Source organism: Hyperolius riggenbachi, chromosome 9, assembly GCF_040937935.1.
Source record: "Hyperolius riggenbachi isolate aHypRig1 chromosome 9, aHypRig1.pri, whole genome shotgun sequence".
Lineage (NCBI taxonomy): Eukaryota > Metazoa > Chordata > Amphibia > Anura > Hyperoliidae > Hyperolius > Hyperolius riggenbachi.
In genome coordinates, this window is record NC_090654.1 from 133,263,668 (window position 1) to 133,335,756 (window position 72,089).

The following is a 72,089-nucleotide window of genomic DNA, read 5'->3' on the forward strand; positions in this document are numbered from 1 at the left end:
TAAGAAAATAGAAGAGAGACAACACAACAAAAGAGATACCAACTTGCATGCATTAACACATACAATAACAGATATAAAATACTATCCATGAAATGCGCACAGTGACCTGAAAAAAAAAAAGTTCATATATGCATACTTATTATACTGGAAAAAGAGAATAAAAAACAAACAAAAATTGCAAGAAAGTTTCAAGGAGACAGAGCAAAGACATGTTATGTGATAACAAACCCCATGCCAAACTCTTCTTCACCATGAAAAATATTGGTCGCACCCCATCTGTAAAAAAAAAGAAGACAGACAACACAGAAAGAGAGATACCATCTAACATGCATTAACACATAAAATGACAAATATAAAATCTACACGTGAAATACGCACAAAGTGACCAGTCAAAAAAGAAGGATTATATATGCTTACATATTATACTGGAAAAAAAGAATAAAAACAGTCACAAAGTGTAAGAAAGTTGCAAAAAGAAGGAACAAATACATGTTATAACAAGTCACATGCCCAACTCTTCATCAACATAAAAATTACTTCTCCAGCGGCATCTGTAAGACAAAAGAAGAGAGACAACACAGAAAAAGAGAAAACAACATACATGAATTTACACATACAATGGAAGATATAAAATATTACACATTGCAAAGCGAAAGGATACTACAGGGTGGGCCATTTATATGGATAATGGATACACCTGATCTATGTATACACCCCATATACAACATCATACCATCAATTTTTTTGTTCCAACAGTCTTGGAGGGATCTATCCAATGTGGGTTAGTGTCAGACCAATAGTGGTGGTTTTGTTTGTTAATTACACCATTCACATAAAATTATGTACCCATACAAATAGCCAAGTTAAGATGTATCCATATAAATGGCCCACCCTATACTGTGGCCTCCTCCTCCCCAATAGCCACCCTATTCCTCTCCAGATTTTTTTTCTTTAACAGTTAGTGTGCGAAATCTGCACAGTGAATGTGAAGACACAAATACGCCCAACTGCCACCGCCATAACAATTTACATGCACAACTCTTCTTCACCATGAAAAACACTTGCCGACCGCCATCTGTAAGAAAACAGAAGAGAGAAAACACAAAAAAAGAGATACCAATTTACATGCATTACCACATACAATAACAGATATAAAATACAATCCATGAAATGCACACAAAGTGACCTGTAAAAAAAGATTGTTTATATATGCATACATATTATACTGGAAAAGAGAAATAAAGTCAGACAGAAAGAGTAAGAAAGTTGCAAGGAGAAAGAAAAAATAAATGTTATAGCAAACCTGATGCCAAACTCTTCTTCAACATGAAAAATACTTGGAGACCGCCATCTGTAAGAAAACAGAAGAGAGACAACACAAAAAAGAGATACCAATTTGCATGCATTACCACATACAATAACAGATATAAAATACTACCCATGAAATGCACACAAAGTGACCTGTAAAAAAAGATTGTTTATATATGCATACATATTATACTGGAAAAGAGAAATACAGTCAGACAGAAAGAGTAAGAAAGTTGTAAGGAGAAAGAACAAATACATGTTATAACAAACCCGATGCCAAACTCTTCTTCAACATGAAAAATAGTTGTCGACCGCCACCTGTAAGAAAATAGAAGAGAGACAACACAACAAAAGAGATACCAACTTGCATGCATTAACACATACAATAACAGATATAAAATACTATCCATGAAATGCGCACAGTGACCTGAAAAAAAAAAAGTTCATATATGCATACTTATTATACTGGAAAAAGAGAATAAAAAACAAACAAAAATTGCAAGAAAGTTTCAAGGAGACAGAGCAAAGACATGTTATGTGATAACAAACCCCATGCCAAACTCTTCTTCACCATGAAAAATATTGGTCGCACCCCATCTGTAAAAAAAAAGAAGACAGACAACACAGAAAGAGAGATACCATCTAACATGCATTAACACATAAAATGACAAATATAAAATCTACACGTGAAATACGCACAAAGTGACCAGTCAAAAAAGAAGGATTATATATGCTTACATATTATACTGGAAAAAAAGAATAAAAACAGTCACAAAGTGTAAGAAAGTTGCAAAAAGAAGGAACAAATACATGTTATAACAAGTCACATGCCCAACTCTTCATCAACATAAAAATTACTTCTCCAGCGGCATCTGTAAGACAAAAGAAGAGAGACAACACAGAAAAAGAGAAAACAACATACATGAATTTACACATACAATGGAAGATATAAAATATTACACATTGCAAAGCGAAAGGATACTACAGGGTGGGCCATTTATATGGATAATGGATACACCTGATCTATGTATACACCCCATATACAACATCATACCATCAATTTTTTTGTTCCAACAGTCTTGGAGGGATCTATCCAATGTGGGTTAGTGTCAGACCAATAGTGGTGGTTTTGTTTGTTAATTACACCATTCACATAAAATTATGTACCCATACAAATAGCCAAGTTAAGATGTATCCATATAAATGGCCCACCCTATACTGTGGCCTCCTCCTCCCCAATAGCCACCCTATTCCTCTCCAGATTTTTTTTCTTTAACAGTTAGTGTGCGAAATCTGCACAGTGAATGTGAAGACACAAATACGCCCAACTGCCACCGCCATAACAATTTACATGCACAACTCTTCTTCACCATGAAAAACACTTGCCGACCGCCATCTGTAAGAAAACAGAAGAGAGAAAACACAAAAAAAGAGATACCAATTTACATGCATTACCACATACAATAACAGATATAAAATACAATCCATGAAATGCACACAAAGTGACCTGTAAAAAAAGATTGTTTATATATGCATACATATTATACTGGAAAAGAGAAATAAAGTCAGACAAAAAGAGTAAGACAGTTGCAAGGAGAAAGAACAAATACATGTTATAACACACCCGATGCCAAACTCTTCTTCAACATGAAAAATACTTGGAGGCCGCCATCTGTAAGAAAACAGAAGAGAGACAACACAAAAAAAAGATACCAATTTACATGCATTACCACATACAATAACAGATATAAAATACTACCCATGAAATGCACACAAAGTGACCTGTAAAAAAATATTGTTTATATATGCATACATATTATACTGGAAAAGAGAAATAAAGTCAGACAGAAAGAGTAAGAAAGTTGCAAGGAGAAAGAAAAAATAAATGTTATAGCAAACCCGATGCCAAACTCTTCTTCAACATGAAAAATACTTGGAGACCGCCATCTGTAAGAAAACAGAAGAGAGACAACACAAAAAAGAGATACCAATTTGCATGCATTACCACATACAATAACAGATATAAAATACTACCCATGAAATGCACACAAAGTGACCTGTAAAAAAAGATTGTTTATATATGCATACATATTATACTGGAAAAGAGAAATACAGTCAGACAGAAAGAGTAAGAAAGTTGCAAGGAGAAAGAACAAATACATGTTATAACAAACCCGATGCCAAACTCTTCTTCAACATGAAAAATAGTTGTCGACTGCCACCTGTAAGAAAATAGAAGAGAGACAACACAACAAAAGAGATACCAACTTGCATGCATTAACACATACAATAACAGATATAAAATACTATCCATGAAATGCGCACAGTGACCTGAAAAAAAAAAAGTTCATATATGCATACTTATTATACTGGAAAAAGAGAATAAAAAACAAACAAAAATTGCAAGAAAGTTTCAAGGAGACAGAGCAAAGACATGTTATGTGATAACAAACCCCATGCCAAACTCTTCTTCACCATGAAAAATATTGGTCGCACCCCATCTGTAAAAAAAAAGAAGACAGACAACACAGAAAGAGAGATACCATCTAACATGCATTAACACATACAATGACAAATATAAAATCTACACGTGAAATACGCACAAAGTGACCAGTCAAAAAAGAAGGATTATATATGCTTACATATTATACTGGAAAAAAAGAATAAAAACAGTCACAAAGTGTAAGAAAGTTGCAAAAAGAAGGAACAAATACATGTTATAACAAGTCACATGCCCAACTCTTCATCAACATAAAAATTACTTCTCCAGCGGCATCTGTAAGACAAAAGAAGAGAGACAACACAGAAAAAGAGAAAACAACATACATGCATTTACACATACAATGGAAGATATAAAATATTACACATTGCAAAGCGAAAGGATATTACAGGGTGGGCCATTTATATGGATAATGGATACAACTGATCTATGTATACACCCCATATACAACATCATACCATCAATTTTTTTGTTCCAACAGTCTTGGAGGGATCTATCCAATGTGGGTTAGTGTCAGACCAATAGTGGTGGTTTTGTTTGTTAATTACACCATTCACATAAAATTATGTACCCATACAAATAGCCAAGTTAAGATGTATCCATATAAATGGCCCACCCTATACTGTGGCCTCTTCCTCCCCAATAGCCACCCTATTCCTCTCTAGATTTTTTTTCTTTAACAGTTAGTGTGCGAAATCTGCACCGTGAATGTGAAGACACAAATACGCCCAACTGCCACCGCCATAACAATTTACATGCACAACTCTTCTTCACCATGAAAAACACTTGCCGACCGCCATCTGTAAGAAAACAGAAGAGAGAAAACACAAAAAAAGAGATACCAATTTACATGCATTACCACATACAATAACAGATATAAAATACTATCCATGAAATGCACACAAAGTGACCTGTAAAAAAAGATTGTTTATATATGCATACATATTATACTGGAAAAGAGAAATAAAGTCAGACAAAAAGAGTAAGACAGTTGCAAGGAGAAAGAACAAATACATGTTATAACACACCCGATGCCAAACTCTTCTTCAACATAAAAAATACTTGGAGGCCGCCATCTGTAAGAAAACAGAAGAGAGACAACACAAAAAAAAGATACCAATTTACATGCATTACCACATACAATAACAGATATAAAATACTACCCATGAAATGCACACAAAGTGACCTGTAAAAAAATATTGTTTATATATGCATACATATTATACTGGAAAAGAGAAATAAAGTCAGACAGAAAGAGTAAGAAAGTTGCAAGGAGAAAGAAAAAATAAATGTTATAGCAAACCCGATGCCAAACTCTTCTTCAACATGAAAAATACTTGGAGACCGCCATCTGTAAGAAAACAGAAGAGAGACAACACAAAAAAGAGATACCAATTTGCATGCATTACCACATACAATAATAGATATAAAATACTACCCATGAAATGCACACAAAGTGACCTGTAAAAAAAGATTGTTTATATATGCATACATATTATACTGGAAAAGAGAAATACAGTCAGACAGAAAGAGTAAGAAAGTTGCAAGGAGAAAGAACAAATACATGTTATAACAAACCCGATGCCAAACTCTTCTTCAACATGAAAAATAGTTGTCGACCGCCACCTGTAAGAAAATAGAAGAGAGACAACACAACAAAAGAGATACCAACTTGCATGCATTAACACATACAATAACAGATATAAAATACTATCCATGAAATGCGCACAGTGACCTGAAAAAAAAAAGTTCATATATGCATACTTATTATACTGGAAAAAGAGAATAAAAAACAAACAAAAATTGCAAGAAAGTTTCAAGGAGACAGAGCAAAGACATGTTATGTGATAACAAACCCCATGCCAAACTCTTCTTCACCATGAAAAATACTGGTCGCACCCCATCTGTAAAAAAACAGAAGACAGAAAACACAGAAAGAGAGATACCATCTAACATGCATTAACACATACAATGACAAATATAAAATCTATACGTGAAATACGCACAAAGTGACCAGTCAAAAAAGAAGGATTATATATGCTTACATATTATACTGGAAAAAAAGAATAAAAACAGTCACAAAGTGTAAGAAAGTTGCAAAAAGAAGGAACAAATACATGTTATAACAAGTCACATGCCCAACTCTTCATCAACATAAAAATTACTTCTCCAGCGGCATCTGTAAGACAAAAGAAGAGAGATAACACAGAAAAAGAGAAAACAACATACATGAATTTACACATACAATGGAAGATATAAAATATTACACATTGCAAAGCGAAAGGATACTACAGGGTGGGCCATTTATATGGATAATGGATACACCTGATCTATGTATACACCCCATATACAACATCATACCATCAATTTTTTTGTTCCAACAGTCTTGGAGGGATCTATCCAATGTGGGTTAGTGTCAGACCAATAGTGGTGGTTTTGTTTGTTAATTACACCATTCACATAAAATTATGTACCCATACAAATAGCCAAGTTAAGATGTATCCATATAAATGGCCCACACTATACTGTGGCCTCCTCCTCCCCAATAGCCACCCTATTCCTCTCCAGATTTTTTTTCTTTAACAGTTAGTGTGCGAAATCTGCACAGTGAATGTGAAGACACAAATACGCCCAACTGCCACCGCCATAACAATTTACATGCACAACTCTTCTTCACCATGAAAAACACTTGCCGACCGCCATCTGTAAGAAAACAGAAGAGAGAAAACACAAAAAAAGAGATACCAATTTACATGCATTACCACATACAATAACAGATATAAAATACTTTCCATGAAATGCACACAAAGTGACCTGTAAAAAAAGATTGTTTATATATGCATACATATTATACTGGAAAAGAGAAATAAAGTCAGACAAAAAGAGTAAGACAGTTGCAAGGAGAAAGAACAAATACATGTTATAACACACCCGATGCCAAACTCTTCTTCAACATGAAAAATACTTGGAGGCCGCCAACTGTAAGAAAACAGAAGAGAGACAACACAAAAAAAAGATACCAATTTACATGCATTACCACATACAATAACAGATATAAAATACTACCCATGAAATGCACACAAAGTGACCTGTAAAAAAATATTGTTTATATATGCATACATATTATACTGGAAAAGAGAAATAAAGTCAGACAGAAAGAGTAAGAAAGTTGCAAGGAGAAAGAAAAAATAAATGTTATAGCAAACCTGATGCCAAACTCTTCTTCAACATGAAAAATACTTGGAGACCGCCATCTGTAAGAAAACAGAAGAGAGACAACACAAAAAAGAGATACCAATTTGCATGCATTACCACATACAATAACAGATATAAAATACTACCCATGAAATGCACACAAAGTGACCTGTAAAAAAAGATTGTTTATATATGCATACATATTATACTGGAAAAGAGAAATACAGTCAGACAGAAAGAGTAAGAAAGTTGCAAGGAGAAAGAACAAATACATGTTATAACAAACCCGATGCCAAACTCTTCTTCAACATGAAAAATAGTTGTCGACCGCCACCTGTAAGAAAATAGAAGAGAGACAACACAACAAAAGAGATACCAACTTGCATGCATTAACACATACAATAACAGATATAAAATACTATCCATGAAATGCGCACAGTGACCTGAAAAAAAAAAGTTCATATATGCATACTTATTATACTGGAAAAAGAGAATAAAAAACAAACAAAAATTGCAAGAAAGTTTCAAGGAGACAGAGCAAAGACATGTTATGTGATAACAAACCCCATGCCAAACTCTTCTTCACCATGAAAAATATTGGTCGCACCCCATCTGTAAAAAAAAAGAAGACAGACAACACAGAAAGAGAGATACCATCTAACATGCATTAACACATAAAATGACAAATATAAAATCTACACGTGAAATACGCACAAAGTGACCAGTCAAAAAAGAAGGATTATATATGCTTACATATTATACTGGAAAAAAAGAATAAAAACAGTCACAAAGTGTAAGAAAGTTGCAAAAAGAAGGAACAAATACATGTTATAACAAGTCACATGCCCAACTCTTCATCAACATAAAAATTACTTCTCCAGCGGCATCTGTAAGACAAAAGAAGAGAGACAACACAGAAAAAGAGAAAACAACATACATGAATTTACACATACAATGGAAGATATAAAATATTACACATTGCAAAGCGAAAGGATACTACAGGGTGGGCCATTTATATGGATAATGGATACACCTGATCTATGTATACACCCCATATACAACATCATACCATCAATTTTTTTGTTCCAACAGTCTTGGAGGGATCTATCCAATGTGGGTTAGTGTCAGACCAATAGTGGTGGTTTTGTTTGTTAATTACACCATTCACATAAAATTATGTACCCATACAAATAGCCAAGTTAAGATGTATCCATATAAATGGCCCACCCTATACTGTGGCCTCCTCCTCCCCAATAGCCACCCTATTCCTCTCCAGATTTTTTTTCTTTAACAGTTAGTGTGCGAAATCTGCACAGTGAATGTGAAGACACAAATACGCCCAACTGCCACCGCCATAACAATTTACATGCACAACTCTTCTTCACCATGAAAAACACTTGCCGACCGCCATCTGTAAGAAAACAGAAGAGAGAAAACACAAAAAAAGAGATACCAATTTACATGCATTACCACATACAATAACAGATATAAAATACAATCCATGAAATGCACACAAAGTGACCTGTAAAAAAAGATTGTTTATATATGCATACATATTATACTGGAAAAGAGAAATAAAGTCAGACAAAAAGAGTAAGACAGTTGCAAGGAGAAAGAACAAATACATGTTATAACACACCCGATGCCAAACTCTTCTTCAACATGAAAAAATACTTGGAGGCCGCCATCTGTAAGAAAACAGAAGAGAGACAACACAAAAAAAAGATACCAATTTACATGCATTACCACATACAATAACAGATATAAAATACTACCCATGAAATGCACACAAAGTGACCTGTAAAAAAATATTGTTTATATATGCATACATATTATACTGGAAAAGAGAAATAAAGTCAGACAGAAAGAGTAAGAAAGTTGCAAGGAGAAAGAAAAAATAAATGTTATAGCAAACCCGATGCCAAACTCTTCTTCAACATGAAAAATACTTGGAGACCGCCATCTGTAAGAAAACAGAAGAGAGACAACACAAAAAAGAGATACCAATTTGCATGCATTACCACATACAATAACAGATATAAAATACTACCCATGAAATGCACACAAAGTGACCTGTAAAAAAAGATTGTTTATATATGCATACATATTATACTGGAAAAGAGAAATACAGTCAGACAGAAAGAGTAAGAAAGTTGCAAGGAGAAAGAACAAATACATGTTATAACAAACCCGATGCCAAACTCTTCTTCAACATGAAAAATAGTTGTCGACTGCCACCTGTAAGAAAATAGAAGAGAGACAACACAACAAAAGAGATACCAACTTGCATGCATTAACACATACAATAAAAGATATAAAATACTATCCATGAAATGCGCACAGTGACCTGAAAAAAAAAGTTCATATATGCATACTTATTATACTGGAAAAAGAGAATAAAAAACAAACAAAAATTGCAAGAAAGTTTCAAGGAGACAGAGCAAAGACATGTTATGTGATAACAAACCCCATGCCAAACTCTTCTTCACCATGAAAAATATTGGTCGCACCCCATCTGTAAAAAAAAAGAAGACAGACAACACAGAAAGAGAGATACCATCTAACATGCATTAACACATAAAATGACAAATATAAAATCTACACGTGAAATACGCACAAAGTGACCAGTCAAAAAAGAAGGATTATATATGCTTACATATTATACTAGAAAAAAAGAATAAAAACAGTCACAAAGTGTAAGAAAGTTGCAAAAAGAAGGAACAAATACATGTTATAACAAGTCACATGCCCAACTCTTCATCAACATAAAAATTACTTCTCCAGCGGCATCTGTAAGACAAAAGAAGAGAGACAACACAGAAAAAGAGAAAACAACATACATGCATTTACACATACAATGGAAGATATAAAATATTACACATTGCAAAGCGAAAGGATATTACAGGGTGGGCCATTTATATGGATAATGGATACAACTGATCTATGTATACACCCCATATACAACATCATACCATCAATTTTTTTGTTCCAACAGTCTTGGAGGGATCTATCCAATGTGGGTTAGTGTCAGACCAATAGTGGTGGTTTTGTTTGTTAATTACACCATTCACATAAAATTATGTACCCATACAAATAGCCAAGTTAAGATGTATCCATATAAATGGCCCACCCTATACTGTGGCCTCTTCCTCCCCAATAGCCACCCTATTCCTCTCTAGATTTTTTTTCTTTAACAGTTAGTGTGCAAAATCTGCACAGTGAATGTGAAGACACAAATACGCCCAACTGCCACCGCCATAACAATTTACATGCACAACTCTTCTTCACCATGAAAAACACTTGCCGACCGCCATCTGTAAGAAAACAGAAGAGAGAAAACACAAAAAAAGAGATACCAATTTACATGCATTACCACATACAATAACAGATATAAAATACTATCCATGAAATGCACACAAAGTGACCTGTAAAAAAAGATTGTTTATATATGCATACATATTATACTGGAAAAGAGAAATAAAGTCAGACAAAAAGAGTAAGACAGTTGCAAGGAGAAAGAACAAATACATGTTATAACACACCCGATGCCAAACTCTTCTTCAACATGAAAAATACTTGGAGGCCGCCATCTGTAAGAAAACAGAAGAGAGACAACACAAAAAAAGATACCAATTTACATGCATTACCACATACAATAACAGATATAAAATACTACCCATGAAATGCACACAAAGTGACCTGTAAAAAAATATTGTTTATATATGCATACATATTATACTGGAAAAGAGAAATACAGTCAGACAGAAAGAGTAAGAAAGTTGCAAGGAGAAAGAACAAATACATGTTATAACAAACCCGATGCCAAACTCTTCTTCAACATGAAAAATAGTTGTCGACTGCCACCTGTAAGAAAATAGAAGAGAGACAACACAACAAAAGAGATACCAACTTGCATGCATTAACACATACAATAACAGATATAAAATACTATCCATGAAATGCGCACAGTGACCTGAAAAAAAAAAAGTTCATATATGCATACTTATTATACTGGAAAAAGAGAATAAAAAACAAACAAAAATTGCAAGAAAGTTTCAAGGAGACAGAGCAAAGACATGTTATGTGATAACAAACCCCATGCCAAACTCTTCTTCACCATGAAAAATATTGGTCGCACCCCATCTGTAAAAAAAAAGAAGACAGACAACACAGAAAGAGAGATACCATCTAACATGCATTAACACATACAATGACAAATATAAAATCTACACGTGAAATACGCACAAAGTGACCAGTCAAAAAAGAAGGATTATATATGCTTACATATTATACTGGAAAAAAAGAATAAAAACAGTCACAAAGTGTAAGAAAGTTGCAAAAAGAAGGAACAAATACATGTTATAACAAGTCACATGCCCAACTCTTCATCAACATAAAAATTACTTCTCCAGCGGCATCTGTAAGACAAAAGAAGAGAGACAACACAGAAAAAGAGAAAACAACATACATGCATTTACACATACAATGGAAGATATAAAATATTACACATTGCAAAGCGAAAGGATATTACAGGGTGGGCCATTTATATGGATAATGGATACAACTGATCTATGTATACACCCCATATACAACATCATACCATCAATTTTTTTGTTCCAACAGTCTTGGAGGGATCTATCCAATGTGGGTTAGTGTCAGACCAATAGTGGTGGTTTTGTTTGTTAATTACACCATTCACATAAAATTATGTACCCATACAAATAGCCAAGTTAAGATGTATCCATATAAATGGCCCACCCTATACTGTGGCCTCTTCCTCCCCAATAGCCACCCTATTCCTCTCTAGATTTTTTTTCTTTAACAGTTAGTGTGCGAAATCTGCACAGTGAATGTGAAGACACAAATACGCCCAACTGCCACCGCCATAACAATTTACATGCACAACTCTTCTTCACCATGAAAAACACTTGCCGACCGCCATCTGTAAGAAAACAGAAGAGAGAAAACACAAAAAAAGAGATACCAATTTACATGCATTACCACATACAATAACAGATATAAAATACTATCCATGAAATGCACACAAAGTGACCTGTAAAAAAAGATTGTTTATATATGCATACATATTATACTGGAAAAGAGAAATAAAGTCAGACAAAAAGAGTAAGACAGTTGCAAGGAGAAAGAACAAATACATGTTATAACACACCCGATGCCAAACTCTTCTTCAACATGAAAAATACTTGGAGGCCGCCATCTGTAAGAAAACAGAAGAGAGACAACACAAAAAAAGATACCAATTTACATGCATTACCACATACAATAACAGATATAAAATACTACCCATGAAATGCACACAAAGTGACCTGTAAAAAAATATTGTTTATATATGCATACATATTATACTGGAAAAGAGAAATAAAGTCAGACAGAAAGAGTAAGAAAGTTGCAAGGAGAAAGAAAAAATAAATGTTATAGCAAACCCGATGCCAAACTCTTCTTCAACATGAAAAATACTTGGAGACCGCCATCTGTAAGAAAACAGAAGAGAGACAACACAAAAAAGAGATACCAATTTGCATGCATTACCACATACAATAATAGATATAAAATACTACCCATGAAATGCACACAAAGTGACCTGTAAAAAAAGATTGTTTATATATGCATACATATTATACTGGAAAAGAGAAATACAGTCAGACAGAAAGAGTAAGAAAGTTGCAAGGAGAAAGAACAAATACATGTTATAACAAACCCGATGCCAAACTCTTCTTCAACATGAAAAATAGTTGTCGACTGCCACCTGTAAGAAAATAGAAGAGAGACAACACAACAAAAGAGATACCAACTTGCATGCATTAACACATACAATAACAGATATAAAATACTATCCATGAAATGCGCACAGTGACCTGAAAAAAAAAAAGTTCATATATGCATACTTATTATACTGGAAAAAGAGAATAAAAAACAAACAAAAATTGCAAGAAAGTTTCAAGGAGACAGAGCAAAGACATGTTATGTGATAACAAACCCCATGCCAAACTCTTCTTCACCATGAAAAATATTGGTCGCACCCCATCTGTAAAAAAAAAGAAGACAGACAACACAGAAAGAGAGATACCATCTAACATGCATTAACACATACAATGACAAATATAAAATCTACACGTGAAATACGCACAAAGTGACCAGTCAAAAAAGAAGGATTATATATGCTTACATATTATACTGGAAAAAAAGAATAAAAACAGTCACAAAGTGTAAGAAAGTTGCAAAAAGAAGGAACAAATACATGTTATAACAAGTCACATGCCCAACTCTTCATCAACATAAAAATTACTTCTCCAGCGGCATCTGTAAGACAAAAGAAGAGAGACAACACAGAAAAAGAGAAAACAACATACATGCATTTACACATACAATGGAAGATATAAAATATTACACATTGCAAAGCGAAAGGATATTACAGGGTGGGCCATTTATATGGATAATGGATACAACTGATCTATGTATACACCCCATATACAACATCATACCATCAATTTTTTTGTTCCAACAGTCTTGGAGGGATCTATCCAATGTGGGTTAGTGTCAGACCAATAGTGGTGGTTTTGTTTGTTAATTACACCATTCACATAAAATTATGTACCCATACAAATAGCCAAGTTAAGATGTATCCATATAAATGACCCACCCTATACTGTGGCCTCTTCCTCCCCAATAGCCACCCTATTCCTCTCTAGATTTTTTTTCTTTAACAGTTAGTGTGCGAAATCTGCACAGTGAATGTGAAGACACAAATACGCCCAACTGCCACCGCCATAACAATTTACATGCACAACTCTTCTTCACCATGAAAAACACTTGCCGACCGCCATCTGTAAGAAAACAGAAGAGAGAAAACACAAAAAAAGAGATACCAATTTACATGCATTACCACATACAATAACAGATATAAAATACTATCCATGAAATGCACACAAAGTGACCTGTAAAAAAAGATTGTTTATATATGCATACATATTATACTGGAAAAGAGAAATAAAGTCAGACAAAAAGAGTAAGACAGTTGCAAGGAGAAAGAACAAATACATGTTATAACACACCCGATGCCAAACTCTTCTTCAACATGAAAAATACTTGGAGGCCGCCATCTGTAAGAAAACAGAAGAGAGACAACACAAAAAAAGATACCAATTTACATGCATTACCACATACAATAACAGATATAAAATACTACCCATGAAATGCACACAAAGTGACCTGTAAAAAAATATTGTTTATATATGCATACATATTATACTGGAAAAGAGAAATAAAGTCAGACAGAAAGAGTAAGAAAGTTGCAAGGAGAAAGAAAAAATAAATGTTATAGCAAACCCGATGCCAAACTCTTCTTCAACATGAAAAATACTTGGAGACCGCCATCTGTAAGAAAACAAAAGAGAGACAACACAAAAAAGAGATACCAATTTGCATGCATTACCACATACAATAATAGATATAAAATACTACCCATGAAATGCACACAAAGTGACCTGTAAAAAAAGATTGTTTATATATGCATACATATTATACTGGAAAAGAGAAATACAGTCAGACAGAAAGAGTAAGAAAGTTGCAAGGAGAAAGAACAAATACATGTTATAACAAACCCGATGCCAAACTCTTCTTCAACATGAAAAATAGTTGTCGACTGCCACCTGTAAGAAAATAGAAGAGAGACAACACAACAAAAGAGATACCAACTTGCATGCATTAACACATACAATAACAGATATAAAATACTATCCATGAAATGCGCACAGTGACCTGAAAAAAAAAAAGTTCATATATGCATACTTATTATACTGGAAAAAGAGAATAAAAAACAAACAAAAATTGCAAGAAAGTTTCAAGGAGACAGAGCAAAAACATGTTATGTGATAACAAACCCCATGCCAAACTCTTCTTCACCATGAAAAATATTGGTCGCACCCCATCTGTAAAAAAAAAAGAAGACAGACAACACAGAAAGAGAGATACCATCTAACATGCATTAACACATACAATGACAAATATAAAATCTACACGTGAAATACGCACAAAGTGACCAGTCAAAAAAGAAGGATTATATATGCTTACATATTATACTGGAAAAAAAGAATAAAAACAGTCACAAAGTGTAAGAAAGTTGCAAAAAGAAGGAACAAATACATGTTATAACAAGTCACATGCCCAACTCTTCATCAACATAAAAATTACTTCTCCAGCGGCATCTGTAAGACAAAAGAAGAGAGACAACACAGAAAAAGAGAAAACAACATACATGCATTTACACATACAATGGAGGATATAAAATATTACACATTGCAAAGCGAAAGGATATTACAGGGTGGGCCATTTATATGGATAATGGATACAACTGATCTATGTATACACCCCATATACAACATCATACCATCAATTTTTTTGTTCCAACAGTCTTGGAGGGATCTATCCAATGTGGGTTAGTGTCAGACCAATAGTGGTGGTTTTGTTTGTTAATTACACCATTCACATAAAATTATGTACCCATACAAATAGCCAAGTTAAGATGTATCCATATAAATGGCCCACCCTATACTGTGGCCTCTTCCTCCCCAATAGCCACCCTATTCCTCTCTAGATTTTTTTTCTTTAACAGTTAGTGTGCGAAATCTGCACTGTGAATGTGAAGACACAAATACGCCCAACTGCCACCGCCATAACAATTTACATGCACAACTCTTCTTCACCATGAAAAACACTTGCCGACCGCCATCTGTAAGAAAACAGAAGAGAGAAAACACAAAAAAAGAGATACCAATTTACATGCATTACCACATACAATAACAGATATAAAATACTATCCATGAAATGCACACAAAGTGACCTGTAAAAAAAGATTGTTTATATATGCATACATATTATACTGGAAAAGAGAAATAAAGTCAGACAAAAAGAGTAAGACAGTTGCAAGGAGAAAGAACAAATACATGTTATAACACACCCGATGCCAAACTCTTCTTCAACATAAAAAATACTTGGAGGCCGCCATCTGTAAGAAAACAGAAGAGAGACAACACAAAAAAAAGATACCAATTTACATGCATTACCACATACAATAACAGATATAAAATACTACCCATGAAATGCACACAAAGTGACCTGTAAAAAAATATTGTTTATATATGCATACATATTATACTGGAAAAGAGAAATAAAGTCAGACAGAAAGAGTAAGAAAGTTGCAAGGAGAAAGAAAAAATAAATGTTATAGCAAACCCGATGCCAAACTCTTCTTCAACATGAAAAATACTTGGAGACCGCCATCTGTAAGAAAACAGAAGAGAGACAACACAAAAAAGAGATACCAATTTGCATGCATTACCACATACAATAATAGATATAAAATACTACCCATGAAATGCACACAAAGTGACCTGTAAAAAAAGATTGTTTATATATGCATACATATTATACTGGAAAAGAGAAATACAGTCAGACAGAAAGAGTAAGAAAGTTGCAAGGAGAAAGAACAAATACATGTTATAACAAACCCGATGCCAAACTCTTCTTCAACATGAAAAATAGTTGTCGACCGACACCTGTAAGAAAATATAAGAGAGACAACACAACAAAAGAGATACCAACTTGCATGCATTAACACATACAATAACAGATATAAAATACTATCCATGAAATGCGCACAGTGACCTGAAAAAAAAAAGTTCATATATGCATACTTATTATACTGGAAAAAGAGAATAAAAAACAAACAAAAATTGCAAGAAAGTTTCAAGGAGACAGAGCAAAGACATGTTATGTGATAACAAACCCCATGCCAAACTCTTCTTCACCATGAAAAATATTGGTCGCACCCCATCTGTAAAAAAAAAGAAGACAGACAACACAGAAAGAGAGATACCATCTAACATGCATTAACACATACAATGACAAATATAAAATCTACACGTGAAATACGCACAAAGTGACCAGTCAAAAAAGAAGGATTATATATGCTTACATATTATACTGGAAAAAAAGAATAAAAACAGTCACAAAGTGTAAGAAAGTTGCAAAAAGAAGGAACAAATACATGTTATAACAAGTCACATGCCCAACTCTTCATCAACATAAAAATTACTTCTCCAGCGGCATCTGTAAGACAAAAGAAGAGAGACAACACAGAAAAAGAGAAAACAACATACATGAATTTACACATACAATGGAAGATATAAAATATTACACATTGCAAAGCGAAAGGATACTACAGGGTGGGCCATTTATATGGATAATGGATACACCTGATCTATGTATACACCCCATATACAACATCATACCATCAATTTTTTTGTTCCAACAGTCTTGGAGGGATCTATCCAATGTGGGTTAGTGTCAGACCAATAGTGGTGGTTTTGTTTGTTAATTACACCATTCACATAAAATTATGTACCCATACAAATAGCCAAGTTAAGATGTATCCATATAAATGGCCCACACTATACTGTGGCCTCCTCCTCCCCAATAGCCACCCTATTCCTCTCCAGATTTTTTTTCTTTAACAGTTAGTGTGCGAAATCTGCACAGTGAATGTGAAGACACAAATACGCCCAACTGCCACCGCCATAACAATTTACATGCACAACTCTTCTTCACCATGAAAAACACTTGCCGACCGCCATCTGTAAGAAAACAGAAGAGAGAAAATACAAAAAAAGAGATACCAATTTACATGCATTACCACATACAATAACAGATATAAAATACAATCCATGAAATGCACACAAAGTGACCTGTAAAAAAAGATTGTTTATATATGCATACATATTATACTGGAAAAGAGAAATAAAGTCAGACAAAAAGAGTAAGACAGTTGCAAGGAGAAAGAACAAATACATGTTATAACACACCCGATGCCAAACTCTTCTTCAACATGAAAAATACTTGGAGGCCGCCATCTGTAAGAAAACAGAAGAGAGACAACACAAAAAAAAGATACCAATTTACATGCATTACCACATACAATAACAGATATAAAATACTACCCATGAAATGCACACAAAGTGACCTGTAAAAAAATATTGTTTATATATGCATACATATTATACTGGAAAAGAGAAATAAAGTCAGACAGAAAGAGTAAGAAAGTTGCAAGGAGAAAGAAAAAATAAATGTTATAGCAAACCCGATGCCAAACTCTTCTTCAACATGAAAAATACTTGGAGACCGCCATCTGTAAGAAAACAGAAGAGAGACAACACAAAAAAGAGATACCAATTTGCATGCATTACCACATACAATAACAGATATAAAATACTACCCATGAAATGCACACAAAGTGACCTGTAAAAAAAGATTGTTTATATTTGCATACATATTATACTGGAAAAGAGAAATACAGTCAGACAGAAAGAGTAAGAAAGTTGCAAGGAGAAAGAACAAATACATGTTATAACAAACCCGATGCCAAACTCTTCTTCAACATGAAAAATAGTTGTCGACTGCCACCTGTAAGAAAATAGAAGAGAGACAACACAACAAAAGAGATACCAACTTGCATGCATTAACACATACAATAACAGATATAAAATACTATCCATGAAATGCGCACAGTGACCTGAAAAAAAAAAAGTTCATATATGCATACTTATTATACTGGAAAAAGAGAATAAAAAACAAACAAAAATTGCAAGAAAGTTTCAAGGAGACAGAGCAAAGACATGTTATGTGATAACAAACCCCATGCCAAACTCTTCTTCACCATGAAAAATATTGGTCGCACCCCATCTGTAAAAAAAAAGAAGACAGACAACACAGAAAGAGAGATACCATCTAACATGCATTAACACATACAATGACAAATATAAAATCTACACGTGAAATACGCACAAAGTGACCAGTCAAAAAAGAAGGATTATATATGCTTACATATTATACTGGAAAAAAAGAATAAAAACAGTCACAAAGTGTAAGAAAGTTGCAAAAAGAAGGAACAAATACATGTTATAACAAGTCACATGCCCAACTCTTCATCAACATAAAAATTACTTCTCCAGCGGCATCTGTAAGACAAAAGAAGAGAGACAACACAGAAAAAGAGAAAACAACATACATGAATTTACACATACAATGGAAGATATAAAATATTACACATTGCAAAGCGAAAGGATACTACAGGGTGGGCCATTTATATGGATAATGGATACACCTGATCTATGTATACACCCCATATACAACATCATACCATCAATTTTTTTGTTCCAACAGTCTTGGAGGGATCTATCCAATGTGGGTTAGTGTCAGACCAATAGTGGTGGTTTTGTTTGTTAATTACACCATTCACATAAAATTATGTACCCATACAAATAGCCAAGTTAAGATGTATCCATATAAATGGCCCACACTATACTGTGGCCTCCTCCTCCCCAATAGCCACCCTATTCCTCTCCAGATTTTTTTTCTTTAACAGTTAGTGTGCGAAATCTGCACAGTGAATGTGAAGACACAAATACGCCCAACTGCCACCGCCATAACAATTTACATGCACAACTCTTCTTCACCATGAAAAACACTTGCCGACCGCCATCTGTAAGAAAACAGAAGAGAGAAAACACAAAAAAAGAGATACCAATTTACATGCATTACCACATACAATAACAGATATAAAATACTATCCATGAAATGCACACAAAGTGACCTGTAAGAAAAGATTGTTTATATATGCATACATATTATACTGGAAAAGAGAAATAAAGTCAGACAAAAAGAGTAAGACAGTTGCAAGGAGAAAGAACAAATACATGTTATAACACACCCGATGCCAAACTCTTCTTCAACATGAAAAATACTTGGAGGCCGCCATCTGTAAGAAAACAGAAGAGAGACAACACAAAAAAAAGATACCAATTTACATGCATTACCACATACAATAACAGATATAAAATACTACCCATGAAATGCACACAAAGTGACCTGTAAAAAAATATTGTTTATATATGCATACATATTATACTGGAAAAGAGAAATAAAGTCAGACAGAAAGAGTAAGAAAGTTGCAAGGAGAAAGAAAAAATAAATGTTATAGCAAACCTGATGCCAAACTCTTCTTCAACATGAAAAATACTTGGAGACCGCCATCTGTAAGAAAACAGAAGAGAGACAACACAAAAAAGAGATACCAATTTGCATGCATTACCACATACAATAACAGATATAAAATACTACCCATGAAATGCACACAAAGTGACCTGTAAAAAAAGATTGTTTATATTTGCATACATATTATACTGGAAAAGAGAAATACAGTCAGACAGAAAGAGTAAGAAAGTTGCAAGGAGAAAGAACAAATACATGTTATAACAAATCCGATGCCAAACTCTTCTTCAACATGAAAAATAGTTGTCGACTGCCACCTGTAAGAAAATAGAAGAGAGACAACACAACAAAAGAGATACCAACTTGCATGCATTAACACATACAATAACAGATATAAAATACTATCCATGAAATGCGCACAGTGACCTGAAAAAAAAAAGTTCATATATGCATACTTATTATACTGGAAAAAGAGAATAAAAAACAAACAAAAATTGCAAGAAAGTTTCAAGGAGACAGAGCAAAGACATGTTATGTGATAACAAACCCCATGCCAAACTCTTCTTCACCATGAAAAATATTGGTCGCACCCCATCTGTAAAAAAAAAGAAGACAGACAACACAGAAAGAGAGATACCATCTAACATGCATTAACACATACAATGACAAATATAAAATCTACACGTGAAATACGCACAAAGTGACCAGTCAAAAAAGAAGGATTATATATGCTTACATATTATACTGGAAAAAAAGAATAAAAACAGTCACAAAGTGTAAGAAAGTTGCAAAAAGAAGGAACAAATACATGTTATAACAAGTCACATGCCCAACTCTTCATCAACATAAAAATTACTTCTCCAGCGGCATCTGTAAGACAAAAGAAGAGAGACAACACAGAAAAAGAGAAAACAACATACATGAATTTACACATACAATGGAAGATATAAAATATTACACATTGCAAAGCGAAAGGATACTACAGGGTGGGCCATTTATATGGATAATGGATACACCTGATCTATGTATACACCCCATATACAACATCATACCATCAATTTTTTTGTTCCAACAGTCTTGGAGGGATCTATCCAATGTGGGTTAGTGTCAGACCAATAGTGGTGGTTTTGTTTGTTAATTACACCATTCACATAAAATTATGTACCCATACAAATAGCCAAGTTAAGATGTATCCATATAAATGGCCCACACTATACTGTGGCCTCCTCCTCCCCAATAGCCACCCTATTCCTCTCCAGATTTTTTTTCTTTAACAGTTAGTGTGCGAAATCTGCACAGTGAATGTGAAGACACAAATACGCCCAACTGCCACCGCCATAACAATTTACATGCACAACTCTTCTTCACCATGAAAAACACTTGCCGACCGCCATCTGTAAGAAAACAGAAGAGAGAAAACACAAAAAAAGAGATACCAATTTACATGCATTACCACATACAATAACAGATATAAAATACTACCCATGAAATGCACACAAAGTGACCTGTAAAAAAATATTGTTTATATATGCATACATATTATACTGGAAAAGAGAAATAAAGTCAGACAGAAAGAGTAAGAAAGTTGCAAGGAGAAAGAAAAAATAAATGTTATAGCAAACCCGATGCCAAACTCTTCTTCAACATGAAAAATACTTGGAGACCGCCATCTGTAAGAAAACAGAAGAGAGACAACACAAAAAAGAGATACCAATTTGCATGCATTACCACATACAATAACAGATATAAAATACTACCCATGAAATGCACACAAAGTGACCTGTAAAAAAAGATTGTTTATATATGCATACATATTATACTGGAAAAGAGAAATACAGTCAGACAGAAAGAGTAAGAAAGTTGCAAGGAGAAAGAACAAATACATGTTATAACAAACCCGATGCCAAACTCTTCTTCAACATGAAAAATAGTTGTCGACTGCCACCTGTAAGAAAATAGAAGAGAGACAACACAACAAAAGAGATACCAACTTGCATGCATTAACACATACAATAACAGATATAAAATACTATCCATGAAATGCGCACAGTGACCTGAAAAAAAAAAAGTTCATATATGCATACTTATTATACTGGAAAAAGAGAATAAAAAACAAACAAAAATTGCAAGAAAGTTTCAAGGAGACAGAGCAAAGACATGTTATGTGATAACAAACCCCATGCCAAACTCTTCTTCACCATGAAAAATATTGGTCGCACCCCATCTGTAAAAAAAAAAGAAGACAGACAACACAGAAAGAGAGATACCATCTAACATGCATTAACACATACAATGACAAATATAAAATCTACAAGTGAAATACGCACAAAGTGACCAGTCAAAAAAGAAGGATTATATATGCTTACATATTATACTGGAAAAAAAGAATAAAAACAGTCACAAAGTGTAAGAAAGTTGCAAAAAGAAGGAACAAATACATGTTATAACAAGTCACATGCCCAACTCTTCATCAACATAAAAATTACTTCTCCAGCGGCATCTGTAAGACAAAAGAAGAGAGACAACACAGAAAAAGAGAAAACAACATACATGAATTTACACATACAATGGAAGATATAAAATATTACACATTGCAAAGCGAAAGGATACTACAGGGTGGGCCATTTATATGGATAATGGATACACCTGATCTATGTATACACCCCATATACAACATCATACCATCAATTTTTTTGTTCCAACAGTCTTGGAGGGATCTATCCAATGTGGGTTAGTGTCAGACCAATAGTGGTGGTTTTGTTTGTTAATTACACCATTCACATAAAATTATGTACCCATACAAATAGCCGAGTTAAGATGTATCCATATAAATGGCCCACACTATACTGTGGCCTCCTCCTCCCCAATAGCCACCCTATTCCTCTCCAGATTTTTTTTCTTTAACAGTTAGTGTGCGAAATCTGCACAGTGAATGTGAAGACACAAATACGCCCAACTGCCACCGCCATAACAATTTACATGCACAACTCTTCTTCACCATGAAAAACACTTGCCGACCGCCATCTGTAAGAAAACAGAAGAGAGAAAACACAAAAAAAGAGATACCAATTTACATGCATTACCACATACAATAACAGATATAAAATACTACCCATGAAATGCACACAAAGTGACCTGTAAAAAAATATTGTTTATATATGCATACATATTATACTGGAAAAGAGAAATAAAGTCAGACAGAAAGAGTAAGAAAGTTGCAAGGAGAAAGAAAAAATAAATGTTATAGCAAACCCGATGCCAAACTCTTCTTCAACATGAAAAATACTTGGAGACCGCCATCTGTAAGAAAACAGAAGAGAGACAACACAAAAAAGAGATACCAATTTGCATGCATTACCACATACAATAACAGATATAAAATACTACCCATGAAATGCACACAAAGTGACCTGTAAAAAAAGATTGTTTATATATGCATACATATTATACTGGAAAAGAGAAATACAGTCAGACAGAAAGAGTAAGAAAGTTGCAAGGAGAAAGAACAAATACATGTTATAACAAACCCGATGCCAAACTCTTCTTCAACATGAAAAATAGTTGTCGACTGCCACCTGTAAGAAAATAGAAGAGAGACAACACAACAAAAGAGATACCAACTTGCATGCATTAACACATACAATAACAGATATAAAATACTATCCATGAAATGCGCACAGTGACCTGAAAAAAAAAAAGTTCATATATGCATACTTATTATACTGGAAAAAGAGAATAAAAAACAAACAAAAATTGCAAGAAAGTTTCAAGGAGACAGAGCAAAGACATGTTATGTGATAACAAACCCCATGCCAAACTCTTCTTCACCATGAAAAATATTGGTCGCACCCCATCTGTAAAAAAAAAAGAAGACAGACAACACAGAAAGAGAGATACCATCTAACATGCATTAACACATACAATGACAAATATAAAATCTACAAGTGAAATACGCACAAAGTGACCAGTCAAAAAAGAAGGATTATATATGCTTACATATTATACTGGAAAAAAAGAATAAAAACAGTCACAAAGTGTAAGAAAGTTGCAAAAAGAAGGAACAAATACATGTTATAACAAGTCACATGCCCAACTCTTCATCAACATAAAAATTACTTCTCCAGTGGCATCTGTAAGACAAAAGAAGAGAGACAACACAGAAAAAGAGAAAACAACATACATGAATTTACACATACAATGGAAGATATAAAATATTACACATTGCAAAGCGAAAGGATACTACAGGGTGGGCCATTTATATGGATAATGGATACACCTGATCTATGTATACACCCCATATACAACATCATACCATCAATTTTTTTGTTCCAACAGTCTTGGAGGGATCTATCCAATGTGGGTTAGTGTCAGACCAATAGTGGTGGTTTTGTTTGTTAATTACACCATTCACATAAAATTATGTACCCATACAAATAGCCAAGTTAAGATGTATCCATATAAATGGCCCACACTATACTGTGGCCTCCTCCTCCCCAATAGCCACCCTATTCCTCTCCAGATTTTTTTTCTTTAACAGTTAGTGTGCGAAATCTGCACAGTGAATGTGAAGACACAAATACGCCCAACTGCCACCGCCATAACAATTTACATGCACAACTCTTCTTCACCATGAAAAACACTTGCCGACCGCCATCTGTAAGAAAACAGAAGAGAGAAAACACAAAAAAAGAGATACCAATTTACATGCATTACCACATACAATAACAGATATAAAATACTACCCATGAAATGCACACAAAGTGACCTGTAAAAAAATATTGTTTATATATGCATACATATTATACTGGAAAAGAGAAATAAAGTCAGACAGAAAGAGTAAGAAAGTTGCAAGGAGAAAGAAAAAATAAATGTTATAGCAAACCCGATGCCAAACTCTTCTTCAACATGAAAAATACTTGGAGACCGCCATCTGTAAGAAAACAGAAGAGAGACAACACAAAAAAGAGATACCAATTTGCATGCATTACCACATACAATAACAGATATAAAATACTACCCATGAAATGCACACAAAGTGACCTGTAAAAAAAGATTGTTTATATATGCATACATATTATACTGGAAAAGAGAAATACAGTCAGACAGAAAGAGTAAGAAAGTTGCAAGGAGAAAGAACAAATACATGTTATAACAAACCCGATGCCAAACTCTTCTTCAACATGAAAAATAGTTGTCGACTGCCACCTGTAAGAAAATAGAAGAGAGACAACACAACAAAAGAGATACCAACTTGCATGCATTAACACATACAATAACAGATATAAAATACTATCCATGAAATGCGCACAGTGACCTGAAAAAAAAAAAGTTCATATATGCATACTTATTATACTGGAAAAAGAGAATAAAAAACAAACAAAAATTGCAAGAAAGTTTCAAGGAGACAGAGCAAAGACATGTTATGTGATAACAAACCCCATGCCAAACTCTTCTTCACCATGAAAAATATTGGTCGCACCCCATCTGTAAAAAAAAAGAAGACAGACAACACAGAAAGAGAGATACCATCTAACATGCATTGACACATACAATGACAAATATAAAATCTACACGTGAAATACGCACAAAGTGACCAGTCAAAAAAGAAGGATTATATATGCTTACATATTATACTGGAAAAAAAGAATAAAAACAGTCACAAAGTGTAAGAAAGTTGCAAAAAGAAGGAACAAATACATGTTATAACAAGTCACATGCCCAACTCTTCATCAACATAAAAATAACTTCTCCAGCGGCATCTGTAAGACAAAAGAAGAGAGACAACACAGAAAAAGAGAAAACAACATACATGCATTTACACATACAATGGAAGATATAAAATATTACACATTGCAAAGCGAAAGGATATTACAGGGTGGGCCATTTATATGGATAATGGATACAACTGATCTATGTATACACCCCATATACAACATCATACCATCAATTTTTTTGTTCCAACAGTCTTGGAGGGATCTATCCAATGTGGGTTAGTGTCAGACCAATAGTGGTGGTTTTGTTTGTCAATTTCACCATTCACATAAAATTATGTACCCATATAAATAGCCAAATTAAGATGTATCCATATAAATGGCCCACCCTGTACTGTGGCCTCCTCCTCCCCAATAGCCACCCTATTCCTCTCCAGATTTTTTTTCTTTAACAGTTAGTGTGCGAAATCTGCACAGTGAATGTGAAGACACAAATACGCCCAACTGCCACCGCCATAACAATTTACATGCACAACTCTTCTTCACCATGAAAAACACTTGCCAACCGCCATCTGTAAGAAAACAGAAGAGAGAAAACACAAAAAAAGAGATACCAATTTACATGCATTACCACATACAATAACAGATATAAAATACTACCCATGAAATGCACACAAAGTGACCTGTAAAAAAATATTGTTTATATATGCATACATATTATACTGGAAAAGAGAAATAAAGTCAGACAGAAAGAGTAAGAAAGTTGCAAGGAGAAAGAAAAAATAAATGTTATAGCAAACCCGATGCCAAACTCTTCTTCAACATGAAAAATACTTGGAGACCGCCATCTGTAAGAAAACAGAAGAGAGAAAACACAAAAAAGAGATACCAATTTACATGCATTACCACATACAATAACAGATATAAAATACTACCCATGAAATGCACACAAAGTGACCTGTAAAAAAATATTGTTTATATATGCATACATATTATACTGGAAAAAAGAAATAAAGTCAGACAGAAAGAGTAAGAAAGTTGCAAGGAGAAAGAAAAAATGAATGTTATAGCAAACCCGATGCCAAACTCTTCTTCAACATGAAAAATACTTGGAGACCGCCATCTGTAAGAAAACAGAAGAGAGACAACACAAAAAAGAGATACCAATTTGCATGCATTACCACATACAATAACAGATATAAAATACTACCCATGAAATGCACACAAAGTGACCTGTAAAAAAAGATTGTTTATATATGCATACATATTATACTGGAAAAGAGAAATACAGTCAGACAGAAAGAGTAAGAAAGTTGCAAGGAGAAAGAACAAATACATGTTATAACAAACCCGATGCCAAACTCTTCTTCAACATGAAAAATAGTTGTCGACTGCCACCTGTAAGAAAATAGAAGAGAGACAACACAACAAAAGAGATACCAACTTGCATGCATTAACACATACAATAACAGATATAAAATACTATCCATGAAATGCGCACAGTGACCTGAAAAAAAAAAAGTTCATATATGCATACTTATTATACTGGAAAAAGAGAATAAAAAACAAACAAAAATTGCAAGAAAGTTTCAAGGAGACAGAGCAAAGACATGTTATGTGATAACAAACCCCATGCCAAACTCTTCTTCACCATGAAAAATATTGGTCGCACCCCATCTGTAAAAAAAAAGAAGACAGACAACACAGAAAGAGAGATACCATCTAACATGCATTAACACATACAATGACAAATATAAAATCTACACGTGAAATACGCACAAAGTGACCAGTCAAAAAAGAAGGATTATATATGCTTACATATTATACTGGAAAAAAAGAATAAAAACAGTCACAAAGTGTAAGAAAGTTGCAAAAAGAAGGAACAAATACATGTTATAACAAGTCACATGCCCAACTCTTCATCAACATAAAAATTACTTCTCCAGCGGCATCTGTAAGACAAAAGAAGAGAGACAACACAGAAAAAGAGAAAACAACATACATGAATTTACACATACAATGGAAGATAAAAAATATTACACATTGCAAAGCGAAAGGATACTACAGGGTGGGCCATTTATATGGATAATGGATACACCTGATCTATGTATACACCCCATATACAACATCATACCATCAATTTTTTTGTTCCAACAGTCTTGGAGGGATCTATCCAATGTGGGTTAGTGTCAGACCAATAGTGGTGGTTTTGTTTGTTAATTACACCATTCACATAAAATTATGTACCCATACAAATAGCCAAGTTAAGATGTATCCATATAAATGGCCCACACTATACTGTGGCCTCCTCCTCCCCAATAGCCACCCTATTCCTCTCCAGATTTTTTTTCTTTAACAGTTAGTGTGCGAAATCTGCACAGTGAATGTGAAGACACAAATACGCCCAACTGCCACCGCCATAACAATTTACATGCACAACTCTTCTTCACCATGAAAAACACTTGCCGACCGCCGTCTGTAAGAAAACAGAAGAGAGAAAACACAAAAAAAGAGATACCAATGTACATGCATTACCACATACAATAACAGATATAAAATACTACCCATGAAATGCACACAAAGTGACCTGTAAAAAAATATTGTTTATATATGCATACATATTATACTGGAAAAGAGAAATAAAGTCAGACAGAAAGAGTAAGAAAGTTGCAAGGAGAAAGAAAAAATAAATGTTATAGCAAACCCGATGCCAAACTCTTCTTCAACATGAAAAATACTTGGAGACCGCCATCTGTAAGAAAACAGAAGAGAGACAACACAAAAAAGAGATACCAATTTGCATGCATTACCACATACAATAACAGATATAAAATACTACCCATGAAATGCACACAAAGTGACCTGTAAAAAAAGATTGTTTATATATGCATACATATTATACTGGAAAAGAGAAATACAGTCAGACAGAAAGAGTAAGAAAGTTGCAAGGAGAAAGAACAAATACATGTTATAACAAACCCGATGCCAAACTCTTCTTCAACATGAAAAATAGTTGTCGACTGCCACCTGTAAGAAAATAGAAGAGAGACAACACAACAAAAGAGATACCAACTTGCATGCATTAACACATACAATAACAGATATAAAATACTATCCATGAAATGCGCACAGTGACCTGAAAAAAAAAAAGTTCATATATGCATACTTATTATACTGGAAAAAGAGAATAAAAAACAAACAAAAATTGCAAGAAAGTTTCAAGGAGACAGAGCAAAGACATGTTATGTGATAACAAACCCCATGCCAAACTCTTCTTCACCATGAAAAATATTGGTCGCACCCCATCTGTAAAAAAAAAGAAGACAGACAACACAGAAAGAGAGATACCATCTAACATGCATTAACACATACAATGACAAATATAAAATCTACACGTGAAATACGCACAAAGTGACCAGTCAAAAAAGAAGGATTATATATGCTTACATATTATACTGGAAAAAAAGAATAAAAACAGTCACAAAGTGTAAGAAAGTTGCAAAAAGAAGGAACAAATACATGTTATAACAAGTCACATGCCCAACTCTTCATCAACATAAAAATTACTTCTCCAGCGGCATCTGTAAGACAAAAGAAGAGAGACAACACAGAAAAAGAGAAAACAACATACATGCATTTACACATACAATGGAAGATATAAAATATTACACATTGCAAAGCGAAAGGATATTACAGGGTGGGCCATTTATATGGATAATGGATACAACTGATCTATGTATACACCCCATATACAACATCATACCATCAATTTTTTTGTTCCAACAGTCTTGGAGGGATCTATCCAATGTGGGTTAGTGTCAGACCAATAGTGGTGGTTTTGTTTGTTAATTACACCATTCACATAAAATTATGTACCCATACAAATAGCCAAGTTAAGATGTATCCATATAAATGGCCCACACTATACTGTGGCCTCCTCCTCCCCAATAGCCACCCTATTCCTCTCCAGATTTTTTTTCTTTAACAGTTAGTGTGCGAAATCTGCACAGTGAATGTGAAGACACAAATACGCCCAACTGCCACCGCCATAACAATTTACATGCACAACTCTTCTTCACCATGAAAAACACTTGCCGACCGCCATCTGTAAGAAAACAGAAGAGAGAAAACACAAAAAAAGAGATACCAATTTACATGCATTACCACATACAATAACAGATATAAAATACTATCCATGAAATGCACACAAAGTGACCTGTAAAAAAAGATTGTTTATATATGCATACATATTATACTGGAAAAGAGAAATAAAGTCAGACAAAAAGAGTAAGACAGTTGCAAGGAGAAAGAACAAATACATGTTATAACACACCCGATGCCAAACTCTTCTTCAACATGAAAAATACTTGGAGGCCGCCATCTGTAAGAAAACAGAAGAGAGACAACACAAAAAAAAGATACCAATTTACATGCATTACCACATACAATAACAGATATAAAATACTACCCATGAAATGCACACAAAGTGACCTGTAAAAAAATATTGTTTATATATGCATACATATTATACTGGAAAAGAGAAATAAAGTCAGACAGAAAGAGTAAGAAAGTTGCAAGGAGAAAGAAAAAATAAATGTTATAGCAAACCTGATGCCAAACTCTTCTTCAACATGAAAAATACTTGGAGACCGCCATCTGTAAGAAAACAGAAGAGAGACAACACAAAAAAGAGATACCAATTTGCATGCATTACCACATACAATAACAGATATAAAATACTACCCATGAAATGCACACAAAGTGACCTGTAAAAAAAGATTGTTTATATATGCATACATATTATACTGGAAAAGAGAAATACAGTCAGACAGAAAGAGTAAGAAAGTTGCAAGGAGAAAGAACAAATACATGTTATAACAAACCCAATGCCAAACTCTTCTTCAACATGAAAAATAGTTGTCGACCGCCACCTGTAAGAAAATAGAAGAGAGACAACACAACAAAAGAGATACCAACTTGCATGCATTAACACATACAATAACAGATATAAAATACTATCCATGAAATGCGCACAGTGACCTGAAAAAAAAAGTTCATATATGCACACTTATTATACTGGAAAAAGAGAATAAAAAACAAACAAAAATTGCAAGAAAGTTTCAAGGAGACAGAGCAAAGACATGTTATGTGATAACAAACCCCATGCCAAACTCTTCTTCACCATGAAAAATATTGGTCGCACACCATCTGTAAAAAAAAAAGAAGACAGACAACACAGAAAGAGAGATACCATCTAACATGCATTAACACATAAAATGACAAATATAAAATCTACACGTGAAATACGCACAAAGTGACCAGTCAAAAAAGAAGGATTATATATGCTTACATATTATACTGGAAAAAAAGAATAAAAACAGTCACAAAGTGTAAGAAAGTTGCAAAAAGAAGGAACAAATACATGTTATAACAAGTCACATGCCCAACTCTTCATCAACATAAAAATTACTTCTCCAGCGGCATCTGTAAGACAAAAGAAGAGAGACAACACAGAAAAAGAGAAAACAACATACATGAATTTACACATACAATGGAAGATATAAAATATTACACATTGCAAAGCGAAAGGATACTACAGGGTGGGCCATTTATATGGATAATGGATACACCTGATCTATGTATACACCCCATATACAACATCATACCATCAATTTTTTTGTTCCAACAGTCTTGGAGGGATCTATCCAATGTGGGTTAGTGTCAGACCAATAGTGGTGGTTTTGTTTGTTAATTACACCATTCACATAAAATTATGTACCCATACAAATAGCCAAGTTAAGATGTATCCATATAAATGGCCCACCCTATACTGTGGCCTCCTCCTCCCCAATAGCCACCCTATTCCTCTCCAGATTTTTTTTCTTTAACAGTTAGTGTGCGAAATCTGCACAGTGAATGTGAAGACACAAATACGCCCAACTGCCACCGCCATAACAATTTACATGCACAACTCTTCTTCACCATGAAAAACACTTGCCGACCGCCATCTGTAAGAAAACAGAAGAGAGAAAACACAAAAAAAGAGATACCAATTTACATGCATTACCACATACAATAACAGATATAAAATACTATCCATGAAATGCACACAAAGTGACCTGTAAAAAAAAGATTGTTTATATATGCATACATATTATACTGGAAAAGAGAAATAAAGTCAGACAAAAAGAGTAAGACAGTTGCAAGGAGAAAGAACAAATACATGTTATAACACACCCGATGCCAAACTCTTCTTCAACATGAAAAATACTTGGAGGCCGCTATCTGTAAGAAAACAGAAGAGAGACAACACAAAAAAAAGATACCAATTTACATGCATTACCACATACAATAACAGATATAAAATACTACCCATGAAATGCACACAAAGTGACCTGTAAAAAAATATTGTTTATATATGCATACATATTATACTGGAAAAGAGAAATAAAGTCAGACAGAAAGAGTAAGAAAGTTGCAAGGAGAAAGAAAAAATAAATGTTATAGCAAACCCGATGCCAAACTCTTCTTCAACATGAAAAATACTTGGAGACCGCCATCTGTAAGAAAACAGAAGAGAGACAACACAAAAAAGAGATACCAATTTGCATACATTACCACATACAATAACAGATATAAATTACTACCCATGAAATGCACACAAAGTGACCTGTAAAAAAAGATTGTTTATATATGCATACATATTATACTGGAAAAGAGAAATACAGTCAGACAGAAAGAGTAAGAAAGTTGCAAGGAGAAAGAACAAATACATGTTATAACAAACCCGATGCCAAACTCTTCTTCAACATGAAAAATACTTGGAGACCGCCATCTGTAAGAAAACAGAAGAGAGACAACACAAAAAAGAGATACCAATTTACATGCATTACCACATACAATAACAGATATAAAATACTATCTATGAAATGCGCACAGTGACCTGGAAAAAAAAAGTTCATATATGCATACTTATTATACTGGAAAAAGAGAATACAAAACAAACAAAAATTGCAAGAAAGTTTCAAGGAGACAGAGCAAAGACATGTTATGTGATAACAAACCCCATGCCAAACTCTTCTTCACCATGAAAAATATTGGTCGCACCCCATCTGTAAAAAAAAAGAAGACAGACAACACAGAAAGAGAGATACCATCTAACATGCATTAACACATACAATGACAAATATAAAATCTACACGTGAAATACGCACAAAGTGACCAGTCAAAAAAGAAGGATTATATATGCTTACATATTATACTGGAAAAAAAGAATAAAAACAGTCACAAAGTGTAAGAAAGTTGCAAAAAGAAGGAACAAATACATGTTATAACAAGTCACATGCCCAACTCTTCATCAACATAAAAATTACTTCTCCAGCGGCATCTGTAAGACAAAAGAAGAGAGACAACACAGAAAAAGAGAAAACAACATACATGCATTTACACATACAATGGAAGATATAAAATATTACACATTGCAAAGCGAAAGGATATTACAGGGTGGGCCATTTATATGGATAATGGATACAACTGATCTATGTATACACCCCATATACAACATCATACCATCAATTTTTTTGTTCCAACAGTCTTGGAGGGATCTATCCAATGTGGGTTAGTGTCAGACCAATAGTGGTGGTTTTGTTTGTTAATTACACCATTCACATAAAATTATGTACCCATACAAATAGCCAAGTTAAGATGTATCCATATAAATGGCCCACACTATACTGTGGCCTCCTCCTCCCCAATAGCCACCCTATTCCTCTCCAGATTTTTTTTCTTTAACAGTTAGTGTGCGAAATCTGCACAGTGAATGTGAAGACACAAATACGCCCAACTGCCACCGCCATAACAATTTACATGCACAACTCTTCTTCACCATGAAAAACACTTGCCGACCGCCATCTGTAAGAAAACAGAAGAGAGAAAACACAAAAAAAGAGATACCAATTTACATGCATTACCACATACAATAACAGATATAAAATACTATCCATGAAATGCACACAAAGTGACCTGTAAAAAAAGATTGTTTATATATGCATACATATTATACTGGAAAGAGAAATAAAGTCAGACAAAAAGAGTAAGACAGTTGCAAGGAGAAAGAACAAATACATGTTATAACACACCCGATGCCAAACTCTTCTTCAACATGAAAAATACTTGGAGGCCGCCATCTGTAAGAAAACAGAAGAGAGACAACACAAAAAAAAGATACCAATTTACATGCATTACCACATACAATAACAGATATAAATTACTACCCATGAAATGCACACAAAGTGACCTGTAAAAAAATATTGTTTATATATGCATACATATTATACTGGAAAAGAGAAATAAAGTCAGACAGAAAGAGTAAGAAAGTTGCAAGGAGAAAGAAAAAATAAATGTTATAGCAAACCCGATGCCAAACTCTTCTTCAACATGAAAAATACTTGGAGACCGCCATCTGTAAGAAAACAGAAGAGAGACAACACAAAAAAGAGATACCAATTTGCATGCATTACCACATACAATAACAGATATAAAATACTACCCATGAAATGCACACAAAGTGACCTGTAAAAAAAGATTGTTTATATATGCATACATATTATACTGGAAAAGAGAAATACAGTCAGACAGAAAGAGTAAGAAAGTTGCAAGGAGAAAGAACAAATACATGTTATAACAAACCCGATGCCAAACTCTTCTTCAACATGAAAAATAGTTGTCGACCGCCACCTGTAAGAAAATAGAAGAGAGACAACACAACAAAAGAGATACCAACTTGCATGCATTAACACATACAATAACAGATATAAAATACTATCCATGAAATGCGCACAGTGACCTGAAAAAAAAAAGTTCATATATGCACACTTATTATACTGGAAAAAGAGAATAAAAAACAAACAAAAATTGCAAGAAAGTTTCAAGGAGACAGCGCAAACACATGTTATGTGATAACAAACCCCATGCCAAACTCTTCCTCACCATGAAAAATACTGGTCGCACCCCATCTGTAAAAAAACAGAAGACAGACAGCACAGAAAGAGAGATACCATCTAACATGCATTAACACATACAATGACAAATATAAAATCTACACGTGAAATATGCACAAAGTGACCAGTCAAAAAAGAAGGATTATATATGCTTACATATTATACTGGAAAAAAAGAATAAAAAACAGTCACAAAGTGTAAGAAAGTTGCAAAAAGAAGGAGCAAATACATGTTATAACAAGTCACATGCCCAACTCTTCATCAACATAAAATATACTTCTCCAGCGGCATCTGTAAGACAAAAGAAGAGAGACAACACAGAAAAAGAGAAAACAACATACATGCATTTACACATACAATGGAAGATATAAAATATTACACATTGCAAAGCGAAAGGATACTACAGGGTGGGCCATTTATATGGATAATGGATACACCTGATCTATCTATACACCCCATATACAACATCATACCATCAATTTTTTTGTTCCAACAGTCTTGGAGGGGTCTATCCAATGTGGGTTAGTGTCAGACCAATAGTGGTGGTTTTGTTTGTTAATTTCACCATTCACATAAAATTATGTACCCATGTAAATAGCCAAATTAAGATGTATCCATATAAATGGCCCACCCTGTACTGTGGCCTCCTCCTCCCCAATAGCCACCCTATTCCTATCCAGATTTTTTTCTTTAACAGTTAGTGTGCAAAATCTGCACAGTAAATGTAAAGACACAAATACGCCGAACTGCCACCACCATAACAATTTACATGCACAACTCTTTTTCACCATGAAAAACACTTGCCGACAGCCATCTGTAAGAAAACAGAAAAGAGAAAACACAAAAAAAGAGATACCAATTTACATGCATTACCACATACAATAACAGATATAAAATACTACCCATGAAATGCACACAAAGTGACCTGTAAAAAAAGATTGTTTATATATGCATACATATTATACTGGAAAAGAGAAATAAAGTCAGACAAAAAGAGTAAGCCAGTTGCAAGGAGAAAGAACAAATACATGTTATAACATACCCGATGCCAAACTCTTCTTCAACATGAAAAATACTTGTCGACCGCCACCTGTAAGAAAACAGAAGAGAGACAACACAACAAAAGAGATACCAACTTACATGCATTAACACATACAATAACAGATATAAAATACTATCCATGAAATGCGCACAGTGACCTGGAAAAAAAAAGTTCATATATGCATACTTATTATACTGGAAAAAGAGAATAAAAAACAAACAAAAATTGCAAGAAAGTTTCAAGGAGACAGAGCAAACACATGTTATGTGATAACAAACCCCATGCCAAACTCTTCTTCACCATGAAAAATACTGGTCGCACCCCATCTGTAAAAAAACAGAAAAGAGAAAACACAGAAAGAGAGATACCATCTAACATGCATTAACACATACAATGAGAAATATGAAATCTACACATGAAATACGCACAAAGTGACCAGTCAAAAAAGAAGGATTAGATATGCTTACATATTATACTAGAAAAAAGAATAAAAATAGTCACAAAGTGTAAGAAAGTTGCAAAAAGAAGGAACAAATACATGTTATAACAAGTCACATGCCCAACTCTTCATCAACATAAAAAATACTTCTCCAGCTGCATCTGTAAGACAAAAGAAGAGAGACAACACAGAAAAAGAGAAAACAACATACATGCATTTATACATACAATGGAAGATATAAAATATTACACATTGCAAAATGAAAGGATACTACAGGGTGGGCGATTTATATGGATACACCTGATCTATGTATACACCCCATATACAACATCATACCATCAATTTTTTTGTTCCAACAGTCTTGGAGGGATCTGTCCAGTGTGGGTTAGTGTCAGACCAATAGTGGTGGTTTTGTTTGTCAATTTTACCATTCACATAAAAATTATGTACCCATATAAATAGCCAAATTAAGATGTATCCATATAAATGGCCCACCCTGTACTGTGGCCTCCTCCTCCCCAATAGCCACCCTATTCCTCTCCAGATTTTTTTTCTTTAACAGTTAGTGTGCAAAATCTGCACAGTGAACGTGAAGACACAAATACGCCCACCTGCCACCGCCATAACAATTCACATGCACAACTCTTCTTCACCATGAAAAACACTTGTCGACTGTAATCTGTAAGAAAACAGAAGAGACACAACACAAAAAAAGAGATACCAATTTACATGCATTTTCACATACAATAACAGATATAAAATACTACCCATGAAATGCACACAAAGTGACCTGTAAAAAAAGATTGTTTATATATGCATACATATTATACTGGAAAAGAGAAATAAAGTCAGACAAAAAGAGTAAGACAGTTGCAAGGAGAAAGAACAAATACATGTTATACCAAACCCGATGCCAAACTCTTCTTCAACATGAAAAATACTTGGCGACCGCCATCTGTAAGAAAACAGAAGAGAGACAACAAAAAAAAAAAGATACCAATTTACATGCATTAACAAATACAATAACAGTTATAAAATACTACTAATGCGCACAGTGACATGGAAAAAAAAAGTTCATATATGCATACTTATTATACTGGAAAAAGAGAATAAAAAACAAACAAAAAGTGCAAGAAAGTTGCAAGGAGACAGAGCAAACACATGTTATGTGATAACAAACCCCATGCCAAACTCTTCTTCACCATGAAAAATACTGGTCGCACCCCATCTGTAAAAAAACAGAAGACAGACAACACAAAAAGAGAGATACCATCTAACATGCATTAACACATACAATGACAAATATAAAATCTACACATGAAATACGCACAAAGTGACCAGTCAAAAAAGAAGGATTATATGTGCTTACATATTATACTGGAAAAAAAGAATAAAAACAGTCACAAAAGTGTAAGAAAGTTGCAAAAAGAAGGAAAAAAAACATGTTATAACAAGTCACATGCCCAACTCTTCATCAACATAAAAAATACTTCTCCAGCTGCATCTGTAAGGCAAAAGAAGAGAGAAAACACAGAAAAAGAAAAAACAACATACATGCATTTACATTTACAATGGAAGATATAATATATTACACATTGCAAAATGAAAGGATGCTACAGGGTGGGCCATTTATATGGATACACCTGATCTATGTATACACCCCATATACAACAACATACCATCAATTTTTTTGTTCCAACAGTCTTGGAGGGATCTATCCAATGTGGGTTAGTGTCAGACCAATAGTGGTGGTTTTGTTTGTTAATTTCCCCATTCACATAAAATTATGTACCCATACAAATAACCAAATTAAGATGTATCCATATAAATGGCCCACCCTGTACTGTGGCCTCCTCCTCCCCAATAGCCACCCTATTCCTTTCCAGATTTTTTTTCTTTAACAGTTAGTGTGCAAAATCTGCACAGTGAAAGTGAAGACACAAATACGCCCAACTGCCACCGCCATAACAATTCACATGCACAACTCTTCTTCACCATGAAAAACACTTGCCGACCGCCATCTGTAAGAAAACAGAAGAGAGACAACACAAAAAAAGAGATACCAATTTACATGCATTACCACATACAATAACAGATATAAAATACTACCCATGAAAAGCACACAAAGTGACCTGTAAAAAAAGATTGTTTATATATGCATACATATTATACTGGAAAAGAGAAATAAAGTCAGACAAAAAGAGTAAGACAGTTGCAAGGAGAAAGAACAAATACATGTTATAACAAACCCGATGCCAAACTCTTCTTCAACATGAAAAATACTTGGAGACCGCCATCTGTAAGAAAACAGAAGAGAGACAACACAAAAAAGAGATACATATTTACATGCATTACCACATACAATAACAGATATAAAATACTACCCATGAAATGCACACAAAGTGACCTGTAAAAAAAGATTGTTTATATATGCATACATATTATACTGGAAAAGAGAAATAAAGTCAGACAGAAAGAGTAAGAAAGTTGCAAGGAGAAAGAACAAATACATGTTATAACAAACCCGATTCCAAACTCTTCTTCAACATGAAAAATACTTGTCGACCGCCACCTGTAAGAAAACAAAAGAGAGACAACACAACAAAAGAGATACCAACTTACATGCATTAACACATACAATAACAGTTATAAAATACTACCAATGTGCACAGTGACCTGGAAAAAAAAGTTCATATATGCATACTTATTATACTGGAAAAATTGAATAAAAAACAAACAAAAATTGCAAGAAAGTTTCAAGAAGACAGAGCAAACACATGTTATGTGATAACAAACCCCATGCCAAACTCTTCTTCACCATGAAAAATACTGGTCGCACCCCATCTGTAAAAAAACAGAAGACAGACAACACAAAAAGAGAGATACCATCTAACATGCATTAACACATACAATGACAAATATAAAATCTACACATGAAATACGCACAAAGTGACCAGTCAAAAAAGAAGGATTATATATGCTTACATATTATACTGGAAAAAAAGAATAAAAACCGTCACAAAGTGTAAGAAAGTTGCAAAAAGAAGGAACAAATACATGTTATAACAAGTCACATGCCCAACTCTTCATCAACATAAAAAATACTTCTCCAGCTGCATCTGTAAGACAAAAGAAGAAAGACAACACAGAAAAAGAGAAAACAACATACATGCATTTACACATAGAATGGAAGATATAATATATTACACATTGCAAAATGAAAGGATACTACAGGATGGGCCATTTATATGGATACACCTGATCTATGTATACACCCCATATACAACATCATACCATCAATTTTTTTGTCCCAACAGTCTTGGAGGGATCTATCCAATGTGGGTTAGTGTCAGACCAATAGTGGTGGTTTTGTTTGTTAATTTCACCATTCACATAAAATTATGTACCCATACAAATAGCCAAATTAAGATGTATCCATATAAATGGCCCACCCTGAACTGTGGCCTCCTCCTCCCCAATAGCCACCCTATTCCTCTCCAGATTTTTTTTCTGTAACAGTTAGTGTGCAAAATCTGCACAGTGAAAGTGAAGACACAAATACGCCCACCTGCCACCGCCATAACAATTCACATGCACAACTCTTCTTCACTATGAAAAACACTTGTTGACCGCCATCTGTAAGAAAACAGAAGAGAGACAACACAAAAAAAGAGATACCAATTTACATGCATTACCACATACAATAACAGATATAAAATACTACCCATGAAATGCACACAAAGTGACCTGTAAAAAAAGATTGTTTATATATGCATACATATTATACTGGAAAAGAGAAATAAAGTCAGACAAAAAGAGTAAGACAGTTGCAAGGAGAAAGAACAAATACATGTTATAACAAACCCGATGCCAAACTCTTCTTCAACATGAAAAATACTTGGAGACCGCCATCTGTAAGAAAACAGAAGAGAGACAACACAAAAAAGAGATACCAATTTACATGCATTACCACATACAATAACAGATATAAAATACTACCCATGAAATGCACACAAAGTGACCTGTAAAAAAAGATTGTTTATATATGCATACATATTATACTGGAAAAGAGAAATAAAGTCAGACAGAAAGAGTAAGAAAGTTGCAAGGAGAAAGAACAAATACATGTTATAACAAACCCGATGCCAAACTCTTCTTCAACATGAAAAATACTTGTCGACCGCCACCTGTAAGAAAACAGAAGAGAGACAACACAACAAAAGAGATACCAACTTACATGCATTAACACATACAATAACAGTTATAAAATACTACCAATGCGCACAGTGACCTGGAAAAAAAAGTTCATATATGCATACTTATTATACTGGAAAAATTGAATAAAAAACAAACAAAAATTGCAAGAAAGTTTTAAGGAGACAGAGCAAACACATGTTATGTGACAACAAACCCCATGCCAAACTCTTCTTCACCATGAAAAATACTGGTCGCACCCCATCTGTAAAAAAACAGAAGACAGACAACACAGAAAGAGAGATACCATCTAACATGCATTAACACATACAATGACAAATATAAAATCTACACATGAAATACGCACAAAGTGACCAGTCAAAAAAGAAGGATTATATATGCTTACATATTATACTGGAAAAAAAGAATAAAAACAGTCACAAAGTGTAAGAAAGTTGCAAAAAGAAGGAAAAAAAACATGTTATAACAAGTCACATGCCCAACTCTTCATCAACATAAAAAATACTTCTCCAGCTGCATCTGTAAGACAAAAGAAGAGAGAAAACACAGAAAAAGAAAAAACAACATACATGCATTTACATTTACAATGGAAGATATAATATATTACACATTGCAAAATGAAAGGATGCTACAGGGTGGGCCATTTATATGGATACACCTGATCTATGTATACACCCCATATACAACAACATACCATCAATTTTTTTGTTCCAACAGTCTTGGAGGGATCTATCCAATGTGGGTTAGTGTCAGACCAATAGTGGTGGTTTTGTTAGTTAATTTCCCCATTCACATAAAATTATGTACCCATACAAATAACCAAATTAAGATGTATCCATATAAATGGCCCACCCTGTACTGTGGCCTCTTCCTCCCCAATAGCCACCCTATTCCTTTCCAGATTTTTTTTCTTTAACAGTTAGTGTGCAAAATCTGCACAGTGAAAGTGAAAACACAAATACGCCCAACTGCCACCGCCATAACAATTCACATGCACATCTTTTCTTCACCATAAAAAACACTTGTGGACCGCCATCTGTAAGAAAACAGAAGAGAGAAAACACAGAAAAAGAGATACCAATTTACATGCATTACCACATACAATAACAGATATAAAATACTACCCATGAAATGCACACAAAGTGACCTGTAAAAAAAGATTGTTTATATATGCATACATATTATACTGGAAAAGAGAAATAAAGTCAGACAGAAAGAGTAAGAAAGTTGCAAGGAGAAAGAACAAATACATGTTATAACAAATCCGATGCCAAACTCTTCTTCAACATGAAAAATACTTGTCGACCGCCACCTGTAAGAAAACAGAAGAGAGACAACACAACAAAAGAGATACCAACTTACATGCATTAACACATACAATAACAGTTATAAAATACTACCAATGCGCACAGTGACCTGGAAAAAAAAGTTCATATATGCATACTTATTATACTGGAAAAATTGAATAAAAAACAAACAAAAATTGCAAGAAAGTTTCAAGGAGACTGAGCAAACACATGTTATGTGATAACAAACCCCATGCCAAACTCTTCTTCACCATGAAAAATACTGGTCGCACCCCATCTGTAAAAAAACAGAAGACAGACAACACAAAAAGAGAGATACCATCTAACATGCATTAACACATACAATGACAAATATAAAATCTACACATGAAATACGCACAAAGTGACCAGTCAAAAAAGAAGGATTATATATGCTTACATATTATACTGGAAAAAAGAATAAAAACAGTCACAAAGTGTAAGAAAGTTGCAAAAAGAAGGAACAAATACATGTTATAACAAGTCACATGCCCAACTCTTCATCAGCATAAAAAATACTTCTCCAGCTGCATCTGTAAGACAAAAGAAGAGAGACAACACAGAAAAAGAGAAAACAACATACATGCATTTACACATACAATGGACGATATAAAATATTACACATTGCAAAATGAAAGGATACTACAGGGTGGGCCATTTATATGGATACACCTGATCTTTGTATACACCCCATATACAACATCATACCATCAATTTTTTGTCCCAACAGTCTTGGGGGGATCTATCCAATATGGGTTAGTGTCAGACCAATAGTGGTGGTTTTGTATGTTAATTTCACCATTCACATAAAATTATGTACCCATACAAATAGCCAAATTAAGATGTATCCATATAAATGGCCCACCCTGTACTGTGGCCTCCTCCTCCACAATAGCCACCCTATTCCTTTCCAGATTTTTTTTCTGTAACAGTTAGTGTGCAAAATCTGCACAGTGAAAGTGAAGACACAAATACGCCCACCTGCCACCGCCATAACAATTCACATGCACAACTCTTCTTCACCATGAAAAACACTTGTCGACCGCAATCTGTAAGAAAACAGAAGACAGACAACACAAAAAAAGAGATACCAATTTACATGCATTACCACATACAATAACAGATATAAAATACTACCCATGAAATGCACACAAAGTGACCTGTAAAAAAAGATTGTTTATATATGCATACATATTATACTGGAAAAGAGAAATAAAGTCAGACAAAAAGAGTAAGACAGTTGCAAGGAGAAAGAACAAATACATGTTATAACAAACCCGATGCCAAACTCTTCTTCAACATGAAAAATAATTGAAGACCGCCATCTGTAAGAAAACAGAAGAGAGACAACACAAGAAAGAGATACCAATTTACATGCATTACCACATACAATAACAGATATAAAATACTACCCATGAAATGCACACAAAGTGACCTGTAAAAAAAGATTGTTTATATATGCATACATATTATACTGGAAAAGAGAAATAAAGTCAGACAGAAAGAGTAAGAAAGTTGCAAGGAGAAAGAAAAAATAAATGTTATAGCAAACCCGATGCCAAACTCTTCTTCAACATGAAAAATACTTGGAGACCGCCATCTGTAAGAAAACAGAAGAGAGACAACACAAAAAAGAGATACCAATTTGCATGCATTACCACATACAATAACAGATATAAAATACTACCCATGAAATGCACACAAAGTGACCTGTAAAAAAAGATTGTTTATATTTGCATACATATTATACTGGAAAAGAGAAATACAGTCAGACAGAAAGAGTAAGAAAGTTGCAAGGAGAAAGAACAAATACATGTTATAACAAACCCGATGCCAAACTCTTCTTCAACATGAAAAATAGTTGTCGACTGCCACCTGTAAGAAAATAGAAGAGAGACAACACAACAAAAGAGATACCAACTTGCATGCATTAACACATACAATAACAGATATAAAATACTATCCATGAAATGCGCACAGTGACCTGAAAAAAAAAAAGTTCATATATGCATACTTATTATACTGGAAAAAGAGAATAAAAAACAAACAAAAATTGCAAGAAAGTTTCAAGGAGACAGAGCAAAGACATGTTATGTGATAACAAACCCCATGCCAAACTCTTCTTCACCATGAAAAATATTGGTCGCACCCCATCTGTAAAAAAAAAGAAGACAGACAACACAGAAAGAGAGATACCATCTAACATGCATTAACACATACAATGACAAATATAAAATCTACACGTGAAATACGCACAAAGTGACCAGTCAAAAAAGAAGGATTATATATGCTTACATATTATACTGGAAAAAAAGAATAAAAACAGTCACAAAGTGTAAGAAAGTTGCAAAAAGAAGGAACAAATACATGTTATAACAAGTCACATGCCCAACTCTTCATCAACATAAAAATTACTTCTCCAGCGGCATCTGTAAGACAAAAGAAGAGAGACAACACAGAAAAAGAGAAAACAACATACATGAATTTACACATACAATGGAAGATATAAAATATTACACATTGCAAAGCGAAAGGATACTACAGGGTGGGCCATTTATATGGATAATGGATACACCTGATCTATGTATACACCCCATATACAACATCATACCATCAATTTTTTTGTTCCAACAGTCTTGGAGGGATCTATCCAATGTGGGTTAGTGTCAGACCAATAGTGGTGGTTTTGTTTGTTAATTACACCATTCACATAAAATTATGTACCCATACAAATAGCCAAGTTAAGATGTATCCATATAAATGGCCCACACTATACTGTGGCCTCCTCCTCCCCAATAGCCACCCTATTCCTCTCCAGATTTTTTTTCTTTAACAGTTAGTGTGCGAAATCTGCACAGTGAATGTGAAGACACAAATACGCCCAACTGCCACCGCCATAACAATTTACATGCACAACTCTTCTTCACCATGAAAAACACTTGCCGACCGCCATCTGTAAGAAAACAGAAGAGAGAAAACACAAAAAAAGAGATACCAATTTACATGCATTACCACATACAATAACAGATATAAAATACTATCCATGAAATGCACACAAAGTGACCTGTAAGAAAAGATTGTTTATATATGCATACATATTATACTGGAAAAGAGAAATAAAGTCAGACAAAAAGAGTAAGACAGTTGCAAGGAGAAAGAACAAATACATGTTATAACACACCCGATGCCAAACTCTTCTTCAACATGAAAAATACTTGGAGGCCGCCATCTGTAAGAAAACAGAAGAGAGACAACACAAAAAAAAGATACCAATTTACATGCATTACCACATACAATAACAGATATAAAATACTACCCATGAAATGCACACAAAGTGACCTGTAAAAAAATATTGTTTATATATGCATACATATTATACTGGAAAAGAGAAATAAAGTCAGACAGAAAGAGTAAGAAAGTTGCAAGGAGAAAGAAAAAATAAATGTTATAGCAAACCTGATGCCAAATTCTTCTTCAACATGAAAAATACTTGGAGACCGCCATCTGTAAGAAAACAGAAGAGAGACAACACAAAAAAGAGATACCAATTTGCATGCATTACCACATACAATAACAGATATAAAATACTACCCATGAAATGCACACAAAGTGACCTGTAAAAAAAGATTGTTTATATTTGCATACATATTATACTGGAAAAGAGAAATACAGTCAGACAGAAAGAGTAAGAAAGTTGCAAGGAGAAAGAACAAATACATGTTATAACAAATCCGATGCCAAACTCTTCTTCAACATGAAAAATAGTTGTCGACTGCCACCTGTAAGAAAATAGAAGAGAGACAACACAACAAAAGAGATACCAACTTGCATGCATTAACACATACAATAACAGATATAAAATACTATCCATGAAATGCGCACAGTGACCTGAAAAAAAAAAAGTTCATATATGCATACTTATTATACTGGAAAAAGAGAATAAAAAACAAACAAAAATTGCAAGAAAGTTTCAAGGAGACAGAGCAAAGACATGTTATGTGATAACAAACCCCATGCCAAACTCTTCTTCACCATGAAAAATATTGGTCGCACCCCATCTGTAAAAAAAAAGAAGACAGACAACACAGAAAGAGAGATACCATCTAACATGCATTAACACATACAATGACAAATATAAAATCTACACGTGAAATACGCACAAAGTGACCAGTCAAAAAAGAAGGATTATATATGCTTACATATTATACTGGAAAAAAAGAATAAAAACAGTCACAAAGTGTAAGAAAGTTGCAAAAAGAAGGAACAAATACATGTTATAACAAGTCACATGCCCAACTCTTCATCAACATAAAAATTACTTCTCCAGCGGCATCTGTAAGACAAAAGAAGAGAGACAACACAGAAAAAGAGAAAACAACATACATGAATTTACACATACAATGGAAGATATAAAATATTACACATTGCAAAGCGAAAGGATACTACAGGGTGGGCCATTTATATGGATAATGGATACACCTGATCTATGTATACACCCCATATACAACATCATACCATCAATTTTTTTGTTCCAACAGTCTTGGAGGGATCTATCCAATGTGGGTTAGTGTCAGACCAATAGTGGTGGTTTTGTTTGTTAATTACACCATTCACATAAAATTATGTACCCATACAAATAGCCAAGTTAAGATGTATCCATATAAATGGCCCACACTATACTGTGGCCTCCTCCTCCCCAATAGCCACCCTATTCCTCTCCAGATTTTTTTTCTTTAACAGTTAGTGTGCGAAATCTGCACAGTGAATGTGAAGACACAAATACGCCCAACTGCCACCGCCATAACAATTTACATGCACAACTCTTCTTCACCATGAAAAACACTTGCCGACCGCCATCTGTAAGAAAACAGAAGAGAGAAAACACAAAAAAAGAGATACCAATTTACATGCATTACCACATACAATAACAGATATAAAATACTACCCATGAAATGCACACAAAGTGACCTGTAAAAAAATATTGTTTATATATGCATACATATTATACTGGAAAAGAGAAATAAAGTCAGACAGAAAGAGTAAGAAAGTTGCAAGGAGAAAGAAAAAATAAATGTTATAGCAAACCCGATGCCAAACTCTTCTTCAACATGAAAAATACTTGGAGACCGCCATCTGTAAGAAAACAGAAGAGAGACAACACAAAAAAGAGATACCAATTTGCATGCATTACCACATACAATAACAGATATAAAATACTACCCATGAAATGCACACAAAGTGACCTGTAAAAAAAGATTGTTTATATATGCATACATATTATACTGGAAAAGAGAAATACAGTCAGACAGAAAGAGTAAGAAAGTTGCAAGGAGAAAGAACAAATACATGTTATAACAAACCCGATGCCAAACTCTTCTTCAACATGAAAAATAGTTGTCGACTGCCACCTGTAAGAAAATAGAAGAGAGACAACACAACAAAAGAGATACCAACTTGCATGCATTAACACATACAATAACAGATATAAAATACTATCCATGAAATGCGCACAGTGACCTGAAAAAAAAAAAGTTCATATATGCATACTTATTATACTGGAAAAAGAGAATAAAAAACAAACAAAAATTGCAAGAAAGTTTCAAGGAGACAGAGCAAAGACATGTTATGTGATAACAAACCCCATGCCAAACTCTTCTTCACCATGAAAAATATTGGTCGCACCCCATCTGTAAAAAAAAAAGAAGACAGACAACACAGAAAGAGAGATACCATCTAACATGCATTAACACATACAATGACAAATATAAAATCTACAAGTGAAATACGCACAAAGTGACCAGTCAAAAAAGAAGGATTATATATGCTTACATATTATACTGGAAAAAAAGAATAAAAACAGTCACAAAGTGTAAGAAAGTTGCAAAAAGAAGGAACAAATACATGTTATAACAAGTCACATGCCCAACTCTTCATCAACATAAAAATTACTTCTCCAGCGGCATCTGTAAGACAAAAGAAGAGAGACAACACAGAAAAAGAGAAAACAACATACATGAATTTACACATACAATGGAAGATATAAAATATTACACATTGCAAAGCGAAAGGATACTACAGGGTGGGCCATTTATATGGATAATGGATACACCTGATCTATGTATACACCCCATATACAACATCATACCATCAATTTTTTTGTTCCAACAGTCTTGGAGGGATCTATCCAATGTGGGTTAGTGTCAGACCAATAGTGGTGGTTTTGTTTGTTAATTACACCATTCACATAAAATTATGTACCCATACAAATAGCCAAGTTAAGATGTATCCATATAAATGGCCCACACTATACTGTGGCCTCCTCCTCCCCAATAGCCACCCTATTCCTCTCCAGATTTTTTTTCTTTAACAGTTAGTGTGCGAAATCTGCACAGTGAATGTGAAGACACAAATACGCCCAACTGCCACCGCCATAACAATTTACATGCACAACTCTTCTTCACCATGAAAAACACTTGCCGACCGCCATCTGTAAGAAAACAGAAGAGAGAAAACACAAAAAAAGAGATACCAATTTACATGCATTACCACATACAATAACAGATATAAAATACTACCCATGAAATGCACACAAAGTGACCTGTAAAAAAATATTGTTTATATATGCATACATATTATACTGGAAAAGAGAAATAAAGTCAGACAGAAAGAGTAAGAAAGTTGCAAGGAGAAAGAAAAAATAAATGTTATAGCAAACCCGATGCCAAACTCTTCTTCAACATGAAAAATACTTGGAGACCGCCATCTGTAAGAAAACAGAAGAGAGACAACACAAAAAAGAGAAATACTACCCATGAAATGCACACAAAGTGACCTGTAAAAAAAGATTGTTTATATATGCATACATATTATACTGGAAAAGAGAAATACAGTCAGACAGAAAGAGTAAGAAAGTTGCAAGGAGAAAGAACAAATACATGTTATAACAAACCCGATGCCAAACTCTTCTTCAACATGAAAAATAGTTGTCGACTGCCACCTGTAAGAAAATAGAAGAGAGACAACACAACAAAAGAGATACCAACTTGCATGCATTAACACATACAATAACAGATATAAAATACTATCCATGAAATGCGCACAGTGACCTGAAAAAAAAAAAGTTCATATATGCATACTTATTATACTGGAAAAAGAGAATAAAAAACAAACAAAAATTGCAAGAAAGTTTCAAGGAGACAGAGCAAAGACATGTTATGTGATAACAAACCCCATGCCAAACTCTTCTTCACCATGAAAAATATTGGTCGCACCCCATCTGTAAAAAAAAAAGAAGACAGACAACACAGAAAGAGAGATACCATCTAACATGCATTAACACATACAATGACAAATATAAAATCTACAAGTGAAATACGCACAAAGTGACCAGTCAAAAAAGAAGGATTATATATGCTTACATATTATACTGGAAAAAAAGAATAAAAACAGTCACAAAGTGTAAGAAAGTTGCAAAAAGAAGGAACAAATACATGTTATAACAAGTCACATGCCCAACTCTTCATCAACATAAAAATTACTTCTCCAGCGGCATCTGTAAGACAAAAGAAGAGAGACAACACAGAAAAAGAGAAAACAACATACATGAATTTACACATACAATGGAAGATATAAAATATTACACATTGCAAAGCGAAAGGATACTACAGGGTGGGCCATTTATATGGATAATGGATACACCTGATCTATGTATACACCCCATATACAACATCATACCATCAATTTTTTTGTTCCAACAGTCTTGGAGGGATCTATCCAATGTGGGTTAGTGTCAGACCAATAGTGGTGGTTTTGTTTGTTAATTACACCATTCACATAAAATTATGTACCCATACAAATAGCCAAGTTAAGATGTATCCATATAAATGGCCCACACTATACTGTGGCCTCCTCCTCCCCAATAGCCACCCTATTCCTCTCCAGATTTTTTTTCTTTAACAGTTAGTGTGCGAAATCTGCACAGTGAATGTGAAGACACAAATACGCCCAACTGCCACCGCCATAACAATTTACATGCACAACTCTTCTTCACCATGAAAAACACTTGCCGACCGCCATCTGTAAGAAAACAGAAGAGAGAAAACACAAAAAAAGAGATACCAATTTACATGCATTACCACATACAATAACAGATATAAAATACTACCCATGAAATGCACACAAAGTGACCTGTAAAAAAATATTGTTTATATATGCATACATATTATACTGGAAAAGAGAAATAAAGTCAGACAGAAAGAGTAAGAAAGTTGCAAGGAGAAAGAAAAAATAAATGTTATAGCAAACCCGATGCCAAACTCTTCTTCAACATGAAAAATACTTGGAGACCGCCATCTGTAAGAAAACAGAAGAGAGACAACACAAAAAAGAGATACCAATTTGCATGCATTACCACATACAATAACAGATATAAAATACTACCCATGAAATGCACACAAAGTGACCTGTAAAAAAAGATTGTTTATATATGCATACATATTATACTGGAAAAGAGAAATACAGTCAGACAGAAAGAGTAAGAAAGTTGCAAGGAGAAAGAACAAATACATGTTATAACAAACCCGATGCCAAACTCTTCTTCAACATGAAAAATAGTTGTCGACTGCCACCTGTAAGAAAATAGAAGAGAGACAACACAACAAAAGAGATACCAACTTGCATGCATTAACACATACAATAACAGATATAAAATACTATCCATGAAATGCGCACAGTGACCTGAAAAAAAAAAAGTTCATATATGCATACTTATTATACTGGAAAAAGAGAATAAAAAACAAACAAAAATTGCAAGAAAGTTTCAAGGAGACAGAGCAAAGACATGTTATGTGATAACAAACCCCATGCCAAACTCTTCTTCACCATGAAAAATATTGGTCGCACCCCATCTGTAAAAAAAAAGAAGACAGACAACACAGAAAGAGAGATACCATCTAACATGCATTGACACATACAATGACAAATATAAAATCTACACGTGAAATACGCACAAAGTGACCAGTCAAAAAAGAAGGATTATATATGCTTACATATTATACTGGAAAAAAAGAATAAAAACAGTCACAAAGTGTAAGAAAGTTGCAAAAAGAAGGAACAAATACATGTTATAACAAGTCACATGCCCAACTCTTCATCAACATAAAAATAACTTCTCCAGCGGCATCTGTAAGACAAAAGAAGAGAGACAACACAGAAAAAGAGAAAACAACATACATGCATTTACACATACAATGGAAGATATAAAATATTACACATTGCAAAGCGAAAGGATATTACAGGGTGGGCCATTTATATGGATAATGGATACAACTGATCTATGTATACACCCCATATACAACATCATACCATCAATTTTTTTGTTCCAACAGTCTTGGAGGGATCTATCCAATGTGGGTTAGTGTCAGACCAATAGTGGTGGTTTTGTTTGTCAATTTCACCATTCACATAAAATTATGTACCCATATAAATAGCCAAATTAAGATGTATCCATATAAATGGCCCACCCTGTACTGTGGCCTCCTCCTCCCCAATAGCCACCCTATTCCTCTCCAGATTTTTTTTCTTTAACAGTTAGTGTGCGAAATCTGCACAGTGAATGTGAAGACACAAATACGCCCAACTGCCACCGCCATAACAATTTACATGCACAACTCTTCTTCACCATGAAAAACACTTGCCAACCGCCATCTGTAAGAAAACAGAAGAGAGAAAACACAAAAAAAGAGATACCAATTTACATGCATTACCACATACAATAACAGATATAAAATACTACCCATGAAATGCACACAAAGTGACCTGTAAAAAAATATTGTTTATATATGCATACATATTATACTGGAAAAGAGAAATAAAGTCAGACAGAAAGAGTAAGAAAGTTGCAAGGAGAAAGAAAAAATAAATGTTATAGCAAACCCGATGCCAAACTCTTCTTCAACATGAAAAATACTTGGAGACCGCCATCTGTAAGAAAACAGAAGAGAGAAAACACAAAAAAGAGATACCAATTTACATGCATTACCACATACAATAACAGATATAAAATACTACCCATGAAATGCACACAAAGTGACCTGTAAAAAAATATTGTTTATATATGCATACATATTATACTGGAAAAAAGAAATAAAGTCAGACAGAAAGAGTAAGAAAGTTGCAAGGAGAAAGAAAAAATGAATGTTATAGCAAACCCGATGCCAAACTCTTCTTCAACATGAAAAATACTTGGAGACCGCCATCTGTAAGAAAACAGAAGAGAGACAACACAAAAAAGAGATACCAATTTGCATGCATTACCACATACAATAACAGATATAAAATACTACCCATGAAATGCACACAAAGTGACCTGTAAAAAAAGATTGTTTATATATGCATACATATTATACTGGAAAAGAGAAATACAGTCAGACAGAAAGAGTAAGAAAGTTGCAAGGAGAAAGAACAAATACATGTTATAACAAACCCGATGCCAAACTCTTCTTCAACATGAAAAATAGTTGTCGACTGCCACCTGTAAAAAAATAGAAGAGAGACAACACAACAAAAGAGATACCAACTTGCATGCATTAACACATACAATAACAGATATAAAATACTATCCATGAAATGCGCACAGTGACCTGAAAAAAAAAAAGTTCATATATGCATACTTATTATACTGGAAAAAGAGAATAAAAAACAAACAAAAATTGCAAGAAAGTTTCAAGGAGACAGAGCAAAGACATGTTATGTGATAACAAACCCCATGCCAAACTCTTCTTCACCATGAAAAATATTGGTCGCACCCCATCTGTAAAAAAAAAGAAGACAGACAACACAGAAAGAGAGATACCATCTAACATGCATTAACACATACAATGACAAATATAAAATCTACACGTGAAATACGCACAAAGTGACCAGTCAAAAAAGAAGGATTATATATGCTTACATATTATACTGGAAAAAAAGAATAAAAACAGTCACAAAGTGTAAGAAAGTTGCAAAAAGAAGGAACAAATACATGTTATAACAAGTCACATGCCCAACTCTTCATCAACATAAAAATTACTTCTCCAGCGGCATCTGTAAGACAAAAGAAGAGAGACAACACAGAAAAAGAGAAAACAACATACATGAATTTACACATACAATGGAAGATAAAAAATATTACACATTGCAAAGCGAAAGGATACTACAGGGTGGGCCATTTATATGGATAATGGATACACCTGATCTATGTATACACCCCATATACAACATCATACCATCAATTTTTTTGTTCCAACAGTCTTGGAGGGATCTATCCAATGTGGGTTAGTGTCAGACCAATAGTGGTGGTTTTGTTTGTTAATTACACCATTCACATAAAATTATGTACCCATACAAATAGCCAAGTTAAGATGTATCCATATAAATGGCCCACACTATACTGTGGCCTCCTCCTCCCCAATAGCCACCCTATTCCTCTCCAGATTTTTTTTCTTTAACAGTTAGTGTGCGAAATCTGCACAGTGAATGTGAAGACACAAATACGCCCAACTGCCACCGCCATAACAATTTACATGCACAACTCTTCTTCACCATGAAAAACACTTGCCGACCGCCGTCTGTAAGAAAACAGAAGAGAGAAAACACAAAAAAAGAGATACCAATGTACATGCATTACCACATACAATAACAGATATAAAATACTACCCATGAAATGCACACAAAGTGACCTGTAAAAAAATATTGTTTATATATGCATACATATTATACTGGAAAAGAGAAATAAAGTCAGACAGAAAGAGTAAGAAAGTTGCAAGGAGAAAGAAAAAATAAATGTTATAGCAAACCCGATGCCAAACTCTTCTTCAACATGAAAAATACTTGGAGACCGCCATCTGTAAGAAAACAGAAGAGAGACAACACAAAAAAGAGATACCAATTTGCATGCATTACCACATACAATAACAGATATAAAATACTACCCATGAAATGCACACAAAGTGACCTGTAAAAAAAGATTGTTTATATATGCATACATATTATACTGGAAAAGAGAAATACAGTCAGACAGAAAGAGTAAGAAAGTTGCAAGGAGAAAGAACAAATACATGTTATAACAAACCCGATGCCAAACTCTTCTTCAACATGAAAAATAGTTGTCGACTGCCACCTGTAAGAAAATAGAAGAGAGACAACACAACAAAAGAGATACCAACTTGCATGCATTAACACATACAATAACAGATATAAAATACTATCCATGAAATGCGCACAGTGACCTGAAAAAAAAAAAGTTCATATATGCATACTTATTATACTGGAAAAAGAGAATAAAAAACAAACAAAAATTGCAAGAAAGTTTCAAGGAGACAGAGCAAAGACATGTTATGTGATAACAAACCCCATGCCAAACTCTTCTTCACCATGAAAAATATTGGTCGCACCCCATCTGTAAAAAAAAAGAAGACAGACAACACAGAAAGAGAGATACCATCTAACATGCATTAACACATACAATGACAAATATAAAATCTACACGTGAAATACGCACAAAGTGACCAGTCAAAAAAGAAGGATTATATATGCTTACATATTATACTGGAAAAAAAGAATAAAAACAGTCACAAAGTGTAAGAAAGTTGCAAAAAGAAGGAACAAATACATGTTATAACAAGTCACATGCCCAACTCTTCATCAACATAAAAATTACTTCTCCAGCGGCATCTGTAAGACAAAAGAAGAGAGACAACACAGAAAAAGAGAAAACAACATACATGCATTTACACATACAATGGAAGATATAAAATATTACACATTGCAAAGCGAAAGGATATTACAGGGTGGGCCATTTATATGGATAATGGATACAACTGATCTATGTATACACCCCATATACAACATCATACCATCAATTTTTTTGTTCCAACAGTCTTGGAGGGATCTATCCAATGTGGGTTAGTGTCAGACCAATAGTGGTGGTTTTGTTTGTTAATTACACCATTCACATAAAATTATGTACCCATACAAATAGCCAAGTTAAGATGTATCCATATAAATGGCCCACACTATACTGTGGCCTCCTCCTCCCCAATAGCCACCCTATTCCTCTCCAGATTTTTTTTCTTTAACAGTTAGTGTGCGAAATCTGCACAGTGAATGTGAAGACACAAATACGCCCAACTGCCACCGCCATAACAATTTACATGCACAACTCTTCTTCACCATGAAAAACACTTGCCGACCGCCATCTGTAAGAAAACAGAAGAGAGAAAACACAAAAAAAGAGATACCAATTTACATGCATTACCACATACAATAACAGATATAAAATACTATCCATGAAATGCACACAAAGTGACCTGTAAAAAAAGATTGTTTATATATGCATACATATTATACTGGAAAAGAGAAATAAAGTCAGACAAAAAGAGTAAGACAGTTGCAAGGAGAAAGAACAAATACATGTTATAACACACCCGATGCCAAACTCTTCTTCAACATGAAAAATACTTGGAGGCCGCCATCTGTAAGAAAACAGAAGAGAGACAACACAAAAAAAAGATACCAATTTACATGCATTACCACATACAATAACAGATATAAAATACTACCCATGAAATGCACACAAAGTGACCTGTAAAAAAATATTGTTTATATATGCATACATATTATACTGGAAAAGAGAAATAAAGTCAGACAGAAAGAGTAAGAAAGTTGCAAGGAGAAAGAAAAAATAAATGTTATAGCAAACCTGATGCCAAACTCTTCTTCAACATGAAAAATACTTGGAGACCGCCATCTGTAAGAAAACAGAAGAGAGACAACACAAAAAAGAGATACCAATTTGCATGCATTACCACATACAATAACAGATATAAAATACTACCCATGAAATGCACACAAAGTGACCTGTAAAAAAAGATTGTTTATATATGCATACATATTATACTGGAAAAGAGAAATACAGTCAGACAGAAAGAGTAAGAAAGTTGCAAGGAGAAAGAACAAATACATGTTATAACAAACCCAATGCCAAACTCTTCTTCAACATGAAAAATAGTTGTCGACCGCCACCTGTAAGAAAATAGAAGAGAGACAACACAACAAAAGAGATACCAACTTGCATGCATTAACACATACAATAACAGATATAAAATACTATCCATGAAATGCGCACAGTGACCTGAAAAAAAAAGTTCATATATGCACAATTATTATACTGGAAAAAGAGAATAAAAAACAAACAAAAATTGCAAGAAAGTTTCAAGGAGACAGAGCAAAGACATGTTATGTGATAACAAACCCCATGCCAAACTCTTCTTCACCATGAAAAATATTGGTCGCACACCATCTGTAAAAAAAAAAGAAGACAGACAACACAGAAAGAGAGATACCATCTAACATGCATTAACACATAAAATGACAAATATAAAATCTACACGTGAAATACGCACAAAGTGACCAGTCAAAAAAGAAGGATTATATATGCTTACATATTATACTGGAAAAAAAGAATAAAAACAGTCACAAAGTGTAAGAAAGTTGCAAAAAGAAGGAACAAATACATGTTATAACAAGTCACATGCCCAACTCTTCATCAACATAAAAATTACTTCTCCAGCGGCATCTGTAAGACAAAAGAAGAGAGACAACACAGAAAAAGAGAAAACAACATACATGAATTTACACATACAATGGAAGATATAAAATATTACACATTGCAAAGCGAAAGGATACTACAGGGTGGGCCATTTATATGGATAATGGATACACCTGATCTATGTATACACCCCATATACAACATCATACCATCAATTTTTTTGTTCCAACAGTCTTGGAGGGATCTATCCAATGTGGGTTAGTGTCAGACCAATAGTGGTGGTTTTGTTTGTTAATTACACCATTCACATAAAATTATGTACCCATACAAATAGCCAAGTTAAGATGTATCCATATAAATGGCCCACCCTATACTGTGGCCTCCTCCTCCCCAATAGCCACCCTATTCCTCTCCAGATTTTTTTTCTTTAACAGTTAGTGTGCGAAATCTGCACAGTGAATGTGAAGACACAAATACGCCCAACTGCCACCGCCATAACAATTTACATGCACAACTCTTCTTCACCATGAAAAACACTTGCCGACCGCCATCTGTAAGAAAACAGAAGAGAGAAAACACAAAAAAAGAGATACCAATTTACATGCATTACCACATACAATAACAGATATAAAATACTATCCATGAAATGCACACAAAGTGACCTGTAAAAAAAAGATTGTTTATATATGCATACATATTATACTGGAAAAGAGAAATAAAGTCAGACAAAAAGAGTAAGACAGTTGCAAGGAGAAAGAACAAATACATGTTATAACACACCCGATGCCAAACTCTTCTTCAACATGAAAAATACTTGGAGGCCGCTATCTGTAAGAAAACAGAAGAGAGACAACACAAAAAAAAGATACCAATTTACATGCATTACCACATACAATAACAGATATAAAATACTACCCATGAAATGCACACAAAGTGACCTGTAAAAAAATATTGTTTATATATGCATACATATTATACTGGAAAAGAGAAATAAAGTCAGACAGAAAGAGTAAGAAAGTTGCAAGGAGAAAGAAAAAATAAATGTTATAGCAAACCCGATGCCAAACTCTTCTTCAACATGAAAAATACTTGGAGACCGCCATCTGTAAGAAAACAGAAGAGAGACAACACAAAAAAGAGATACCAATTTGCATACATTACCACATACAATAACAGATATAAATTACTACCCATGAAATGCACACAAAGTGACCTGTAAAAAAAGATTGTTTATATATGCATACATATTATACTGGAAAAGAGAAATACAGTCAGACAGAAAGAGTAAGAAAGTTGCAAGGAGAAAGAACAAATACATGTTATAACAAACCCGATGCCAAACTCTTCTTCAACATGAAAAATACTTGGAGACCGCCATCTGTAAGAAAACAGAAGAGAGACAACACAAAAAAGAGATACCAATTTACATGCATTACCACATACAATAACAGATATAAAATACTATCTATGAAATGCGCACAGTGACCTGGAAAAAAAAAGTTCATATATGCATACTTATTATACTGGAAAAAGAGAATACAAAACAAACAAAAATTGCAAGAAAGTTTCAAGGAGACAGAGCAAAGACATGTTATGTGATAACAAACCCCATGCCAAACTCTTCTTCACCATGAAAAATATTGGTCGCACCCCATCTGTAAAAAAAAAGAAGACAGACAACACAGAAAGAGAGATACCATCTAACATGCATTAACACATACAATGACAAATATAAAATCTACACGTGAAATACGCACAAAGTGACCAGTCAAAAAAGAAGGATTATATATGCTTACATATTATACTGGAAAAAAAGAATAAAAACAGTCACAAAGTGTAAGAAAGTTGCAAAAAGAAGGAACAAATACATGTTATAACAAGTCACATGCCCAACTCTTCATCAACATAAAAATTACTTCTCCAGCGGCATCTGTAAGACAAAAGAAGAGAGACAACACAGAAAAAGAGAAAACAACATACATGCATTTACACATACAATGGAAGATATAAAATATTACACATTGCAAAGCGAAAGGATATTACAGGGTGGGCCATTTATATGGATAATGGATACAACTGATCTATGTATACACCCCATATACAACATCATACCATCAATTTTTTTGTTCCAACAGTCTTGGAGGGATCTATCCAATGTGGGTTAGTGTCAGACCAATAGTGGTGGTTTTGTTTGTTAATTACACCATTCACATAAAATTATGTACCCATACAAATAGCCAAGTTAAGATGTATCCATATAAATGGCCCACACTATACTGTGGCCTCCTCCTCCCCAATAGCCACCCTATTCCTCTCCAGATTTTTTTTCTTTAACAGTTAGTGTGCGAAATCTGCACAGTGAATGTGAAGACACAAATACGCCCAACTGCCACCGCCATAACAATTTACATGCACAACTCTTCTTCACCATGAAAAACACTTGCCGACCGCCATCTGTAAGAAAACAGAAGAGAGAAAACACAAAAAAAGAGATACCAATTTACATGCATTACCACATACAATAACAGATATAAAATACTATCCATGAAATGCACACAAAGTGACCTGTAAAAAAAGATTGTTTATATATGCATACATATTATACTGGAAAGAGAAATAAAGTCAGACAAAAAGAGTAAGACAGTTGCAAGGAGAAAGAACAAATACATGTTATAACACACCCGATGCCAAACTCTTCTTCAACATGAAAAATACTTGGAGGCCGCCATCTGTAAGAAAACAGAAGAGAGACAACACAAAAAAAAGATACCAATTTACATGCATTACCACATACAATAACAGATATAAATTACTACCCATGAAATGCACACAAAGTGACCTGTAAAAAAATATTGTTTATATATGCATACATATTATACTGGAAAAGAGAAATAAAGTCAGACAGAAAGAGTAAGAAAGTTGCAAGGAGAAAGAAAAAATAAATGTTATAGCAAACCCGATGCCAAACTCTTCTTCAACATGAAAAATACTTGGAGACCGCCATCTGTAAGAAAACAGAAGAGAGACAACACAAAAAAGAGATACCAATTTGCATGCATTACCACATACAATAACAGATATAAAATACTACCCATGAAATGCACACAAAGTGACCTGTAAAAAAAGATTGTTTATATATGCATACATATTATACTGGAAAAGAGAAATACAGTCAGACAGAAAGAGTAAGAAAGTTGCAAGGAGAAAGAACAAATACATGTTATAACAAACCCGATGCCAAACTCTTCTTCAACATGAAAAATAGTTGTCGACCGCCACCTGTAAGAAAATAGAAGAGAGACAACACAACAAAAGAGATACCAACTTGCATGCATTAACACATACAATAACAGATATAAAATACTATCCATGAAATGCGCACAGTGACCTGAAAAAAAAAAGTTCATATATGCACACTTATTATACTGGAAAAAGAGAATAAAAAACAAACAAAAATTGCAAGAAAGTTTCAAGGAGACAGCGCAAACACATGTTATGTGATAACAAACCCCATGCCAAACTCTTCCTCACCATGAAAAATACTGGTCGCACCCCATCTGTAAAAAAACAGAAGACAGACAGCACAGAAAGAGAGATACCATCTAACATGCATTAACACATACAATGACAAATATAAAATCTACACGTGAAATATGCACAAAGTGACCAGTCAAAAAAGAAGGATTATATATGCTTACATATTATACTGGAAAAAAAGAATAAAAAACAGTCACAAAGTGTAAGAAAGTTGCAAAAAGAAGGAGCAAATACATGTTATAACAAGTCACATGCCCAACTCTTCATCAACATAAAATATACTTCTCCAGCGGCATCTGTAAGACAAAAGAAGAGAGACAACACAGAAAAAGAGAAAACAACATACATGCATTTACACATACAATGGAAGATATAAAATATTACACATTGCAAAGCGAAAGGATACTACAGGGTGGGCCATTTATATGGATAATGGATACACCTGATCTATGTATACACCCCATATACAACATCATACCATCAATTTTTTTGTTCCAACAGTCTTGGAGGGGTCTATCCAATGTGGGTTAGTGTCAGACCAATAGTGGTGGTTTTGTTTGTTAATTTCACCATTCACATAAAATTATGTACCCATGTAAATAGCCAAATTAAGATGTATCCATATAAATGGCCCACCCTGTACTGTGGCCTCCTCCTCCCCAATAGCCACCCTATTCCTATCCAGATTTTTTTCTTTAACAGTTAGTGTGCAAAATCTGCACAGTAAATGTAAAGACACAAATACGCCGAACTGCCACCACCATAACAATTTACATGCACAACTCTTTTTCACCATGAAAAACACTTGCCGACAGCCATCTGTAAGAAAACAGAAAAGAGAAAACACAAAAAAAGAGATACCAATTTACATGCATTACCACATACAATAACAGATATAAAATACTACCCATGAAATGCACACAAAGTGACCTGTAAAAAAAGATTGTTTATATATGCATACATATTATACTGGAAAAGAGAAATAAAGTCAGACAAAAAGAGTAAGCCAGTTGCAAGGAGAAAGAACAAATACATGTTATAACATACCCGATGCCAAACTCTTCTTCAACATGAAAAATACTTGTCGACCGCCACCTGTAAGAAAACAGAAGAGAGACAACACAACAAAAGAGATACCAACTTACATGCATTAACACATACAATAACAGATATAAAATACTATCCATGAAATGCGCACAGTGACCTGGAAAAAAAAAGTTCATATATGCATACTTATTATACTGGAAAAAGAGAATAAAAAACAAACAAAAATTGCAAGAAAGTTTCAAGGAGACAGAGCAAACACATGTTATGTGATAACAAACCCCATGCCAAACTCTTCTTCACCATGAAAAATACTGGTCGCACCCCATCTGTAAAAAAACAGAAAAGAGAAAACACAGAAAGAGAGATACCATCTAACATGCATTAACACATACAATGAGAAATATGAAATCTACACATGAAATACGCACAAAGTGACCAGTCAAAAAAGAAGGATTAGATATGCTTACATATTATACTAGAAAAAAGAATAAAAATAGTCACAAAGTGTAAGAAAGTTGCAAAAAGAAGGAACAAATACATGTTATAACAAGTCACATGCCCAACTCTTCATCAACATAAAAAATACTTCTCCAGCTGCATCTGTAAGACAAAAGAAGAGAGACAACACAGAAAAAGAGAAAACAACATACATGCATTTATACATACAATGGAAGATATAAAATATTACACATTGCAAAATGAAAGGATACTACAGGGTGGGCGATTTATATGGATACACCTGATCTATGTATACACCCCATATACAACATCATACCATCAATTTTTTTGTTCCAACAGTCTTGGAGGGATCTGTCCAGTGTGGGTTAGTGTCAGACCAATAGTGGTGGTTTTGTTTGTCAATTTTACCATTCACATAAAAATTATGTACCCATATAAATAGCCAAATTAAGATGTATCCATATAAATGGCCCACCCTGTACTGTGGCCTCCTCCTCCCCAATAGCCACCCTATTCCTCTCCAGATTTTTTTTCTTTAACAGTTAGTGTGCAAAATCTGCACAGTGAACGTGAAGACACAAATACGCCCACCTGCCACCGCCATAACAATTCACATGCACAACTCTTCTTCACCATGAAAAACACTTGTCGACTGTAATCTGTAAGAAAACAGAAGAGACACAACACAAAAAAAGAGATACCAATTTACATGCATTTTCACATACAATAACAGATATAAAATACTACCCATGAAATGCACACAAAGTGACCTGTAAAAAAAGATTGTTTATATATGCATACATATTATACTGGAAAAGAGAAATAAAGTCAGACAAAAAGAGTAAGACAGTTGCAAGGAGAAAGAACAAATACATGTTATACCAAACCCGATGCCAAACTCTTCTTCAACATGAAAAATACTTGGCGACCGCCATCTGTAAGAAAACAGAAGAGAGACAACAAAAAAAAAAGATACCAATTTACATGCATTAACAAATACAATAACAGTTATAAAATACTACTAATGCGCACAGTGACATGGAAAAAAAAAGTTCATATATGCATACTTATTATACTGGAAAAAGAGAATAAAAAACAAACAAAAAGTGCAAGAAAGTTGCAAGGAGACAGAGCAAACACATGTTATGTGATAACAAACCCCATGCCAAACTCTTCTTCACCATGAAAAATACTGGTCGCACCCCATCTGTAAAAAAACAGAAGACAGACAACACAAAAAGAGAGATACCATCTAACATGCATTAACACATACAATGACAAATATAAAATCTACACATGAAATACGCACAAAGTGACCAGTCAAAAAAGAAGGATTATATGTGCTTACATATTATACTGGAAAAAAAGAATAAAAACAGTCACAAAAGTGTAAGAAAGTTGCAAAAAGAAGGAAAAAAAACATGTTATAACAAGTCACATGCCCAACTCTTCATCAACATAAAAAATACTTCTCCAGCTGCATCTGTAAGGCAAAAGAAGAGAGAAAACACAGAAAAAGAAAAAACAACATACATGCATTTACATTTACAATGGAAGATATAATATATTACACATTGCAAAATGAAAGGATGCTACAGGGTGGGCCATTTATATGGATACACCTGATCTATGTATACACCCCATATACAACAACATACCATCAATTTTTTTGTTCCAACAGTCTTGGAGGGATCTATCCAATGTGGGTTAGTGTCAGACCAATAGTGGTGGTTTTGTTTGTTAATTTCCCCATTCACATAAAATTATGTACCCATACAAATAACCAAATTAAGATGTATCCATATAAATGGCCCACCCTGTACTGTGGCCTCCTCCTCCCCAATAGCCACCCTATTCCTTTCCAGATTTTTTTTCTTTAACAGTTAGTGTGCAAAATCTGCACAGTGAAAGTGAAGACACAAATACGCCCAACTGCCACCGCCATAACAATTCACATGCACAACTCTTCTTCACCATGAAAAACACTTGCCGACCGCCATCTGTAAGAAAACAGAAGAGAGACAACACAAAAAAAGAGATACCAATTTACATGCATTACCACATACAATAACAGATATAAAATACTACCCATGAAAAGCACACAAAGTGACCTGTAAAAAAAGATTGTTTATATATGCATACATATTATACTGGAAAAGAGAAATAAAGTCAGACAAAAAGAGTAAGACAGTTGCAAGGAGAAAGAACAAATACATGTTATAACAAACCCGATGCCAAACTCTTCTTCAACATGAAAAATACTTGGAGACCGCCATCTGTAAGAAAACAGAAGAGAGACAACACAAAAAAGAGATACATATTTACATGCATTACCACATACAATAACAGATATAAAATACTACCCATGAAATGCACACAAAGTGACCTGTAAAAAAAGATTGTTTATATATGCATACATATTATACTGGAAAAGAGAAATAAAGTCAGACAGAAAGAGTAAGAAAGTTGCAAGGAGAAAGAACAAATACATGTTATAACAAACCCGATTCCAAACTCTTCTTCAACATGAAAAATACTTGTCGACCGCCACCTGTAAGAAAACAAAAGAGAGACAACACAACAAAAGAGATACCAACTTACATGCATTAACACATACAATAACAGTTATAAAATACTACCAATGTGCACAGTGACCTGGAAAAAAAAGTTCATATATGCATACTTATTATACTGGAAAAATTGAATAAAAAACAAACAAAAATTGCAAGAAAGTTTCAAGAAGACAGAGCAAACACATGTTATGTGATAACAAACCCCATGCCAAACTCTTCTTCACCATGAAAAATACTGGTCGCACCCCATCTGTAAAAAAACAGAAGACAGACAACACAAAAAGAGAGATACCATCTAACATGCATTAACACATACAATGACAAATATAAAATCTACACATGAAATACGCACAAAGTGACCAGTCAAAAAAGAAGGATTATATATGCTTACATATTATACTGGAAAAAAAGAATAAAAACCGTCACAAAGTGTAAGAAAGTTGCAAAAAGAAGGAACAAATACATGTTATAACAAGTCACATGCCCAACTCTTCATCAACATAAAAAATACTTCTCCAGCTGCATCTGTAAGACAAAAGAAGAAAGACAACACAGAAAAAGAGAAAACAACATACATGCATTTACACATAGAATGGAAGATATAATATATTACACATTGCAAAATGAAAGGATACTACAGGATGGGCCATTTATATGGATACACCTGATCTATGTATACACCCCATATACAACATCATACCATCAATTTTTTTGTCCCAACAGTCTTGGAGGGATCTATCCAATGTGGGTTAGTGTCAGACCAATAGTGGTGGTTTTGTTTGTTAATTTCACCATTCACATAAAATTATGTACCCATACAAATAGCCAAATTAAGATGTATCCATATAAATGGCCCACCCTGAACTGTGGCCTCCTCCTCCCCAATAGCCACCCTATTCCTCTCCAGATTTTTTTTCTGTAACAGTTAGTGTGCAAAATCTGCACAGTGAAAGTGAAGACACAAATACGCCCACCTGCCACCGCCATAACAATTCACATGCACAACTCTTCTTCACTATGAAAAACACTTGTTGACCGCCATCTGTAAGAAAACAGAAGAGAGACAACACAAAAAAAGAGATACCAATTTACATGCATTACCACATACAATAACAGATATAAAATACTACCCATGAAATGCACACAAAGTGACCTGTAAAAAAAGATTGTTTATATATGCATACATATTATACTGGAAAAGAGAAATAAAGTCAGACAAAAAGAGTAAGACAGTTGCAAGGAGAAAGAACAAATACATGTTATAACAAACCCGATGCCAAACTCTTCTTCAACATGAAAAATACTTGGAGACCGCCATCTGTAAGAAAACAGAAGAGAGACAACACAAAAAAGAGATACCAATTTACATGCATTACCACATACAATAACAGATATAAAATACTACCCATGAAATGCACACAAAGTGACCTGTAAAAAAAGATTGTTTATATATGCATACATATTATACTGGAAAAGAGAAATAAAGTCAGACAGAAAGAGTAAGAAAGTTGCAAGGAGAAAGAACAAATACATGTTATAACAAACCCGATGCCAAACTCTTCTTCAACATGAAAAATACTTGTCGACCGCCACCTGTAAGAAAACAGAAGAGAGACAACACAACAAAAGAGATACCAACTTACATGCATTAACACATACAATAACAGTTATAAAATACTACCAATGCGCACAGTGACCTGGAAAAAAAAAGTTCATATATGCATACTTATTATACTGGAAAAATTGAATAAAAAACAAACAAAAATTGCAAGAAAGTTTTAAGGAGACAGAGCAAACACATGTTATGTGACAACAAACCCCATGCCAAACTCTTCTTCACCATGAAAAATACTGGTCGCACCCCATCTGTAAAAAAACAGAAGACAGACAACACAGAAAGAGAGATACCATCTAACATGCATTAACACATACAATGACAAATATAAAATCTACACATGAAATACGCACAAAGTGACCAGTCAAAAAAGAAGGATTATATATGCTTACATATTATACTGGAAAAAAAGAATAAAAACAGTCACAAAGTGTAAGAAAGTTGCAAAAAGAAGGAAAAAAAACATGTTATAACAAGTCACATGCCCAACTCTTCATCAACATAAAAAATACTTCTCCAGCTGCATCTGTAAGACAAAAGAAGAGAGAAAACACAGAAAAAGAAAAAACAACATACATGCATTTACATTTACAATGGAAGATATAATATATTACACATTGCAAAATGAAAGGATGCTACAGGGTGGGCCATTTATATGGATACACCTGATCTATGTATACACCCCATATACAACAACATACCATCAATTTTTTTGTTCCAACAGTCTTGGAGGGATCTATCCAATGTGGGTTAGTGTCAGACCAATAGTGGTGGTTTTGTTAGTTAATTTCCCCATTCACATAAAATTATGTACCCATACAAATAACCAAATTAAGATGTATCCATATAAATGGCCCACCCTGTACTGTGGCCTCTTCCTCCCCAATAGCCACCCTATTCCTTTCCAGATTTTTTTTCTTTAACAGTTAGTGTGCAAAATCTGCACAGTGAAAGTGAAAACACAAATACGCCCAACTGCCACCGCCATAACAATTCACATGCACATCTTTTCTTCACCATAAAAAACACTTGTGGACCGCCATCTGTAAGAAAACAGAAGAGAGAAAACACAGAAAAAGAGATACCAATTTACATGCATTACCACATACAATAACAGATATAAAATACTACCCATGAAATGCACACAAAGTGACCTGTAAAAAAAGATTGTTTATATATGCATACATATTATACTGGAAAAGAGAAATAAAGTCAGACAGAAAGAGTAAGAAAGTTGCAAGGAGAAAGAACAAATACATGTTATAACAAATCCGATGCCAAACTCTTCTTCAACATGAAAAATACTTGTCGACCGCCACCTGTAAGAAAACAGAAGAGAGACAACACAACAAAAGAGATACCAACTTACATGCATTAACACATACAATAACAGTTATAAAATACTACCAATGCGCACAGTGACCTGGAAAAAAAAGTTCATATATGCATACTTATTATACTGGAAAAATTGAATAAAAAACAAACAAAAATTGCAAGAAAGTTTCAAGGAGACTGAGCAAACACATGTTATGTGATAACAAACCCCATGCCAAACTCTTCTTCACCATGAAAAATACTGGTCGCACCCCATCTGTAAAAAAACAGAAGACAGACAACACAAAAAGAGAGATACCATCTAACATGCATTAACACATACAATGACAAATATAAAATCTACACATGAAATACGCACAAAGTGACCAGTCAAAAAAGAAGGATTATATATGCTTACATATTATACTGGAAAAAAGAATAAAAACAGTCACAAAGTGTAAGAAAGTTGCAAAAAGAAGGAACAAATACATGTTATAACAAGTCACATGCCCAACTCTTCATCAGCATAAAAAATACTTCTCCAGCTGCATCTGTAAGACAAAAGAAGAGAGACAACACAGAAAAAGAGAAAACAACATACATGCATTTACACATACAATGGACGATATAAAATATTACACATTGCAAAATGAAAGGATACTACAGGGTGGGCCATTTATATGGATACACCTGATCTTTGTATACACCCCATATACAACATCATACCATCAATTTTTTGTCCCAACAGTCTTGGGGGGATCTATCCAATATGGGTTAGTGTCAGACCAATAGTGGTGGTTTTGTATGTTAATTTCACCATTCACATAAAATTATGTACCCATACAAATAGCCAAATTAAGATGTATCCATATAAATGGCCCACCCTGTACTGTGGCCTCCTCCTCCACAATAGCCACCCTATTCCTTTCCAGATTTTTTTTCTGTAACAGTTAGTGTGCAAAATCTGCACAGTGAAAGTGAAGACACAAATACGCCCACCTGCCACCGCCATAACAATTCACATGCACAACTCTTCTTCACCATGAAAAACACTTGTCGACCGCAATCTGTAAGAAAACAGAAGACAGACAACACAAAAAAAGAGATACCAATTTACATGCATTACCACATACAATAACAGATATAAAATACTACCCATGAAATGCACACAAAGTGACCTGTAAAAAAAGATTGTTTATATATGCATACATATTATACTGGAAAAGAGAAATAAAGTCAGACAAAAAGAGTAAGACAGTTGCAAGGAGAAAGAACAAATACATGTTATAACAAACCCGATGCCAAACTCTTCTTCAACATGAAAAATAATTGAAGACCGCCATCTGTAAGAAAACAGAAGAGAGACAACACAAGAAAGAGATACCAATTTACATGCATTACCACATACAATAACAGATATAAAATACTACCCATGAAATGCACACAAAGTGACCTGTAAAAAAAGATTGTTTATATATGCATACATATTATACTGGAAAAGAGAAATAAAGTCAGACAGAAAGAGTAAGAAAGTTGCAAGGAGAAAGAACAAATACATGTTATAACAAACCCGATGCCAAACTCTTCTTCAACATGAAAAATACTTGTCGACCGCCACCTGTAAGAAAACAGAAGAGAGACAACACAACAAAAGAGATACCAACTTACATGCATTAACACATACAATAACAGTTATAAAATACTACCAATGCGCACAGTGACCTGGAAAAAAAAGTTCACATATGCATACTTATTATACTGGAAAAATTGAATAAAAAACAAACAAAAATTGCAAGAAAGTTTCAAGGAGACTGAGCAAACACATGTTATGTGATAACAAACCCCATGCCAAACTCTTCTTCACCATGAAAAATACTGGTCGCACCCCATCTGTAAAAAAACAGAAGACAGACAACACAAAAAGAGAGATACCATCTAACATGCATTAACACATACAATGACAAATATAAAATCTACACATGAAATACGCACAAAGTGACCAGTCAAAAAAGAAGGATTATATATGCTTACATATTATACTGGAAAAAAAGAATAAAAACAGTCACAAAGTGTAAGAAAGTTGCAAAAAGAAGGAAAAAAAAACATGTTATAACAAGTCACATGCCCAACTCTTCATCAACATAAAAAATACTTCTCCAGCTGCATCTGTAAGACAAAAGAAGAGAGAAAACACAGAAAAAGAAAAAACAACATACATGCATTTACATTTACAATGGAAGATATAAAATATTACACATTGCAAAACAAAAGGATGCTACAGGGTGGGCCATTTATATGGATACACCTGATCTATGCATACCATCAATTTTTTTGTTCCAACAGTCTTGGAGGGATCTATCCAATGTGGGTTAGTGTCAGACCAATAGTGGTGGTTTTGTTTGTTAATTTCCCCATTCACATAAAATTATGTACCCATACAAATAACCAAATTAAGATGTATCCATATAAATGGCCCACCCTGTACTGTGGCCTCCTCCTCCCCAATAGCCACCCTATTCCTTTCCAGATTTTTTTTCTTTAACAGTTAGTGTGCAAAATCTGCACAGTGAAAGTGAAGACACAAATACGCCCAACTGTCACCGCCATAACAATTCACATGCACATCTCTTCTTCACCATAAAAAACACTTGTGGACCGCCATCTGTAAGAAAACAGAAGAGAGAAAACACAAAAAAAGAGATACCAATTTACATGCATTACCACATACAATAACAGATATAAAATACTACCCATGAAATGCATACAAAGTGACCTGTAAAAAAAAGATTGTTTATATATGCATACATATTATACTGGAAAAGAGAAATAAAGTCAGACAGAAAGAGTAAGAAAGTTGCAAGGAGAAAGAACAAATACATGTTATAACAAACCCGATGCCAAACTCTTCTTCAACATGAAAAATACTTGTCGACCGCCACCTGTAAGAAAACAGAAGAGAGACAACACAACAAAAGAGATACCAACTTACATGCATTAACACATACAATAACAGATATAAAATAATACCAATGCGCACAGTGACCTGGAAAAAAAAGTTCATATATGCATACTTATTATACTGGAAAAAGAGAATAGAAAACAAACAAAAATTGCAAGAAAGTTTTAAGGAGACAGAGCAAATACATGTTATAACAAACCCGATGCCAAACTCTTCTTCAACATGAAAAATACTTGGAGACCGCCATCTGTAAGAAAACAGAAGAGAGACAACACAAAAAAGAGATACATATTTACATGCATTACCACATACAATAACAGATATAAAATACTACCCATGAAATGCACACAAAGTGACCTGTAAAAAAAGATTGTTTATATATGCATACATATTATACTGGAAAAGAGAAATAAAGTCAGACAGAAAAAGTAAGAAAGTTGCAAGGAGAAAGAACAAATACATGTTATAACAAACCCGATTCCAAACTCTTCTTCAACATGAAAAATACTTGTCGACCGCCACCTGTAAGAAAACAAAAGAGAGACAACACAACAAAAGAGATACCAACTTACATGCATTAACACATACAATAACAGTTATAAAATACTACCAATGCGCACAGTGACCTGGAAAAAAAAAGTTCATATATGCATACTTATTATACTGGAAAAATTGAATAAAAAACAAACAAAAATTGCAAGAAAGTTTCAAGAAGACAGAGCAAAAACATGTTATGTGATAACAAACCCCATGCCAAATTCTTCTTCACCATGAAAAATACTGGTCGCACCCCATCTGTAAAAAAACAGAAGACAGACAACACAAAAAGAGAGATACCATCTAACATGCATTAACACATACAATGACAAATATAAAATCTACACATGAAATACGCACAAAGTGACCAGTCAAAAAAGAAGGATTATATATGCTTACATATTATACTGGAAAAAAAGAATAAAAACCGTCACAAAGTGTAAGAAAGTTGCAAAAAGAAGGAACAAATACATGTTATAACAAGTCACATGCCCAACTCTTCATCAACATAAAAAATACTTCTCCAGCTGCATCTGTAAGACAAAAGAAGAAAGACAACACAGAAAAAGAGAAAACAACATACATGCATTTACACATACAATGGAAGATATAATATATTACACATTGCAAAATGAAAGGATACTACAGGATGGGCCATTTATATGGATACACCTGATCTATGTATACACCCCATATACAACATCATACCATCAATTTTTTTGTCCCAACAGTCTTGGAGGGATCTATCCAATGTGGGTTAGTGTCAGACCAACAGTGGTGGTTTTGTTTGTTAATTTCACCATTCACATAAAATTATGTACCCATACAAATAGCCAAATTAAGATGTATCCATATAAATGGCCCACCCTGAACTGTGGCCTCCTCCTCCCCAATAGCCACCCTATTCCTCTCCAGATTTTTTTTCTGTAACAGTTAGTGTGCAAAATCTGCACAGTGAAAGTGAAGACACAAATACGCCCACCTGCCACCGCCATAACAATTCACATGCACAACTCTTCTTCACCATGAAAAACACTTGTCGACCGCCATCTGTAAGAAAACAGAAGAGAGACAACACAAAAAAAGAGATACCAATTTACATGCATTACCACATACAATAACAGATATAAAATACTACCCATGAAATGCACACAAAGTGACCTGTAAAAAAAGATTGTTTATATATGCATACGTATTATACTGGAAAAGAGAAATAAAGTCAGACAGAAAGAGTAAGAAAGTTGCAAGGAGAAAGAACAAATACATGTTATAACAAACCCGATGCCAAACGCTTCTTCAACATGAAAAATACTTGTCGACCGCCACCTGTAAGAAAACAGAAGAGAGACAACACAACAAAAGAGATACCAACTTACATGCATTAACACATACAATAACAGTTATAAAATACTACCAATGCGCACAGTGACCTGGAAAAAAAAGTTCATATATGCATACTTATTATACTGGAAAAATTGAATAAAAAACAAACAAAAATTGCAAGAAAGTTTCAAGGAGACTGAGCAAACACATGTTATGTGATAACAAACCCCATGCCAAACTCTTCTTCACCATGAAAAATACTGGTCGCACCCCATCTGTAAAAAAACAGAAGACAGACAACACAAAAAGAGAGATACCATCTAACATGCATTAACA